At 39.2% G+C, this 72,089-nt stretch overlaps 1 protein-coding gene across 2 annotated transcripts; it reads left to right on the top strand.

Annotated features, from left to right (window-relative positions):
• Positions 1–6,696: 6,696 nt before the first annotated feature.
• LOC138884161 (uncharacterized) lies at positions 6,697–11,720 on the top strand. Of its 2 annotated transcripts, none has more exons than XM_070165124.1 (7): positions 6,697–6,866; positions 8,162–8,296; positions 8,485–8,567; positions 9,260–9,421; positions 10,457–10,567; positions 10,953–11,019; positions 11,101–11,720. In XM_070165124.1, exons 2-7 carry the CDS (start codon positions 8,179–8,181, stop codon positions 11,379–11,381), a joined length of 822 nt encoding a protein of 273 aa, XP_070021225.1. In that variant the 5' UTR covers positions 6,697–6,866; positions 8,162–8,178; the 3' UTR covers positions 11,382–11,720. The 2 variants fall into 2 exon arrangements, with proteins under 2 accessions (XP_070021225.1, XP_070021224.1); XM_070165123.1 differs by having other exon boundaries at positions 6,713–6,866; positions 8,125–8,296.
• The last annotated feature ends 60,369 nt before the right edge of the window (positions 11,721–72,089 follow it).

The raw sequence follows: 72,089 nt of genomic DNA on the forward strand, positions 1-72,089 counted from the left end.
TCCAATTACGCATGACACATACATTTTTTGTATTTTGTTTTAATAAGATAAAATGGGCAAAAATATCATAAATAATTAACAAAGTGCTATGTTAACCTACAACCTTAATGCTCGATCTCCACAATTCCCTGTTTAGGGCCATGTCCTCAGTAACCCTAAGTCGCGCCATATCCTGCCTGATCACCTCTCCCCAATACTTCTTAGGTCTCCCTCTACCTCTCCTCGTACCCACCACCGCCAGTCGTTCACACCTTCTCACCGGTGCATCAGTGTTCCTCCTCTGAATGTGCCCGAACCATCTGAGTCTTGCTTCCCGCATCTTGTCCTCCATGGGGGCCACACCCACCTTCTCTCGAATATCTTCATTTCTAATCTTATCCTTCCTTGTATGCCCGCACATCCACCTCAACATCCTCATCTCTGCAACTTTCATCCTCTGGATGTGTGAGATCTTCACCGGCCAACACTCGGTCTCATACAACATAGCAGGCCTAACCACTGCCCTATAAAATTTACCTTTCAGTAACAGTGGCACTTTCTTGTCACACAGGACTCCCGTCGCTAACCTCCATTTCATCCACCCCACCCCTATACGGTGTGTGACATCCTCGTCGATCTCCCCGGACCCCTGAATAAACGACCCCAGGTACTTGAAACTACCCCTCTTAGGGATGACTTGAGAATCAAGCCTCACTTCCACTCCCGCTTCCGTCGGCTCTGCCCCAAATTTGCACTCAAGGTATTCCGTCTTCGTCCTGCTCAACCTGAAACCTTTGGACTCAAGGGTGTGTCTCCAAACCTCTAACCTCTCGCTGACGCCGCATCGTGTCTCGTCGATTAGGACTATGTCATCAGCAAATAGCATGCACCATGGCACCTCCCCTGAATATGATGCGTTATAGCATCCATCACCAGGGCAAATAGGAAAGGGCTGAACGCAGACCCTTGATGCAATCCCGTAATAACCGGAAAATAATCTGAATCGCCTCCTGCTGTCCTAACCCGAGTCTTAGCTCCATCATACATGTCCTTAATCGCCCTAATGTAGGCAACCGGGACCCCTTTAGCCTCTAAGCATCTCCATAAGACCTCCCTAGGAACCCTGTCGTACGCTTTCTCTAGATCGATAAACACCATGTGGAGATCCTTCTTCTTATCCCTGTATTGTTCCACCGTCCTCCTAATAAGGTGGATAGCTTCTGTGGTAGATCGCCCCGGCATGAACCCGAACTGGTTGTCTGAAATAGACACCGTCCTTCGCACTCTCATTTCTACCACTCTCTCCCAGACTTTCATGGTATGACTTAGTAATTTAATACCCCTATAGTTGTTACAGATCTGGATATCGCCTTTGTTCTTATACAACGGGACCATTGTACTCCACCTCCACTCTTCGGGCATCCTATTAGTCTTGGATATAACATTAAGCAACTTAGTAAGCCATTCCAAGCCTGCTCTACCCACACACCTCCAAAGCTCAACCGGAATTTCATCTGGTCCGGTAGCTCTGCCCCTTCTCATCTTACGCATTGCCTCCATGACCTCATCGACCTCAATGTCCCGACAATCACTTAGTTCATGGGGGCTGTCGGCGTTCCTCAATTCACCTAGTACAATATCCTGATCCCCTTCCTCATTTAGAAGTTTATGAAAGTAGGTCTGCCATCTCCTCTTTATCTGGTCATCCCCCAACAAAACTTTGTCGTCCTCATCTTTTATGCACCTCACTTGGTCCAAATCCCGAGCCGTCCTCTCTCTCACCTTAGCGAGTCGGAGTAACTTCTTCTCCCCGCCTTTGTTCCCTAGTTCCTCATACAAACGAGCAAAAGTTGCCGTCTTTGCCTCCGTCACTGCCATCTTTGCCTCCTTCCTAGCTACCTTATATCTCGCAATGTTCGCTCTCTTCTCCTCCTCTCCAGTGCTCCCCACTAACCGCAGGTAAGCCACCTTCTTCGCTTCCACTTTACCTTGTACAACTGCATTCCACCACCAGTCTCCTTTGTGGCCACAAGTGCGGCCTGAAGATACCCCTAACACCTCTCTCGCCGCCTTCCTTATATAGTCCGCCGTCGTCGACCACATAGTGTTTGCGTCCCCACTACTTCTCCAAGCTCCCATTGCCGACAACCTTCCTTCCAACTCCTGGGCTTTAACCTTAGTCAAGGCACCCCACCTAATCCTCGGGCGGCCTCGTACTGACCTCTGTTTCCTTCTTATCATAATACTAATGTCCATCACCAAGAGCCTATGTTGCGTTGCAAGGGTCTCACCTGGGATAACTTTGCAATCCTCGCACAACCTTCTGTCGCATCTCCTAAGGAGGAGATAGTCAATTTGAGTCTTCGCCACCGAACTTTGGTAAGTAACCAAATGCTCCTCTCGCTTCGGAAAACTCGAGTTTGCAATCACTAGATCGAATGCCTTGGCAAAATCCAGCAGTGAGATGCCCCCTCCGTTCCGTTCCCCGAAACCAAAGCCGCCATGCACCTCAGTATAACCACCTGCAGACGACCCAATATGACCATTGAAATCCCCTCCTATGAATAACCTCTCGGAAGGCGGAATACTACGAACAATGTCATCCAACCCTTCCCAAAAACGCCTTTTAATCTCCTCATCACAACCTACTTGCGGTGCGTACGCGCTAACGACGTTTAAAGTACACTCACCCACCACCAATTTAATAGTCATTAGTCTATCATTCACACGCCTGACCTCTACCACCGACTCCCTAAGATGGCTATCTACTAGGATACCCACTCCATTCTTACCCCTCACGACTCCAGAGTACCACAACTTATACCCATCCGCGTTTCTCGCCCTCGATCCGACCCACCTAGTCTCCTGGACACACGCTATATTAATCTTCCTCTTCTGAAGGATCTTCGCCAACTCTATAGACTTACTCGTTAGCGAACCTATGTTCCATGACCCGATTCTCAACCTATAGGCTCCCTTGCCCACTCTACCTCCCCTGCCTCCCGACCCACCCCCTGACCCCGAGCCCACTCTTTGCCCCTCCCTCTCCTCTGATATAAATATCTACAAAAGATCAATGGATGTCATGCGCTCTAGGAAAAACTTGTTTCATCTAACAAGAGAGCGACACATTGCTTTACCTGCAAATCCAGAATATTGAGGCGATCAAAAACTTCCATAACCAGCATAACTAGTTATTCTTCCTAGTTCCATACGACTGATCACCAACACTAAAAAGGCGAGCGTGACTTTACCATTCATTTGAGAACCTAAAGAGGTTTTCTTTTCTGGTACTAAAAAAATCCTAAAACAAGGTGGATACGTACTAAATAAAGGGGTATAAAAGAAAACAATCAAAATTGAGAAGGAATAAAAGTACATTTCAACCGCACCATATTATAATCATATCAATTCAGAAATTCAAGGAGAGAGTTATCAATATGATACAACTCAGAGTTCCGAGGAAAGAATTATATCTCACATGTAGATACTTAAGGGGACTCACATTTTACATTTTTCTTGATGGTGTTGGTGGTTCTACTTTAATCCTCGCACTTGAATATTCAGATATAGCAACTAATGATTCCATTTCTACCTCATTTATACTTAGAGGCTTCACTTCCCACAACTTGGACATTGCATGTCCAGTGAGGTGTGTCAGCTATTATATTTGATTGAAGTTGCCTCATAGTGCCATGATATCTTGGTAACTAACACAAAATCTATCAAAAAATACAAAGAATACACAAGACAAGAAACATTTATTAATATGTTTGTACAAGTTCTAACAAGACATTATTGCAAAAGAATAGCAAGCTAACCTATGAAAACGAAATTATGATTACAGAAAAAGAATTGAATTAAGAAAAAAAAGGGTAATGGACAATACCTAAAAGAGTGAAGAGCCAATTTGATAGAAAACATATCTTCTAATTTTATTTGTAACTTCTCAATTTTATTTAATTTGTACATTATTATTGGTAAGCTGAAGATTCCTTTTTCTTATTTCTTTTATATTTTACAATTGTATCACAGTATGACGATCAAGGTAACTTTTTTCGATGTTAGAATAAGCATCATAAGCTTGTTCATACTTGTCAAGTGGTCAAGCTAACACTCAGCTTGTTTCGATATTCACTTTATTTATTTACGAAGAAAGATCTAACACTTTTACCTTTTTAAGTTAGAAAATTGTTCTTTCACTTATATTCGTTAGAGATGATTATGCTAATTTTTTTTTTTTTTTTTGTTCCTTTAAGTCTCCTGAAACTGGAAAACCTTTCCAAAACCTTTTTTCACTTCTTGGAGATTTGTTTGTGGAATTTTTTAACTTCACTTGTCAGTAGCTTTATTGGAATTGGGGTTAGTTTGATGCAAAATGACAAACAAGGAAAAACTGTCAACGAAATCTAACCTCAAACATGCATAAATCAGAACAAATACTAATATTATAATAAATTACCAGAGAAAAAAAAAGACTAACACATACACGCTAACAATTAAACAAAGTGCATGCAATAAAAAATATTACAGGAAAAATCTGCTCAAACTTTTAGAGAGTTATGACCAGAAGTAGAAGAAATTTGAGAGACTCTAAAGTGGAAGAAGAAAGAGTACCATTACAGACCATTAGTAGAAAAGGCAGAGATTCGCATTGAAAAAGTGAGAAAGAAAGTGATATTGGAGTTGAGAAACTCACCAGAAGAGAGTAGATTCACTTCAGAGCTGTGAAGGAGAAAGAGAACTGCATATGAATTGAAGAAGCGACTCAAATTGTATGAAACACTCAGTTTTGAGCGTTACAGAGGATAAAAAAAATAGTGCTTGCTATGTGTAGTGGTACACATGTTTGCTGGTTAAAAATTACAGTCTACGTGTTAATAGGCAAAAAGGCAAAGAAGCCAAGATCCAATGAAATAGGCCCAATTTACCGTACAATTCAAAAACTTTTTGTACAATTTATAAGGGGGATTTGTATCTATACCAGCTTTTTGGGTCACATTTAACTTGTGTTTGCTTTGAAAAAAAAATTGCAGGCGTACCCGCTTTTTCGCGTAACGTCAGCATACGGGGCTGAAGTAGCAAAGGCAATCACGCAAAACTTCAGCATTCTAGTAGACGGGCCTGAAGTAGCAAGTGTGCTGAAGTTTTTATTTGTAATTGTTGAACTTAAGCATAGTAGCTGAAATTTTGTTCTCTATTTGCTAAAGTTTTTGTTTGTAATTGTTGAACTTAAGCATAGTAGCTCAAGTTTTGTTCTCTATTTGCTGAAACTTTTGTTTGTAGTTACACTAAATAAGCTGAAGTTTTTTGTCATGGATTCATTAGTTTTGTCATTAAGCTTTTTCAAAAACTTCAGCAGAAGATGCTGAAGTTATTTAGTTCATTTATAAAAATTTCAGCACTAAATAAGCTGAATTCTTTTTGCCTTGGATACGCTTTTTCAAAAACTTCAGCAGAGATGCTGAAGTTATTCAGTTCATTTGTAAAAACTTCAGCTTATTTAGTGCTGAAGTTTTTATAAAAAATGAAAGTTTTAAGACAACGCCGTCAAATTCGTCACGAGGACTATGTTCTATGTCGCATTACGAAGACTGTTAATTTGTGTGTAAGTTCTCAGAATGTCCCTTTGGCCATTAGTGGCAAGAATTCTGTTGCCAATGTCATATCTGAGGAGCCGTTAATGCTAGGTTATTTGAATCTAGAATGGGAACAAGTGCATAAGCGTAGATAGTTTACTCACAGAAGAATCAAATACTGCTCCATTGATCCAATTGCCTCTATTCTCTATTGAAGAAGCAGAATGTTCAGCAGCTGTGGCACAATACAGAAAGCAAAAAGAAGAAGAAAGAGAGAGCGAGAAGCTTCATAAAACCCTCATGAACTTGATATACGAGTCATCAGGATTCAACATATATCTGTATTACTGTATATTCATAGCAGCACTAACAACAGCAGAAGAAAGAAGAAGAAGAAGAAGAAGAAGAAGAAGAAGAAGAAGAAGAAGAAAAAAACGAAGGAGGAGAAATGGGGATGAAGTTGTTTAAAAAGTGGGTAGAAGTTAAAGCTTTTAAAAAAAATGGGTATAGGTTAAATGGGGCGGCCAAATAGGGCGCCCTATGCAATTTTTACATTTATAGGCGTGATGTTCGTACACCTCTTAGCCGTTTATATATATATTAAAAAATATAATGGATGAAATTAAAAAATAGGCAGATTTACAAGTGGTAATTGAAAAGTAGGCACAATTTAAAAAATAAATGAAATTTAGCCACTTTGTATATAAAGATAAATCTGAACGAAAATACTGTTCAAAATTCAAAAATATTCCAGCATAATATATTGGAGTTCGAACTTTTTACATGTGAACTTTCAGTATAATATACTGGAGTTCCAGCATAATATACTAGTCTAGCATAATATGCTGGAAGTTCATACACATATGCTCTAATCTCCAGTATATTATGATGGAACTTTTCTTGTGCTGGAGTTATAACATAATATGCTGGAAGTTCATATAATATGTTGGAAGTTCATACACAGATGCATCAATCTCTAGTATATTATGATAGAACTTTCCGTATTACAATTAAGTAGTGACTATTTTTTAATAAGTTTATAAACACCGATTATTTTTCAATTATCGGTCCGAAAACTGGCTAGCTGCTGCTATTTTCACAAATATAATAGGTCTCGGCTTGGATAGATAAGGGTAATGTTTGGGCTTTATGGCAGATTGCGTAGTTTCCTCCAAATACATCGACGCTAATGACCCAATTTGGATCTATTCGGCCCGAAAACTGCTTCGGCCTAGTTGACAGTCCCTCCGCCGTGAACTTGCTTGAGTTCTCGTCAGCCTCCATCTTTTTCCTCCACGTCGAATTCCTGTAAGTTTCTAAAACTGTCTACTCCGACTTTTGTCTATCTCTTTGAACTTTTACCAGTTAATATGCATTACTATTCCCCCCCCCCCCCCCCCCTTCTTTTATTTGGTGACTTGATTATTCAAAGAGTTGATTTGACTGGTAACTGAGGTGGATTTATTGTTGAGTTTGTATTGTATGAAAACCGTTTGATAAAATGCCTATTAGATCTTGTGGGTTTGATTCAATGTAAACTCAAAATTTTAGCTTGAAAATGTGTTTTCAACTATTAGTTAGTCATGTGATTTTATTTGTGTCAAACTTGCACTTGAGAAATGTATTGTTCGCATTTGCATATACAGAAATTTGCTGCGTTCAAAAGGCGTCGCTCATACAATTTTTGAGGGTGTTAGGTACTTTGGAAGAGAACAAATGTTAAGAGGGGATAAGACAACGACAACAAACCCAGTGTATTCCCATGAATAGGGCCTGGAAAAGGGCAACCCGGTGCACTAAGCTCCTGCTATGTGCGGGGTCCGGAAAATGGCCGGACCACTAGAGTCCTTACCCAGTATTTCTGCAAGATGCTATTTCTACGGCTCAAACCCGTGACCTCCTGGTCACATGGCACCAACTTTACCAGTTACGCCAGGAGGGAGTAAGAAGGAATTTTAATTTACTTTATTTCCCATAAAATAGCAGCTGAATAGAAAATTTCTTATTTACTTTTGAGAACTGAATTCCACTAAGCATGGGTGGTCCTAATTCCAGATAAGTGAGGGTAGCGCTTAAAAGTAGTTCTATAGTGCTGCAATCTGAAATGTTTCTCAAGGTTCCCCTTCATCCTAAGTCAGATTAGTTAGTGAAGTGCTAATAAAAAGAAAGTGAAATCATAACTTTTGACTATATAGAAATCTTTCACCAATTGTTACGTTCGACTCTGAATTTAAATTATTCTTAAGTGTAAGCTAACTCTAACTTTTGGTAAACAAGTTTAGACTGCAGAACATGTGCTTGGTGAAGAGTCCTTCCAAACAAACATATGTGATTACTTTAAAACTCATTGATGAAGTGCTATTTTTTTGTTACTTCAGTTGGTTCATATCTTTCTATGGAGACCAGCGAAGGCCAAAGAAATAGTAGCTCCTATTAACAAGGGCATTGATACTAGATTGTGCATTTAATTTGAATGATCTGATGTTTTTTTGACTGAACAGTGTGGTTCATTATCTATTTATCTCACGTTACTAGTGTGAACTTTATTGTACTTTTTTCTTCATAGATGAACTGATATAGTCTAGCTGGAATTGTTGATTGAGACACATAAGCTGAAGAAATGGTAGGCTGGCAACGACATCTTCAGCGCATGCTCCATCAAGCTGGGAAGAGATATCACCAAAGTCAAACTATTCCTTTCAATTCACATTATCACTCAAAGTCGTCTCTAGTGCTTGGTAATGGTTCTTTCTCTGTTGAAGCTTGATAAATTGATTCTTCTGATGTCTTGTGATGGCTGTGGATTGTTAATGCAACCCGTCAATAGAAGCACCTCTAGTTAGGGTTCAGGGCTGTGTTCACTTTCTTCCTTCAGTTGCTTTTCGTTTTTGATTTCTCAAGTCATATATCATTTTTTATTTTCTAGGTGAGGCACCTTACTTGCCAAGATTGCAGAATACGGTTTCATCTGGCATCTCAAGGACATTATACCAGTATCTACAGCATTTGGTAATGTTACAATATAATTTAGTTCATATATATATGTGGCTATGTATAGTGAATTCAGGTGGCAATTCGGTCGTGAATCTATATCCCACCCTTCTTTGTTTTTATTTAATTAAGTTTTGTTGTTTTGATTTCTCGTACTCAAAACAGCTTATCATATTGCATACTATCTATGTTATGAGACATTCTATTCGTAGTGTTGCAGATGCTTGTCTAAGCACATAGGCAATTGGTGATCCTGTCTATTTTAATATAGCACCTTGGCAGATTTTTTCTATTTATATATCATGTTTTAGATCTATATAAACTCGTTCTATAATCCTTTATGGCCGTGCAATCAACTTATTTCCCAATCGAAATATTGATAAAACCATCTGTACATAAATTTCCTGTAATATACACAACAATAGTTTTATAACTCTACTAGAAATTATAGTCACCATTTTGTCATTTTTGCAAAAGCCATCGCCAAGAGTGGGTTAGTCAGTTTGACATCTGTCTTTACACTTCAGATATACTAGTGTCGATGGCTAAAGTTTTTGACTCTTTGTTATCTTGAATAACAATATAGGCATGCTTCTTTTTATGCTTTATTTTAGAACATTTATCCTATGAAAGAAAATTCAAATTAGTTTAAACAGTTTCATAGTTTATTTTTTTGCTTTCTTTTCCTTCCTTTTTAACTTTTTTGACAGGGGCTCTCTAGTACAAGGACCTTACTTGTAGACGCATCTGATGCTACACCAATTTCTTCCCCATTGACACCGCTTCTAACATCAAATACTGGAAATAAAGAAGCTGAGAAAGCAACTTCTAAACCTTCAACAGTTCAAGCAATTTTAAAGGGGATAAAACAGGTATGAAATGCCATAGCCTTTCTAATTTACCGCACACCAGAGCAGAATTTGCATGATGAGTAACAATTTGGTGAGTAGATGTGGTTAGGTACAGCCTTATCATTCGTATTTAACTAATCTCCTGGCAAATTTCCTTTTTTTTCTCCCTAGAATTGATGTCCCAGCTTAAATGGTTTATTAAATGATTATTTACATATAAATTGAAGTTACTCCCCGCCTCTATGTTTTAGACTCATAATTAATAAAGTTTTTTAGAATATTGCCAAGATTTTATGTGAATTAGGATTTAGCAATATGACAGTGAGGTCTACTTTATATCCTGCAATTTATGAGCACAAAGAAAAATTTAGAATTTTGGATTCTCTATTCAATTGTTCGACTGATTCTTGATTCAATATTTTTGGTATTGGGAGGACAGTGTGATGAAAAATGCAAATTTGCGATAATGTACAGGAATCAGGGAGAAATATTGAAGAAAAGGGACTGTACAAATGCTTATCTCTTTCATTACATACATGTTTGTGTAAGACTGTAAGCAGACTTTTGTCCCATTAGAATACAACAATAACAACCCAATATAATCCCACTTAGTGGGGTCTGGGGAGGGTAGTGTGTACGCAGACCTTACCCCTACCCTGGGGTAGAGAGGCTGTTTCCAAATAGACCCCCGGCATCCTTCCCTCCAAGAACTTCCCACCTTGCTCTTGGGGAGACTCGAACTCACAACCTCTTGGTTGGAAGTGGAGGTTGCTTTCCAAATAGAATGCATGTGAAAATTGGGGCCTGTCCAAGATGATGTTCTCATGCAACTATAACTTAGTGAAAGAATAATTGCTCCAACAAAGAACAGATATTGTTGGGACCTGTTTGTTTTCTAAATATGTTTTAATCTCCTTTCTTGTTTTATTTTCTTGACAAGTTTTGTTCTCTTTCTTTTACTCCTTCTTTCTATCAGAAATCTCTTTCCTGTCAACTGAAAGAGTGAGGAATCTTACCATGCTATCCTTTCATTCCTATGGCACTTGTCATTTTCAGAGCCCAAAGAAGATCAATTTGGTTGCAGCATTAGTTCGTGGGATGCGTGTTGAAGATGCGTTGTTGCAGTTGCAAGTGACTGTAAAACGAGCTTCCAAAACTGTCTATCAGGTAAGGCTTCAAGCAGCTTGCAGAAGATCAGGGGAAAGGAAATTATTTTCTTCATGAATCATTCAACTGTTGTTTACAAGTAGGCTGTATTTTATATATTTGACTCGGCCTTTCTGTTGCCTTCTTTACAAAGAGCATTCTCTAATGTATCTGCCACACCTATACTGCATTGAATAATTCTATGTTGCAAAGTAACCTCCATTGTCGTGTTGACAATCATTCACTTCTACTCATCCAAAAAAAAAAAAAAAAACACAATCATTCACTTCCAAACACCACATGAGACCAACCTTAAAGTTGTAGGACAATTGCCGAACATGGCTCCTGAAGTCAAAGATTATTTACAGTTCAGGTGTGATGTAATAGGAACCTTTTATTTTTGTAGGTTATACATTCAGCTCGGGCAAATGCAACCCACAATTATGGATTTGATCCAGATCGTCTTCTTGTTGGTAAAAAAGGGAAACTAACAATCTGTGCTCTCCTCTTTCTTCTAATCTCGGACTGATTCATTCTTTTCATATTTGGTGCAGCTGAGGCTTTTGTTGGGAAAGGACTTTTCAAAAAAAGGGTGTCCTACCATGCTAAAGGAAAGTGTGGAATAAAAGTGAGGCCAGAATGTAGACTGACCGTTGTAGTTAGGGAGATAACTCCTGAGGAGGAGGCCGAGATAGCTAAGTTGAGAGTACACAACTTCAAGAAGCTCACCAAACGCGAAAGGCGTCTAGTTCCTCATAAGCTCATTGAGACTACTCCAATATGGGACCGCAAAGGCAGAGCTAAGAGCAATGGACCAGGTGCTGCTGCTGCTTGAGCACAGTTACGGTGGTAGTTTGGTTTCACTAGAAAGCTTTTTAGTTCCGTAATAATCAGTTTGGGATGAAATGGTGTGCTTCTTGTCGGATTTCTTTTTCAAATGTTCTCTCTCATACACCCCTGCTCATAGCAGCTTAGGTCGAGATCTTTAGCTTCATTTGTAGGCACCTTCCTCCTTTTCTTTAGCATCTCAAGTGCCTCAAACTTCACGTACTTTTATGGCCTTTAAAGTATTCAGATGACTGATTGAATGTGTATTCATGATGGATAGATATTTCCATTTTGGTCAGTGTAATAAGTCAGATTTTGCATATTGAGCAATTTTCTTTTTCTGTAACCTTAAGGAGTCGTTTGGTGTGTGCGATAAAGGATAATAATTCCGGGATTAGATGCGGGATTATTTTATCCCGCGTTTGGTTGAAGTTTTGAATGCGGGATTAGCAATCTTGGGATTAATCCCTAGAGTGGGATAATAATCCTAGAATTAATCCCGGGATAAACATTAAAATGGCAAAGATGCCCTTCTCCAAGGCTCTTACTCCAAGTCTTTTAAACAATCCAATGTTAAAATTAAAAGTAAAAGGCTTTTCCTCTTGGGTTGAGGGTCTATTAGAAACCTCTCTACCTTTACAAGGTAGGGGGAAGATTTGTGTACACGTTACCCACTCCAGATTTCACTTGTGAGATTATACTAGGTTTATTTAATCCCCATATTATAGTCCTATCATTATAATTCCGGGATTCTTGATTAACTACTTCACAATGCCTTCTGACATTGATTGTAATGAGCCTTGATGGTAGATGCCTCTGAGTTCCACTATCATGCCTTTGCATGTTACATGAGCCTCCTAAGCCACAAAGTCCAATGGTACAGGATTACAACTTTTCATCCAATCTCCACCCTATATCATATTACAGTCACCCAGAGTAACCAACCTTAATGGATCCTCAAATTCTATTCTTTGTATCCTCCATTTAAAATGGGGACAAGAGTGTAGACTACAACAACAACAAATCCAGTTTGATCCCAACATGTGGGGTCTGGGGACGGTAGTTTGTACGCGGACCTTACCCCCACCTAATGCAGGTAACAAGAGTGTAGACTAATAAGATAATTTTCATTAGCTACAGTCACCCTAATAGGCACAACCTCCTTGATATGTTGCCTTTTCAACAGCTTGGCTAAAAAGTAAAGGAATCAAACATCTTGATAGTGCGCCTAATCTCCTCTTTCAATCCTCCACTGAAAAATCCCAAGAAGAAATCCCCACGAATAGTAGGATTTCTTATCAAGATCCAAGCCTTAAGGTCTTCAAATTTCTCCAAGTATTCAGTAACTGTCCCCTTTTGCTCAATCCTCTTAAAATGTCCAATAAATTCAAATGACTATTATCAGACTCTAAATCTTTTACATAGTTTTTCAGTGAAGTCAGTCCATCTAACTGTCCTTTACTTAAATGATAGGAGAAGAACCAACATTCAGCCTTAACATTGAGACGAAGGACAACCATCTCCAACTTTTGTTGTGGGTCAGTCACATGATTGAAATGGAAATATCACTCACATTTTCTCAGCCAAGTGCGCGAATCACGTAAGTCAAAGTATGGGAATTCCATTCTATGATTGTGATTACTCGACTGAGTTCTTCCAAGGAGTTGTTATGTTGCTCCCCAATCCTGGTTCTATTACCAGAACCTTCTGCCAATGGATTCTCAGCTGGAGCACTTCCCAAAATTCCATCCTGGTTCGAGAGGAGTTTATCCACAAGGAGATCCAACTTTTTATTCATATCTTCCATTTTAGCATTGTTAGATGTAATATAATCTTGTAATTGACTATCAATCTTCTTGACCAAATCTTCAGTAGATTTTGCTCTAGTTTCAGTGATTGTCATAGTGTTAGGAAGAGGCTCTAGATACCACTTGTAATATACTCAAAATACAAAAGTTATTGAGGTAAAGGGAATTTTATTAGATTCAATATTCAGTGCAATGACAAAATCGAGCTAGAGGCTCAAACTACTAGTAACACTGGAGTCTCTAATGACTTTCCTGAAAGAAAAGAATGAAGGGTGAGGTTATAAGAGAATTAGGAGAGACGAAGAATGGAAAAGAGATAAAAATCAGTTAGGAATTAATTGAGAATTATCGGTAGGATAACTGCCTCTGCTCCCTTCAGTTGGCTATTAATTCTGTTAGCTTTCCCTTTTAATCACTACCGTCTGTATTGGTAGAAAAAAAGACTGTGATACATGGACCATCTCTTGAGGTGACAAGTGGTACTTTCAGTTGAGTCAATAAAAAATAAATGAAAAGACACAAATGAAACACCCACACTGTTTCATTAGAAGAGATACCGGCCTGACAGTTGGAAAAGAAGAAATAGGTACGAGATGAATGAAGGCCACAAAAGGGGAAGATTCATGAATCTGTTATAAATAAGGAAGAGAAATCGCCTCGACATTAATTTTGATTATGGAAAATTCTCGGTTGTTATTATAACCGATACAATTAACTACGGTAACGAATAATCAACGCAAAAAATGCCATTAACGATCTAGAATTAAGTAGGAAAACTGTTATATTTAGGAGTCCTTATATAAGGACACGTTCCTCATTTGTAAAGGCATCTGAATATTTTTTAATATATGCAATTAGACTTTTAATCTGTTCGATTCAAGTGTTCAAATTGCAATTCTGAGAAAGAATAGCAACCAACATTAAGCATTCTTTTCTTACTTATTATTTCCATTATTTTTTATTCTTGAGATTACCCAAAAAGTGAAGTAATCTTGGTTATCAGTAATCCGATTTTTTCTAATATTAGCTTTGACGGTAAAATTTATTTTTGGGTTAACACCATCAGATTATATCCTTTAATGAAGAATATATCTCACCCGTTCACTCTATTAAACTTGAGATCTATCCACGTGAACCTTTATCCTTTTATTTGCTACTGCCACAGCTACACTAATACGTGTTGCTAACCTCTATATCTGAACCTTATTTTCCCCAGTTCATTTCTATACTACGCCTCTTTTCTCCATCTCCGACCACCTAAATCATAAAATTAAATGGTTTGTGATAGAAATTTAGGGTCCACCAAAGTGTATAGAGAACGTGGTTCTCTATCAGTTCCTACAGAACACATACAATCAGAAATAAGTAAAAGACACAGTAGAATTTTATGTGAAAAACTCTCAGCTCACGGGATTAAAAATCACGATCTACACTCATAGGATTTCAACTTCACTACCGAACAAACTTCAGATAACAAACTATTGTAACCTAGGAATTAAACTCTTAATCCCTCACCCACTTGTAATAACTCTATTACAAGCCCCTTTGCAATAACTCTATTACAAATCTCACAACTCTACTAACTCTAGCCAAGACACAAATACAAGGTTTATGGTTTTACAAATAAATTCCTACACAATACTTCTAGCTAAGCTAAGTAGGAATTACAATCAGATCACTCTAACTAAGGTACACCTCAATTAAGAACATAAGATAACACAATGCTAGAAACTGGTCCTTGTTCTGTTGTTCTTTGTTTATTAAGGCTTGAAGTCACTTGCCAGATATCATCACACTTAAGAGAGAAGCTTAATGATTTTTCAGATGTTCAAGTGTTGTTTTTCCTTTGCTTCATCTTGATAATATACAAGTGATGTCACTTGGATGATGCAAATAATTATTCGGTACAAGGCACTCCCCATAAAGTGACTGGTGTATTATTTGCCATGTTGCGTATGTGCAGAGGAACAATTACAGTGATTTTACAGTTGTGGGGAGTTGACTGGTATATCCAGCAAGGGAACTGATGTCCATCTGTTCCCTCTGTCGTCTCTTTGACTCTAGTTGTTAGAACTTGTGCTCGACTAGAGACTTGTTATTCTTGAGCACTTTGAGAATACGTAACAGGTTCTTGATCTGGTTCATATCATAAAGTTTGTTAGATCATCAAAATATAATAAGACACATAACTTATCAATTTTTCCCTTTTTGATTATGACAAACTTATAATTGAAATTCCCCCTGAGAACTTGAGGTTCCCCCTGAGAACCAGATCACCATAATATTTCCTGTATTCCCCCTAAGAACCTGAGAACCTGTTCCCCCTCTCAATTAATTTTCCTCCTTTTGGCATCATAAAAAGATTATTCATAAGTAATAAGCAAAAAGAAGTCCAGCATGATTAACTCATGCCACATGTGTGCACACAAGCATGGCTAAAAATAGAGCATAAGAGTATAGCATGCGTAGTAAAAGGACGGGATGCTATTTAATTGGAAAGAAAAGTTAATAGAATTAGTAATACCATTGTGACACAACCATTCGCAAAACAACACAACTTAAAAATACCAGCCACAAAAAAAAGGACCAAGGTAGGACGGACAATATTTAACTGGACAATGGGAAGGGAACTATTTTAAGGAGAACTAGAAGGGGGAGGCAGGGATGAAGATGCAAGGGTTCTGAAGAGAATATCAATTCGAACATTTGGAGCACTTGCTTGTTAAGCAGCCACACCTTCAGGTCCTCGACCTATTTCCTGAGATCTGCATTTTCCTTGGTCAGACAGGCAACCTCTGTGCCTTGTGCACTGCTGGAACCAGGTTCCTCTTGGGCCTGACTAAGCTGCCCTTCCAGAATGGAATTCCGTGCTTCAACCTCCTTATCTCCTCATTTGCAACATTCTGAGCATCAATCAATTGAGAGATTGTGGAATTGCTGCCAACCCCTCCTTTCTTATCAATACACTCACATTCCTCCAATGTGGTCTTTGAGAAGGTCTGCTTGGGAGTTCCTTCGGTTTCTTTTCACAAAGGGACTTTGAAGAAGTTAAACACCTTAGTGAGCAAGAAACCGTAGGGAAACTATAATTACCATCCTTAAAGTCTGCCACTTTCTTTATATGCTCTATCATAAGATCAGGCAGATTGATAGTGGTGTAGGCATCCAGTGCTTCCATGAAGAATAGATATGCTCTTGGTGTAATGGAACGCCTTTCTGCACGTGGAAACAAAACCTTGTTCATCATCTCGAGCATCAGTTGATACACTGGAAGGAGGGCCTTCTTGTGCACCCATTCCTCTTGGTGCATAACATCATCCTTTAGAATGGTACTTCTGAAATCGGGAGAACAGGTCCCCTCAATGGATGAGATCTCTCCAGTAGGTACTCCAAAAATGTTCCCCAACACAGCCTCGTTCGTCACAAAATCTACTCCGTTGACATTCAAACAGATATTATCATCTTCCACTATGAACATATCTGCGCAGAAGCTACGCACCTCTTCCTCATACCCTATCATGTCAAGAATGACAGGAGCAAATGTTCTGCCCCACAGTACCCTCTGTTTTCTAAGATTTTCTTTGCCTTTATCCTTGGCCACACTCACTTTGGTCTTCTTGGAGGAACCAGGTTCCTCGTTATCATAAGCCTTCCTTTTCCCCAGACTTTCTCACACTTTTCTTTTCTTTGCAGACTTCTCAGACAATTTCTTACAGACTTTTCAGACGATTTTTCAACAGACGTTTCAGACACCTCTTCACTAGAATTTTCTTCCTCAACATTTTTCACTTTCACAGTTTTCACATATGTCTCTCTCCTGGGTTTTGGAACTACAAGTTTCTTAGAGGACTTACGAATTAAGGAACTATGTTCCTTATTCACCTTTGCATTGTCAACATCAACAACAAGTGATGGAGGCAGTTCCTCCTCATTCACCATCTTTCCACCCTTCACCAACCTCCTCATTTTCTTCTCTTCTTTGTTTTTCTTCAGAACAAATTCAAGGGCTTCCTTCTTTTGCAGCCTAGTAGTAGTCTTTTAAGAGTGGGCTCTTTGGGAGTTACCCTTCTTCTCCTAGCCGCACTGAAGCTTGCTACAGACACATTGTCATAGTCCTCCTCACTATTTTCATTTTCCTCTTCAGAAAGAGATCTCATCTTAGGAAAGACAATGGTTAGCTGCTCGTCATCGAAGTAAGGAGAAAGAGCAGGATCAGTACTGACCTGGGGCTCTTTTGAGGAGCAGGAAGTTTTATCCCAAGTAGGAGCAGAGATCTCCTCTTGGGTTAAGGGATTAGGTCCCTCATTTGTTTCCCCAGTAGTACTGACAGGTGCCAAATTTTCAAGGGCACCAGTTCCCTACCCTCTTCCTGATGACCTTCACCTTCCCCCTAAGACCCAATGGTCTCATTAACATCCTTATAGCCACCAACAAAACCTCCCTCTGTAGCAATTAGTAACATGCTCTTAATGGCTTCTTGTTCATTCACCCTCAAAGTTGAGTCAGAGGATACAAGAGGAACATTACCTATCGGATTGGTAATATTCAGATCAAAGCTTGGAACGGGCGTTGCTGAGCCTTCACTACTACAAACCATATCTTGTTGGGCTTCAGGACTCTCCCCAACTTTCAAATTAAAAACTTCCAGACCTTCGTCTCTGTCTACTATTTTGCCTTCTGCCACTTTTTCTGGCGAGGCAGAAGGAGAGGTTGCAACAACGAATCTTTTGGGGTTCTAAGTCATTCGGCTGTGGGGAGAACTATAACTCGATTGGGTTGGTGAGTAAGTAGTAGGTGATTGATGGTCTGGTATGGGGTTTTGACTGGGTGACAAAGGGGTCTCAGACTCTCGCTCCTTTACTTCGTGAGACGAAGACACAGTAGGGACTACACTGTAAACGTTTGAACCTTCTGGATTTTGAGACATAGTAGAGATTTGTAGTGAGGACACGAGAAAAAGAGTGTTTGCTTTGAGAGAGAAGAGGATTTTTTTTGGCTTTGATGTGGATAGTGAAGAAAGAGACAGTGTTTGGGTTTATTTAGAGAAAGTGAGGGACTAGTTACAAATGGTTATGAATTGTTGGGTAGACGAGTCGTTTAGTAATGGGTATGACGTTTGAGTTCTAAAGAGATGAGAGAGAGAGAGACTGAAACTTTTAATGACGTGGCACTTTTATAGCCGTTAAAAATGTGCCTTAGAGTACAAAGGAACTGTTAACCTGAGTCAAGGGAACCAGGTTCTCTGAATTAGTTTTGTAAGAGTGAGCCTCATCCTTTTACCAAGATGCAATGTCATTAGCTGCTTGTTTTCTATGTAATTGACATGCTTGTCTACCTGTAACGGTATAGAAATGAGTTAGAATTTGCCAGAAAACACTTTTTAGCTATTTTACCTGTTCATTCTTTCATAGCCAATCATTAGGGGACCTGGTACTTAGGGTGGCACGATGTTCTACATGAATCCACGTTCGAAGGACATTATACCAAAGTCGTACAATTAAAAGCTCAATATGGTTTTATTCTGTTTATCATACCGGAAGTTATGTTCTTTTTCGCTCTTTTTCGGGCTTCTTCTCATTCTTCTTTGGCACCTATGGTAGAGATTAGAGGTATTTGTCCCCCAAAAGGGATATTGATTTTATCAACCCCAATGCCAATCAATTATTTTCAAAATGCTCTCTGCTCAGTGCTTTGGTGAAGATATCTGCTACTTGGTCTTCTGTTTTTGCAAAACTTTATGTAGATATATAAGAACTTTTTCAACATAGTCTCTGAGAAAATGATATCGCACATTAATATGCTTTGTTATCTTATGCTGAACCGGGTTCTTTGTCATGTTGATAGTACTGGTGTTATCACACAGTAATGGTACACAATCAGAAAATACACCAAAGTCCTCCAGATGCTTGTTCCACAATAGTTGAGCACAACAAGAGACATCTGCCACATACTCAGCCTCTACAGTTGAAAGAGCCATAGAGTTTTGTTTCTTTGTACCACATGAAATCAGACACGATCCGAGAAAATTTGATGTCGTATGTGCTCTTTCTATCCATCAGATAACTAGCATAATTAGCATCAACATACCCAATTAAGTCGAAATTATCTCCTGAAGGATACTAAAGAACCAGGTCCTGCATTTCTTTGAGATACCTTAGAATCCTCTTGGCAGCTTTCACATGAGATTCCTTTAGAATGGATTGAAATCTAGCACATCATCTCATACTGAATATGATATTGAGTCTGCTAGCTGTGAGATATAAGAGTGAACTAATGATACCTCTGTACATGGTTTCGTTCACAGGAGAACGAGGTTCATCCATATCCAGACGATTGGAAGTGGCAATAGGAGTATCAATGATCTTTGAACTTTCCATCTCAAATCTCTTTAGGAGTTCTTTAATGTACTTTTGCTAACTTATCATCGTGCCTTTATGAGTTTTCTTAACTTGCAGCCCTAAGAAAAAATTCAATTCCCCCATCATGCTCATTTCAAACTCTCTTCCTATAAGCTTTGCAAACTCTTCACACAAGGAATCATTTGTTGCATCAAAGATGATGTCGTCAACATAGACTTGCCGAGCAAGTTCCTTTCTCGTTTCTTCAGAAATAGGGTATTGTTGATTTTTTCCTCTTGTAAAGCCATTTTCAAGAAGGAACTTGGACAACCTTTCACACCATAAATGAGGGGCCTGTTGCAGTCCATATAATACCTTGTCAAGTTTGAATACATATTCAAGATGCTCATGACATTCAAAACCAGGCGGTTATTTGACAAAGACTTCTTCCATTAGATATCCATTTAGGAATTCACTTTTGACATTCATTTGGAACAATTTGAATTCCATATGAGATTCAAAGGCAATGAGGATTCTAATGGCTTCCATTTGAGCAACTGGGGCAAAAGTTTCAGTATAGTTAATCCCTTCTTCTTGATTATAGCATTGCACTACTAACCTGGCCTTCTTCCTTGTCGTATTTCCAAATTCATCAAGCTTGTTCCTGAACACCCACCTAGTTCATATAACAGTTCTGTCCGAAGGTCGAGGAACCAAGTGTCATACGCTGTTCCTCTCAAATTGATGGAGTTCATCTTGCATAGCAGTAATCCAGTCTGCATCTTTCAATGCTTCCTTGACATGTTTTGGCTCAATTTGAGAGAGAAAAGTTGAGAAGGAAAGTGAAATTCTTGACTTTGATCTGGTTTGAATCCCTAAGTCAAGAGGAGTGATTACATTTTGGAGAGGATGTGAACTTTTGTGTTTCCAATTAGACACCTGAATCTCATTGTGAGAGGATCCAGATTCCTCTGAATGGGATCCATTGTTGACATGAGTGCCACTTCTTAGCTCAGCATCAAGATTTCCTTGCACGATATCAACAACTATGTTCTCTTCTTCATCTATTGTGATGGAGGAACCAGGTTCCTCTATATTAGTTGGAGATTCAGCTGTAACATCTTCATTTGATTCCTTGACTTGACTCATCATGTCAGCCTTTTCATTTTCCATATCAATGAATTTACCAAGAACCTTTGATTGCTCTCCATCTTGATCAACCTTATCATGTGGATCTTTCCCACACAAGTGGTTTTATTCATCAAAAATCACATGTATGATTTCTTGAACACATTGAGTTCTTTTGTTGTAGACCTTGTAAGCTTTGCTTTGTGATGAATAGCCAAGAAAGATTCCTTCATCACTCTTGGCATCAAATTTTCCCAGTGTTTCTTTACCATTATTGAGAACGAAATATTTGCAGCCAAATGTCCTCAAGTGTGTTAGCTTGGGTTTTCTCCCGATCAGCAGTTCATATGGGGTTTTGTTCAAGATGGACCTGATTATGCACATGTTCACCAAGTAGCATGCAGTGTTAACTGCCTCTACCCAATCACCTTTTGCAATACCACTGTCAATAAGCATTTTCCTTGTCATGTCTTCAAGAGCCCTATTTTTCCTCTCCACAACACCATTTTGTTGGGGTGTTCTAGGAGCTGAAAAATTATGACTTATACCATTTTCAGCATAGAATTTGTCAAATTTTGCATTGTCGAACTCTGTGCTGTGATAAGATCTTATACTCACAACATTATGGCTCATCTTCACTTGAATATTCTTCACAAAGGCAGCAAACACTGGAAAAGTTTCATCCTTGTTTCTGAGGAACAAGGTCCAGGTGAATCTGGAGTAGTCATCCACTATGATGAAAATGTACTTCTTTCCTCCCCTATTTGGCACCCTCATAGGTCCACACAGATCCATATGGAGGAGCTCGTGTAGCCTTGAGGTACTTACTTCCTTTTTGGACTTGAAGGAGGACCTGACTTGCTTTCCTTTTACACATGCATCACACACCATGTGATCTTTGAACCTTGACTTAGGCAACCCACGAACCAGGTCCTTCTTGACCAACTTGTTCAGCAACGTAAAGCTTGCATGTCCCAATCTTCTGTGCCACAGTTCAACATTGTCATCAATAACACTCAAGCATGTAAGATCCCCATTGTTCATAGAATCAAAATCAGCAACATAGATATTTTTGAATCCTTTTTCCAACAGAACCACTTTACTAGTTACAAGATTTATGATAGTGCAAGCCTTTGATAAGAATTCCACTTTGTTCCTTTGTCGCAAATTTGAGAGACACTTAGTAGGCTATATTTCAAACCAGTTACATAGTACACATTTTCAATTGAATGAGTGAGTGTCTTCCCAATTCTCCTACTCATAGAATGTATTCCTTTTTGCCATTGCCAAATGACACACTCCCTCCTTGCAGGGCTTTGAGTGAAAGGAAATCATCGGTGCTTCCAGTCATATGTTTAGAGCAGCCACTATTCATATACCATTTTTGGCTGCTTTTTTTCACTGCTCCCTGCACAAGGAAATCAAGGGTTAGACTTAGGAACCCAAACAAGTTTGGGTCCCTTGTAATGAGGAAAAGGGTGAATCAAACTTCTTCTTGTTCAAGCAGGCATCACATATTTTTTATTTGAGGGACCAAGTCCTTTAGCAGTAGTTACTTTTTCAACAAAAACTTTATTTTTCTACTGGGGCTAAAATATAGCCTTACAAGTTTCTTTACAGTGCCCAGTGTTATCACAGTAAGTATAAAGCCAGTTATCAGGGAAAATAACACACTTTCTATGTGAATTGTAGGGAGTCTTTTCCTTTTGGAACCCGATTCACTTCCTATCCCCCCTCCCCCCATTATTCTTATACATAGCAGTGATTGCATCAGAGGACCAGGTCTACTTAAGAGATTTTTCTAAGTCATTCTTAACTCTGCATAGATCTTCCTGAACTTGTCTATTTCTCTCAAGTTCAGCACATAGACTAGATTACATTGTTTTTAGCTCAGTTTTTTCAAGCTTAAGGTGTGCCTCACTTGCAACTTCCTTTCCCTTTTTAGTTCCTCAATTGTTTCTTTTAGATCCACAACTACTACTAACAAGTCATCTCTCTCATGCTCTATATTTGCAATTTTTTTAGTTAAAGCATCCTTTTCCCTTTTTAAATCCTCAATGGTTTCTTTTAAATCAACCACTACTACTACTAAATCATCTCTCTCATGTTCTAATTCTGCTAGTTCCACAGTTAGCATATTTTTATCATTGATGAGATTGTGATATGTATCAATTAGGACATTTGCCAAAGATATAAGCTTCTTTTGAGAATAGGACTTCAAATTTCTTTGAATGTCTAGAAGGTTTACCTCATCGTCATTATCATCTTCATCATTATCAGATTTTGCCATCAGGGCAATACAATCATATTGAGCTGCTTCGCTTTCAATGGCCATCATCGAGGTATCACCTTGTTCATCATCTCCTTCAGATTCACTGGAGGAATTTCCCTATGCAGCAAGAGCTTATTTCACAATATTGTCAACAATAATTTTTCTCTTAAAGCTCCTGTCAGGAACCGAGTTCCTCTTGGCTGCTTTCTCTGTGTTGTGCTTGTATTGATCTTGCTTGTGCAGAGGACAGTCTTTGATGAAATGTCCTGGCTTCCCACATTCATGACACATGCCATAGCCTTTTGGTCTGCTAGAGCTACCCCTTTTTAGAATGCCTCCATTTTTGCCCACCATTTTCTGGAATCTTTTTGTTAGATAAGCCATATCAGCATCCTCGCCACTTGAGTCATTATTGTCAGCCTTGAGGACCAGGTTCTTCTCCTTCTTGGGTTCTCTTCTTTCATGGTCCTTCTTTTTCTTTATATCATATTTCTTCAGATTTCCAATGAGTTCATCAATGGTCAACATTTGCAGATTCTTTGCCTCTATGATAGCATTGACCTTGCTTTCGCAGGAACCAGGTAGTACACTAAGTATTTTCCTGACAAGTTTGTTCCTTCGAATGATCTCTCCAGAGAGTGAAGCTTGTTTATGATGGAGGTGAATTGAGTGTGCATGTCCTGAATTGACTCATCATCCTTCATCCTAAAAGTTTATACTCAGTAGTGAGCATGTCGATCTTCGACTGATTGACTTGAGTTATTCCTTTGTGTGCTATTTGGAGAGCTTCCTAGATCTCCTTGGCAGATTGACAGGCAGAGATTCTATTATATTCGTCTGGTCCAATACCACAGACGAAGATTTTTTTTGCTCGGAAGTTCTTCTCTATAGATTTGTGGTCAACATCATTGTACTCCTTCCTTGTCTTGGGAACTGTCACTACTGGACGAAGGGTCCATCGCAGATAACGTCTCAGAGCTCTGGATCTTCAGCCATGATAAAATCAAGCATCCTTGTCTTCCTCCATCCGTAGTATTGTCCATTGAATCTTAGTGATATTTAGGTAGATTGACCTTCTCCAAAGTTTGGTGGAGCAGCCATGAGCATCCTTTATAGGTGTTAGCTTGATAGAAAGAACATGCTTTGTTACCAATTGATGGAAACTTAGGGTCCGCCAAACTATATAGAGAACTTGGTTTCTATCAGTTCCCAGCAGAACACACACAATCAAGAATAAGTAAAATACACAATAGAGTTTTACATGGAAAACTCACAGCTCATGGGATTAAAAACCACGACCTACACACATAGGATTTCAACTTCACTACTAAGCAAACTTCAAATTACAAACTATTGTAAGCTAGGAATTAAACTCTTAATCCCTCACCCCACTTGTAGTAACTTTATTACAAGCCCCTTGCAATAACTCTATTACAAAGCTCACAACTCGATTAACTCTAGCCAAGACACAAACACAAGGTTTATGGTTTCACAAATGATTTCCTACATAATGCTTCTAGCTAAGCTAAGTAGGAATTACAAGTAGATCACTCTAACAAAGGTACAACACAACTAAATACATATCGTAACACAATGCTGGAAATTAGTCCTTGTTCAATTGTTCTTCATTCTTGAAGGCTTGAAGTCACTTGCCAGATAGCAACACACTTGAGAGAGAAGCTTGATGACTTCTCGGATGTTCAAGTGTTTTTTTTCCTTGCTTCATGTTGATAATATATAAGTGATGTCACTTGGATGATGCAAACAATTATCTAATACAAAGCATTCCCCATAAAGTGACTGTTGCATTGTTTGCCCTATTGCGTGTATGCATAGGAATAGTTACAACGACTTTACAGTTGTGGGGAGTTGACCGGTACAGTCAACAAGGGAACTGATATCCATCTGTTCCCTCTGTCATCTCTTTGACTCTAGTTGTTGGAACTTGTGCCCAACTTGAGACTTGTTGTTCTTGAGCACTTTGAGAATGTGTAACAGGTTTCTGATATGGTTCTTATCATAAAGTTTATTAGATCATCAAAATATAGCAAGGCACATAACTTATCAATTTGGTAAAAGTAGTAGTATATTCTAATGTATGTGTGCGTTCTAAAACTAAAAACAAAATATATGAAACAATATGAGAATGTCAACTATGTCAAATTTACCTTCTTTTGGCATTTAAACCAAATAAATAAACACAAAATATGTAATTTTCATACACACATTTATCAATTGATCATGATTAAATTTTATTTTTTAATTGTTAAAGTTATAGTATTATTTTGTTTGGTGCAAACTGGGTAAATATTTATTTTGAAATTGGGGTAGTTTGATAATCTATCTATATATCTATTTATAGTATATTAAAAATGGGAAGCCCTAAACTAAAAAGTTAAATTACTAAAATATTCTTCTTATATATTTATGTACTTCATTTTTCACCATATGCCTAAATACTCTACTTATAAAACAAAATAAAAAGAACCTTGAAAAAACATAACGGTGAAGATGAGGTGTGACGGTTGGCAAAGTTTAGAACCAAATACATGGCCATTGGCAAATATGTGATGTGTGCTCCAACTTTGTAAGGATGTTGCCATTTCACAAAGGCGACGATTAATTTGGAGTGACATCTAGTCTAGATTGAAAGGGGCATTTCTGTTCCATATTTTGCGTGCCATGTGCCTTGTTTTCCTTTAAACAACAAAAACACAAATGTGGAGACAAAATACTAAAAATATAATACATCCATAACACTTGAAACTCCTCCAAGATTATATATTGGGACGTTCCAGAAATGTTTCTAACATGTTTTTTTTATTCTTTTCATCATTCTTTTTGTATGCGGCGAAATCATAAGACTTGACTTCTCGCTATCAAGCCACTTCGGAAGAATACCTCGAGACTCCGAGGACGTGGAGTTGCGACCGAGTCCCCTCCCTCGGGGCTCGTCGGGGCCCGAATCGAAGAAGACGAAGATCGGGGCTAGAGCAGAAGGGGAAGTTCCCAAGGCACACGGCCAAGTCTGACAGAGTCGGCCTATCTAGGGCCTATGCCGAAGTGTCACGTCTAGCCGTCCCATCTTCATACTTTATAATTAATGCATACTGTACTATATTCGGGTTCCCCTCCTATATAAAGGGAACTCACACTACTTTGTAAAGTGTTGATGTTGCTCCATCTATTTTCTCTACAAGATTAATAATATCCCTCTCTCTTTCTTCTCTCTAACATATTCGTTCCTACTCGAGGCCGCTCTTAGCGTTATTAGCTTCATACTTGTTCTCCATTCATTGCTTGGTATTGGCCATAAAGAGCCTTGTTTGATCATATCTCAACTGTTATCCCATCCCCGACTACCACCGATAGCTCGAGCTCGAGCCAAATATCGACCTCAAGGTCCTTCATCGACCAGTCCGAGGCTCGGGCTGCAGGCATCTCGATTTGATTACTGCCCCATTTTAGCTTGTATTTCTTCATTAAACTTCATACTCTTAGCATCAACTGCTATAACAACTAGCATAAAAATAGATCACGTATTTTTAGAATCTCATTTACAAATTTAATTGTTGTTACCATTTTCACGGTAAACAGTTTGGCGCCCACCGTGGGGCTAAAAATAATAGGTATTATTTTCTTGCTGGTTTCATTACACAAACGCAAGTTATCTTTCACACTTTTTCTTGTTCAAGATCTCTTGATTTCAGGTCGAAATGTCTGGCTCGGCAAACGGGGTTAAGAACAACTACCTCTAAAATCACGGAGAAAATGGTATGGCTGTACCAGTCATTGGCGCGCCACTGCAGAACCCCGATAATGCACCTGGACCGATTCCAGCGGATGCGGCTTCGCAAGACGCACAGCGGATCGACGAAACCTCGTGCACCAACGGAAGCATACGACATGGCGACCACAGGAAGCCCAAAAGACCCCAGCCCGGGAAGAACAGGAAGTTAGTCTTCATGTTATTTTTGAAATATTGCAGGCACAACAGTTGGCCATCGCTCGGCTACAAAGCCATCCGAAGACTCTCAACACAGCAGCGCCGGAAATAGCCCCCCCCCCCCCGCCGAACAAGTACCTAAGAGATCAAGCAATAACAGATTGGTAGCCGACCCTGCCATAGCAAAGATGCTTGAGGATCTCTCAAAAAGGATCGAATCAGGTTCGTGGAAGTTTGTGCAACGGCCATTCCCCGGGGGAAGCGGCCCTGGAACCCATTTCAAAGAAGTCCAGAACGTCAGAACTCCCTAAGTACAACGGGACCTCATACCCCAACGAACACATCACCGCCTATACGTGCGCGGGAAAAGGCAACAACCCAAAAGATGATGAGATCGAGCCCGTCTTATTGAAGATGTTCGGGGAAAAACTCTCGAAAAAAAACCATGACGTGGCGTCATAGCCTAGCACCTGACCCCATAAACTCACTTACCATACTGGAAAATTCCTCCATAAAGATACATGCCGATGCTATCGAAGTAACGATAGGAGAGCCCGACACGTCTAGGGCCGAACAAAGGGAGTATGAAATGCCATGGGAATTTGCACCTCATTCCCTGATGGAACGAACGAGATTACCCCCGGTCTCAGATGACTAGGCAATACAGGCCTTCAATCAAAGCCTAAACAAACCAAGCCCGACGATTTTAGGGCAGTTTAAACAAAACTTGATTAGGTACCCAGCCAAGACCTAGTCGGATGCCCGTACCTGGCATCAGTCGCAAATTAGGGTCGTGGATGACCATCCGGGAGCCTCCTCGGGCTCAGCTTACCCAACCAGGCTCCTGGCAAAGAAACCAATGCCAAACAGAGGGAGGAACCGCCCATGCGCCGCAGATAGGAGGAACGCCCCGAGATGCAATCTACCTCGCAACGATCGAAGAATGTCCCGAGGATAACATCCTCGAGGAATCGTTAAAAAATCCATATTCGACGAGGACGCATGGCCGGCAAGGGTACCTCGCCCGTCAGAATACAATTTCCACATCGTTATACTAAACATCGTGTTCACCGTAGGCGGAACTAGGGACGTCAAATGGCTCAGGCCAATTAGGTCGAATGCCTCTCAAAGGAATCACAGCCTGGCACGGGAACTACATAGCAAGTGCGGTCACGGGGCCGACGATAGCGACCAGCTCCAAAGGAAGGACGCCAAGTCGCTCGACAAAAATCACCGCCGAGAACTGACGAGCGACCGAATTCAAGTTCAGTCCCCAGCATGGAAGGCCGCCAGGAGGAATGAAGCAAACAGGCCGCAGCACATTACCACGGTAATGGAGGAGCGACGATCCTTTCCAAGAACTTGTAAAAAGGGAAAGCAAAATTTCTCGTCACCGGAGAAAGGCAGATCTAGGGATATACCTCTAAGGACGCCCTTACATTCAGCAAAGAGGGTACTGAGACCTCATCTCAACCTCACAATGATGCACTAGTAACCTTCTTCCTCACTCCGCCCATTTTAAATAAAACATGTGCACATGAGTGCAGGTGGCTCGATCGGCACTGTCAGGCCGAAGATGATGGGGAGGCTCAGATCGCCAGGTCAAAACACAAACACCTCTCGAATCTTTGATAGATTCCAAGCGGCGATCGCTACGACAAGGAGAAAGACCATTCTCTCAATATAACATGACTGGCCTAGACCGGAACGCCGAGTTCCATATGATCAAGGGAAACGCAAGGCACATGCGCCTTAATCAGACGACCGCCGGCGCATCACCCGAAGATAGGGTCGCCCCCACTTTGCCAAAAGGATGAAATTCCACGCAAGGGATGGAATTAAAACCATCGACAGGAAGCAATACGCGATAAGGGGAAATTCCGCATCACATGACTCATCACCGGCACCAATATCTCCACTCTCGAAAGAGTCAAAGGGTAAGCAAACCACATCTTCGGCCAAGCCTGATTAAACACAGCGGAGGGCCGTACTAGAGTCCATACCCCAAAATGTCGCCTACACATCCCGCGGTAAAGAAAAACTACCTCCCTCCTTCGTGATTTTTCACTAACCTATATACAGATACCCGACCAGGGCGTTTGTAAGCTCTAACCCTACCTGGCGACCCCAAGGCCTTAACAGAACCCATCACACTCTTTCCCCTCGGCCGAACTTCCGCCCCAAAGAGGGCCTCGCCAGTAAGGTTCTTGGCAGAGCAACGTACCCCTGAGGAGGATCTGACAAGATCACAGGTCTTCTTCTGCAATCAAACAATAAAGGACACCCCCTTGAAGGCGTCGTCCGCTCGGAAGGGTTGGGGAACGATGGACTGAGTTTTAATAGGGAATCATGTACCTGACAAAACGGTCCAAGGAGCCGTGCCCGCGCGGGCCGAGCTCACAATAATGAAACGATATGTATTTATGCCGAGAATAAAAGAATATCTTTCAGCATCTCATACTCCAAAAAAGGAAATCTCGGCATGCTCTCGGTAGGGATCCCTCCACCAAATGTATCCAGAAATACTCGGAGACTTAGCATCAAATATTTGGCACCCGCACGGCCCCAGGGTCGGAACTCCAGGCTCATAAAGCCCAAACAAGGTAACTTCGAGCTCACAAATAACGGCCTTCGAACCTAAGCAAACTCGATGACTGTTGCCAATCGCCATACACTGGAAAACCCGAGGCCGTAAGACCCCGAGCAGGCAGACATGGTGTAACCAGATCTATTCTACATAGCAACAAAAACTATAAGACCTCAACATGCATGACAAACTGTAAGACCTCAATAGGCACGACAAACTGTAAGACCTCAACAGGCATGAAACTTTTGTAAGACCTTACTACATGCATAAAACTCAATCCTGAAGTGTAGTCCATACGTCGCATTTGTAAGAATCCCGAAAGGTCATATCCTCGGTGTAGACGCCTAAACTATCACTCAGGATCAAAAATGGCTCCGACCAAATGCATATGACTACGGTCAAAATGGCTGCACCAACCAAATTAATGCGACTCGGGGATGCCCGACTATCGCTAACAAAATTGCAGGCCATTACTTTGAATATACTTAAAAAAACCCGGTTAAAACAGTCTTCCCTCAACAGGCAAACGGGCTTCGACTATGTTAGCTCCAAATCACAAGGCTTCGAGCTACTCAGCCTGCGAACTAAGAACCTTCTGAGGTGCTCGAACATCGCTGCTAACAACTTAAAATCGAGGTTCTTCCCGAACCGACAATGGGTCAGGCAAAATCATTTCAAAAAGACCTTAACGAGAGGAAAACAAAGCCTACAAAATGCCCACGGTAAAAAGTGTAAGAGCCATTGTCACCAGCCAAACGAGCCTCCGGACCGCACACTAAAAGGTGTCAACGACCAAACAACGTAAGAGCCACTATCGCCAGCTTGAAAATTAAAAACTTGAGGATTAAAATGAGCACGAGTCGTAACTCGATTCAGAGACTGGATCCAAAATAGTTAAACTAAAAATGCCTAAGGGCACAGCGTAAGTGCCATTATCGCCAGCCAAATAAGCCTCCAGGCCACACACTTAAAAGGTCGCTTTGATCTGAAGCGAAAGAGCCATCGTCATCTGCCCATGCAGGCAAGGAATAGTTGAAACACAAATGCCCAAGGGCAAGGGACAAGAACAATCATCATCCGCCCATGCAGGCATAGGAGATTGAAGGTCACGTAAGCCCTAGTCAAGGCCTGACTTGGAGACTAGGCCTAAAATAGCTGGGTAAAGCACAAAGGCCCTAACGCCTACTCGTGTCAGAAATCGCACTTAAGAGCCTCCGAGCATGCCTAATTAGCTCCGGACCCACGGGGCTCCCGCCAAACACCAAAACCATCCCGCATGGAAGAAAACAATGCAGAAAGAGAAACAAAAGAGATAAAGCTTCAAGTTTTCTCCTATTTACATACGCAAAAGGCGCGCTCTCCATCTATAAACATGCTCTGAAAATATCAAATACAAAATGTAAAAGCGACAAAATCTACGCTTCGCTCCAAAAGGCTACAGCCTGCCAGCCCCAGATTCACTCTCTGTGGTGTCAGCAAGAAGTGACCGAGCATCGTGCTCGTCCGCCCTTGCCCGAGCCAACTCCTCCGAGAGAATGAAGCCCCTAGCGCCAATCTCCTCGAGTACCTCTCTTCGGGATCTGCAACAAACATATCCTCGATCCTCTTCTTATGATCGAGGGCCCGCTTCAACTCGGCTTGGGCATCAGCAACGTCTTTCACATGAATCGCCATCTCCTGATCAGCCTTGGTTCAACTTAATGCTGCTTCAGCCCGGGTATCGATTATCTCAGCCCTAACCTTCGAGAGATTAGACTCGAGCTTCACGATCATATCCGCTTGAACTGTAGCATTGTCACAAGCCAAGCGAAGTTAGGCCTCAAAGGTAGGAATCTTGGCCAAGGCGCCCTTCACCTCTAAAGCTTGAGCCTGCACCTGAGCCCTTAGTTCACCGCAAGAATTCCTGACTCGGTCGGCTTTGCCCTTAAGGTACTCCAAAGCCTCCATCTTTTTTGCAGCTAAGATAGGCAAAAGGGTTAACCTTAAGGATCAAAAAGAGCGAAGTGCGTATTATGAAAGGTTACCTGCTCCGTCAAATAACTCTCGTAATTCGAGCTCCGATACGCCCCATATCGCCAGTGCGTCAACTCAACCTTCTTCTCCTTGCTAAGGGGCCTAAGGGACTCACCCTCATCCAGAGCTTTCCGGAGCTTGGCCCCATAACAGAGCAGCTCAGACCTGAGCCTATCAAAGGCCTGCAGAAGAAAACTCAATAAAGGAAGGAGGACGTGAAATATAGAAGGACTGCACCGAAACTCACATGAAGTGAAGTCGGCGGACTTCCTCGAAGGCGGAGCACACTCCTATTGGTCCTGCCCCTTCGGCCCCGGAAGAGCCAACCTCGGGCAAAGCATATTCACTAAGAGGAACCACCGTTCTGGAATTAGACGCTCTAGGAACAACAAGCTCGGACGATGTCTTCTCCTCAAAGACACGGGCCCGTTGAGCCCCATTAAAAACTCCATCACACTGCGGGTGAAAATCCCATTTATCTCTTTCATCCCTCAGCTCGGAGGCCGATGACTCTTTCCCCTCTTCGGAGGAGCACGGCCTCGCCCCAAGGAACCACCTGATACCTGCAATGGCAAAGCCGGTATAAAAGAAAGATGGAAATGTCATCTCAAATATACGAAGACCAAGGTAGGAGCAGCGTACACGCATACCCTGGTATTTTGCTTCCCATCTGTCACAGGACACAACTTGCCACCTACATTCATCGCAAGTCGAATGGGTCGCCAACTTCCGGACCCAGCCGGGCAGATCGAGAACTTCTCCTGGCGTCTATGAAGTCGCTGCAAAAAAAGAAGGGGACACAGTCACTCAACTAGTTTTCGCTATAAGCAAATCTAAGGGAGCACGAGACATTCCACTCACGTGCGTAATTCCATCCCTCAGGAAATGGCATAAGCTCCACGGGGATAATGTCAGCCGTCCGTACCCGGACGAATCGACTGACCCACTCGTGATCCCCATATTCTTCATCATTGATAACAAAGGGCGTGGACGAACGACACCGCAAGATTAACAAGCCTCGGTGATGAAAGAGTCGGTATCGCCTGACGAGGTAGCTGAGCGTGAATTCAAGCCCAGCCTTCTCCACAAAGAACCTCATCATTAGCACTACTCACCAAAACGACGGATGTATCTGCGCCAAAGTAATTCGATACTTCAAGCAGAAGTCAAGCACGACCCTATCAAGGGAGCCAAATGCGAAAGGATATAGGTATACGCTCAAGAATCCATCAGCAGAGTCCGTAATACTCTCCTCTAGGGAAAGCACCTGTAGTGTTATCCCCTTGCTCCATCTGCAGTATCTCCTCACCATCTCCAGATGTTCCTCTCTTATCAAAGACACAGTCTTCAGAGCGAACTCCCACGGATCCTGAACGCTGGGAGTGGAACTCTACCCTCCCCACTGGGTCGGCCCCGAAGTAGCTGCCATGGCTATAGTAGAATTGACAGACTAAAGCAAGGACGTGTGCCAACACTTTTTGCACCTGAAGAGACGAAGGACCTCATGCCAAGGCGGAGGGATAGCTATCCAAAATAATGAGGCCTCCCAAAAAAGCAAAAGCCACCCCACGTATATGTGGGATAACAACAGCAATTCGCCTATCCAGAGTAAACCCCGGGAGGCCAATAGCCTCGGTATAGATCCCGGGGTAGCACCCGACCCCAGAGGTACCCATCGACAGGAAGTTAGGCCTCAAGGAGTGAACTATATCTTCTCCAGTTTTGAGGTAGTGGTCAAACTCGAGGATCTCCACCAAAAAAGAAGTCAGGCTTCGAAAAGCCTTCAACGCCATCATAGAACTCGAGGCGGTACCCGATCTCATGGTTTTTCTTTCTAAAACGAAGAGTAAGCACGCGAAGCTCCAGTCATGAAGGCTCTAGGAGGGCTCGAGGCATCGCCTAAGTATAGGCAACCCCTCAATGGAAGTCTATCCACTGCGCTTTAAAAGGCTATCTGCATCAAGTTCAGAGCAACCCCCAGGTACCCCGAAGCTGACCTTCACTTAGGATACCACTCTCAAAAGCTCCAAAACTCAGCGTACTATCCCCATGCAACCCGAAGGGCCCGACAACCCGAGTTTATCAGATCAATTCAGGCTTGGCCCGAGGTACGACGATGGGATCGGAAAAGAGCCATGTCAAACGGTAGAGGATCAAAAAGAACGCTCGCATCCAAGTTAGATGTCAGCGGTTAGCAACAAAGGAAAACATTCAAAGGCCTCAAAGCTCACGAGAACATGCAACAATAGGGCAAAAATTGAAAACAGAAATCGAGAAAATACCTGTATATTCATAAATATCCGTATACAACAGCCCTCGAAGGATCCTTACATACAATTACAAAAGCCCGCAAGGGGTTCTTACGCATAAAGGAAGAAACAAAAGGGTGCACACACGAGATAAAAGCCTAGAGGCTGGTCTACCTCCGAAGGTCCGCCTCCTACAATAGGTGCCTCCGAGCACACATCCTCAGAAGCCTCATCTCGGCCTTCCACACTAATATCCCCAAAGGATAGGGCGAGCAGCAGGGAGGGATGAAAAAATTCCATAGCTCTCTGAAGGTCGAGGACCCTTGCTGACCAAGAGAACCTCGAAGAGATAGCGGACCGGGCGAGCCTCGGTCCCTATTGGATGGCCACTTAGAGTCCACTTCTTGGGACATCTAGCTGTGCAAGCTACTAGCTCGGGGCAGAGCACCTCATCTAGCCGGGGTATGAAGGTGAGCAGTAGTGTATAATCCAAGCCCTTTTTTGAGCAGCGATATATAATCCGAAGAGCTTTTTACGAGCAAGGAAAGTTGACCCCCGCGTGTCATCATCTCGAGCAAACAAGGGTAGCAACAACAGACGTAACAACAACCACAACAGAAACATGACAACATAGTTATGCTCAATAAAGGGAAGCTCTGGCAAATGATCACAACACAGCCTATGGGAGCTCTACGAAACGGCCTTGAGGCCATGAGCCCCAAACATAATGTTCAAGAATAGAGGAAGATGATAAGAAGAAACGGGTAGATAAGCCAACAAAGGTACTTGGATAGACGCAATTACTGCGTACTCGAAGAACCGAATCGACGGCGGAGCATTCATCCTGGAGAGCGGGAATCGACAGTGCATTGAATGATGTCAAATACTCAAGTCTATGGGATGCCCCAGTTGCTGCAAAAACTCGTGCCACAGGTTGCATCATTGATATGACGTCACCGTAAGAAGCTCGTGGAGCCAGGTGTCAGAATCATTTCCCATCGCTTCGTTCTGGGAAACGCTAAGACTATCTGTATGCGGCAAAATCAAAAGACTTGATTTCTCGCTATCAAGCCACTTAGGAAGAATACCTCGAAACCCCAAGAACGTGGAGTTGCGACCGAGTCCCCTCCCTCGGGGCCTGACTCGAAGAAGACGAAGGTCGGGGCTAGAGTAGAAGGGGAAGTTCCCAAGGAACATGGCCAAGTCTGACAGAGCCAGCCTATCCAGGGCCTATGCTAAAGCGTCACGTCTAGCCGTCCCATCTCCATAATAATTGACACATAATGTACTATATCCGGGTTCCCCTCCTATATAAAGTGAACCCACACTACTTTGTAAAGGGTTGATGTTGCTCCATCTATTTTCTCCACAAGATCAATAATATCCCTCTCTCTTTCTTCTCTCTAAATTATTCGTTCCTACTAGCTCGAGGTTGCTCTTAGCGTTATTAGCTTCATACTTGTTCTCCATTCATTGCTTGGTATTGGCCATAAATAGCCTTGTTTGATGATATATCAACTGTTATCCCATCCCCGACTACCCCCGATAGCTCGAGCTCGAGCTAGATATCGACCTCGAGGTCCTTCATCGACTAGTCCAAGGCTCAGGCTGCAGGCATCTCGGTTTGATTACTGCCACATTTTAGCTTGTATTTCTTCATTAAACTTTATACTCGTAGCATCAACTGCTCTAACAACTAGCATAAAAATAAATCACGTATTTTTAGAATCTTATTTACAAATTTAATTGTTGTTACCATTTTCACGGTAAACACTTTTTATCTTTTGATTTCTTTCCTTAGGATTACGGAAATCAATAGAGGATAGAAAATTTGGGGACTAAAGCGACAACATCAAAGTGTTGAATCAAGGACAATGCATAACAAATAAGAAAAATAAGAACTTTAATTAATTGGGTTAGAATAGAGGAACCATAATAAATTAAATTAAAATAATGCAAGAAAATGCTTGCAACGGTTCCGAATTGGAAAAATAATTTCAATACCCTCTAACAAGTTTGCCTTCATCGAGTGATCAGTGGTACATCATACTACCAGAAAATTGCCAAAAATCGTCCAAAAAACCCGATCGAAATCGATCAAAAATATAGGAAAACCGACTAATTTTAATTCGTCAAAACAATTATGGTCGCTAACGTGTGACAACCGAAAAAGTTGCAATTCCCAACCGAAGTCGGTCGGTTAATTCAACCAAAGTCTAACCACGTTATACCGATTTCGAGCAAAAATATAATTATTTGATAATTGTGCATTTCTTTTTAAATTTTAACAGACCGACCGAAACCGATTGGAATCATTAAAAAATAAATAAATAAAAAGGTTATTCCGACTTACTTCGGTCGGTAATTTCAAATTTTTGCACATTGCACATTCAAATTACCTATCGAAATCGGTCGAAAATTATGAATTTTTTGGTTTTAATATGAGAATTCCGACCAAAGTCGGTCGGTTTTTTTGGGTGAAAATGTGGTAGAATATGGTTGCTTTTATGCTACACCACCTGTCAATTATAATCAATAACCATCCTATAATGGCAACATAATATTGCTTCCATTCAACCACAATTAACCAATAATAACCACAATTAAACAACAACAACAACAACAACAACAACAACAACAATTAACCAATGCCTAACACAATAACAACGCTAATAACACCCACAACAACAATCCCAACCACAACAACAACAACACAAATGTTCAATAACAAAATAATATCAACAACATAATCACCATTCAAAACTATCCTTGCTAAATATTCACAAGTTCAAAACTTTGTTTAGCAATACACAACATTCAAGGAATGTTTTATACTGCATCATCTTCATCTTTACTACTAGCTAGAAGCTTCATCATCGATATGGTTCGAAGGATCACGACGAGAAGGATTATCATCTCGGGAATGTGAGCACGTGATTTTTTCCCTATATGAATTATTCCAACAAATTCAAAACAAAATAATTTCTTTTCATTATTTGCAATTTTTGTGGATTTTGTGGCATTTTCTGTTAATTATTTGCATTTGTCTGTGCATTTCATTTTGTTTAATTAATGAAAAATACAAAAATACGCTGCATTTGCATTTAGGATTTAATTTTTGTAGTTTTGAATTAATTAGTAATTTAGTGTTTTATAAAAATGAGAAATCACAAAAAATAGTTCGTTTTTGCATTTTAATTGTAATTTTTTGAATTTTTGATGGTTTCCTTTAATTTGGCATTTAATTAGTGGTGGTGAGCATTATTTAGAGTTAGTTAATTCAATTTGATAGGATAATTTGATTAGGAATTAATTTAGGTCTTATTTCTAATTTTTAATTTGATTTAAAAAAAAAAAGAAATTAGAAAAGAAAAAAGAGAGAAAAAATCAAAAGAAAGAAAAATGAAAAGACCCCTCAGTCTGGCTACCCTCAGTTGAAATACGTATAGGCCCAAAACCATTTCCTCATACCCGCCCAACGTAGCCTAATACCCGCGCCCCAACCCGGTTCAGACCCCTCCCTCACCAAACGACCCCGTTTAGTTTAAGTTTAATCTAGACCGTCGAGGATAGTCTATCTAACGGTCCAGAACTAACCTCGTCTAATATATAAGTGTCCAAACACCCCCTACCCCTCACTCATCATCACCCTTCAGAACTCCCTTACCCCTAACAAACCCTAGCGCCACCCTAACTCCCACCGCCCTAGCCCGGCGGCGCTGGCTCCAATCCTCACCAAAAACACACCATAGAACCACCCTGACCCCCTCGTTCCAAATCCCAACTCTGTTTCCCTCGAATGTCATCCAATCCTCTCGAATATTGGATCAGAAATGAACCCCAGAAATCCCAAGTCAAGCTTTGGCGAAATTTCGTGTCGAATCCGATTTTATTCGTGTGTTTTTCGTAAGAACGCACGATTAACATCAGATTTGTCCGGAAAATCCGAGGATCTGAAGAATCAGGCCCCCTCTTTCATTTTCTGAAATTTTCTTAGGTATTCTTCTTTTCTTTTCCTGGTTTAATCTATTTTCCGTTTGTTTTTCGGATTTCTGTTTCTTCTCCTCTTCTTGAATCATTCTTCATTCATTCCGGAGTATTTATTCATGCATGAGTAGTTGGAGTCTTGTTTTAGTCAGTATAGTTGGGCTGCAATCAGATTAATTTTTAAAAAATTGTTAGTTTGGTTAAGTTTAGTTAAGTAAATCATTTATGCTAAAGCTGTAATTGTCCGTGTTATAATTGCTAGTAGGGCTGAATAGATTTTTGATCTTGAGGGTTGGGTTTTGGGGTCTATTCCGGCTCGTTTGGGGCTGAACAGCTGGGTCAAATTGACCCATGGCCCATTCGGTCTGTCTAGTATATCAACAGGGGTTCTGCTAGGCTGAGAGGGTAAATAATCAGAGTTCGAGGGGTAGTCTAGAGAATTGGCCTAAGGAATCTTGAGTGTAACTGAATAGGAAGCTTCCAGGAAGCTGGGGGTAGGGATTAAAGTGAATTTCTGGAAACTAATCTAGGGACTTTTAAGCAAAAAAGAAAATTCAAAAGGTCTAAAATGCAAAACTGAATTCTTTAAAGCTTCCTTAATGACTTGCCTATAAAGGCATAGTTACTTGCAGCTCAATTCAGATTGAGAGAGCTGGAAAACCAAAATACAGAATCTGCGGGATGTTACTATTTTCATAGAGTGAAGAGCTAAAATCCAAAAAAAAAGAGAAGCAAAACGACTGAAAGGTCTCAAGAAGCACTGTTTCATTGATTTCTGTGGTGATCTTTGAGGTTTTCTCAGTGCCTAAGAATTTTCAGGTTAGCTGGTGCCAAGATGGGATAAAATCGAGTTTATTTTTGGTTTGTTGGTTTATTGAGCAACTAAAATTAGAATTCGAGTCATTGTATCTGCTCTGTTGGTTTTTTTTATTTAAAATTGATCTGTTGGTCTACTTTCTGGTTTGTTGGGCTCTAGTGTTGTTGCTTTGGTCGATCCCTGTTGTTGACACTGCTGATTCATCTTTGTTTCTTTGTTCCCAATCTCAGGTACGATTCTGCATTCCTTCAAATGTAAAATTGATTTGGAACCAAAAGTGAAGGCCTGGAACTCTTGAATCATATTCTTCGACAAGTTTGGATCGTTTATTATCTTGTTTTCCTATTTCATCTTATTCAGAGAATTTCATTTACAAAATATAATATATACCTCGAATCTGGGTGATGAATATCATCTGTTAGATAATGTTTGCCTTCGTTTGGCCTTTAAATGTAGTTGTTGGTATTATTGTTTGCCTTAAGGCTGGAATCTGGGCTTGGTTGTGTTCAGTGAATTCATTTTTGCTATATGTAACTTCTGTGGCTTTTGAATGAGTGGCTCAATATCATAGTTTTGCTGGATTTGGGTAGTAAGGCTTAATACACTCAATATTCTATCTATGTTTGTCAATGGTTAAGATGTGATTTGGCCTAAATGGGTTCATGTTTAGCTTAGTTGTGCCTTTCAGAATTTGAACATTATTTTAGCTTAGTTCCCTCAAATGATGAGTATGGTTCAACGAGTCCCAAAGCTGGTGCAATGGTATGAGGTTTCTTTTATTAACTCTGTTTCCTAAATACTGGCAAACTTCATGTAATACTAGTAAGCCAGCTCGTTCGAAAAAATGGGTTCAGACTTTTTCCCATGACCAGGGTTTCGATTTTTTTTATTTTATTCAAAACCAGTGTCCGTTTCAATTCAATCCTTTATGCCATGTTGTGTACATTAGCTAGCACTCTTTGGGTCAGCAAATAGGGGCGCAAGTTTGGGCCTAACGCAGGCTCAGATGAGAATGAGGTCACGTTCCTCTCTTTTTCTTGTCACGCGATAGGCTTTTTAAGCCTGGAGCCCGAGAATTTCCCAAGTTGGAATGCTCGCTCGTTTATCTCGAAGAAACGTTTTGGGGCCTATGAATCTGTAATGTCTATCTCGTGAGGCCCAGTCCTCAATTCAAGACAATTAGAATCCCTTCGGCATTCCTCATCCAATTGTTGAAGGCATGCCATGATATAGTACCATTAGTCTTCGCCCTCGTAATTTAATTTAGAAACCTCCTAGTTAGAATAACTCAAGGTGCGCCTAATTAATTTTGATTTAATCCTTAGAATTCGAGGCGTGCCATTTAGTGAAATTTCTATGGCCCTCGCAAAGTTACCAACGTATAGTTGCTTTAGGCGCGTATTTTAATAATATTATCTTCCTAAACTTGGGTGCGCATTTCATGTGACCCAACTCCAAATCCTAAAACGTTGAATAAAATGTGTTCCGGATTGCGGGTACATTTCATGTGGCGCCATCCAAAGGCACGTTTTAAACAACGTTCAATCTTCTTTAAAAAATCAATTAAAAGCGGTTTTAAAGTAAAATTTGCACATAGGTTCAAAATGTTTAAAATCAAATAATTAAGCCAAATTGCAACAGTTAAGCGACCGTGCTAGAACCACGGAATTCGGGAATGCCTAACACTTTCTCCCGGGTTAACAGAATTCCTTACTCAGATTTTTGATTCGCGGATTGTTAAACAGAATCAACCTTTCCTAGATTCGGGATTTGAACCGGTGACTTGGGGCACCATAAATCTCCCAAGTGGCGACTCTGAATCTTTTGATAAATAAATCCCATTTCGATTGTCCTTTAATTGGAAAAACTCCCCTTATACACCCTTCTGGGGGTGTAGTGAAAAAGGAGGTGTGACAGCTCTGGCGACTCTGCTAGGGAATCGAACCCAGAATCTCTGGTTCAGAGTTTAGAATTCGAGCTTAGATGAATTGTTATATTTGGCTTTGTTTATTATCTGATTTTATTACATGTTTGAGCCTAATGTGCAAAATGTTGCTTTTTACCGCTTTGATATTATTTTAGCTGTATATATAAACTGCTACGAAACCCCTCTCTTCTCTCTCCTGAGGAGTGCATGCTGGTCGTGACTTCTTTCTGTTAGTGTCAAATCCCAAATAGAACGAGGCTCGGACAAGTTGCAAAGCCGGATGATCCTTTGGTTACCGGTACGCAGCCCCCTCCTCGGCTCGAGTTGTCCGCTCGGGTAAGCCAGGTCTAGAACAAATAAACCCAGGCTTTAAACCTAGTATAACAAAGCGTCATGCCGGATCCCTAGTAGGAGCACTTATCTGCATCATGTGCATTTGACTTTGGAGACTCAACACAGGGGTTGGGTCTGTCTAGGACAGGTGTACCCGAAATAAAAGACCATCCTGATGCATCTTATGTGCTACATGTTGCATTTATTCAAGGGTAAAAGGGTCATTTGGCGGACTAATATTAGTTGAGGGCAAATGAAAAAAAATGAAAAGAAGAGGAGAAAAAGAGAGGGCGAAGCGTGAAGATGAAGTAAGTGGGGCCCAGTCATAATTTTCTTTCACACTTTTTCAAGCAAAAAAAAAATTGAAAATGAAAAAATTGAAAAAAAGAGATTTTGCACTTTTTCAACATTTTCCGTAAATCAAAAAATCAAAAAAAAAAAAGAAAAAGAAAAATCCAAAAAAAGTTACATGTCTCATCATTTTTTTTTTAAAAAAAAGACGAAAAATATGTTTTCTCTAAATTAGTTGTTTTTTTAATTCTCGCTCGTATCCAATCTGCCCGAACTACGCATACCTGATTCTCGTCTTTCGGGGCGTGATACGTAGACAACCCACATAGGGTCCGATCTTCCTAGTAAATCTTAGGTTCTTGGCTTTGCGGGATCTTAGCCAAATTTCACACTTCTAACCACCTTTTGGGCAAATAAGTCATTTTGCAAAAATAGCCTCAATCATGTCTTGCATGTGTCTAGTAGGGAATGTTATTGTCTCACATAGTGTTGGTTTAAGTTTTCTCATACAGGTGTGGATCCACTTACCGGAGTTTGAGCATGATAGATACCCCAGGATCACTACATTCAGGAGCTGCTCGAGGAGCCATTTTATGTTTTTGAGTCAATTGTTTTTGTTTTATTTTCTAGTCCTATATAGTAGTATTTAGTCTTTTAGGTGATGTTAGAGTTTGTAATAGTCAGGTTAAGTTTGCCGAGTCTTTTGTTATTGTATTTCTTATTTTGCATGTGGAAATATGTTACAAGTCGAAAATCCAGAAAAAAAAAGAGAAGAAATTTTGCGTTTTTGTTATAAGAAAGAAAACAATTCTCCTTTGAGATTGTTTTTCCTTTAGGCAATTAATATCTAGGACTTAAAATGAATTGTTTTTATATTTCCTCTACTATATTAGGACCAAAATTCAAAAAAAAAAAGAGAATTTTTTTTAGTACTTCTTTAAAATCCTTCTTTAAGGTATTAATTCTAAAATTCAAAAAGATTTTCTTTTGAGGTGTTTCATGGGGAAATTAGTGAAAAATGAAAAATAATTTCTTTTTATTTTCATTAGAACTTTAGGATATTGTACATAGAAAAAACATACTTTATCCTTTGTTTATCATTAGAAATTCTTCTTTAGGCAATCAAAATTGAAATCCAAAAACATTTTGTGTTATCTTTTTCATTGCTTGTTTCGAAACCTTGCATCAGAATATCAAATGAAAATTTTAAATATCTTTCTGTGGTTCACTCTTTAGATTTTCTTCATAAAAAAAGGAATAAAAAAATATCTTTCTCTTCTAGAGTTTTTCCTTAATAGAGTGTTTGTTTCAAAGAAAAGAAAAAAATACGTTAAGCTTGAGTTTAGAATAGGTTATAGAACATTAAGTTTAGAAAATTCAAAAAAGATTTTCTTCATTTATTTCTCTTTTCTCAGCAGAGTAGTCATTAAGGTAGAAAGAAAAGAAAAAGAAAAAGAAACAGAGAACGTCAGTTTGTTTCCTTTATTCCTGATCTTCCCGAACTACGTAAAGATCTGATTCATGCGGCGTCATGATAGGTAGGCAACCTACATAGGGTTCGATCGAATTATTTTTTTTTATTTTTTAAAAGAAAAGAAAAAAAAAGAAAAAAGAGAGAGAAAAAGATGGTGAAATGATAGGAGGTGAGAATTGAGAAGGAAGAAAAGAGCGACAATTAGAAAGAAGAGGGGAAAGAAAATGAGCGAGATAAGAAGTGCGAGGAAAGAAGAGAAAAGAGAAGATTCAAATGGGCAGATTAGGATGATGCCAAATGACCTTATGACCCTCGAAGTCATTCTAGAACCATTAATTGTTGCTAGGTGCATTGCACGCAATGTGATATTTCTGGTGTTAAATGCCCTAACGCTAACGGGATGACCCCATTTTGTTCCTTTTGATATCTTCATAGCATAAAGGTGGTTGGTTTGTGGTCCTCGAAGTAGTAACCCCTCTCCACAACAAAAAGTCAAAAGGCAATGGCAGACAACAACAAAACTGAGTTGGTTGATACAGGTGCCCAAAAGCAATTGGTTGAACAGGACAATGGGTTGGTTGAAGAGGTGAGGATGTTAAGACAACACATGGCGGACATGTATCAGGCCTAGATGACTGGGAAGGCACCACCCCCGCCACCACCTAGCTTCCTAAATGCTGCCCTTACCCAAACTCCGGACACGATGCCAGATGATCCTCCATACTCTCCAGATCCACCCGCTTATCTCCAAGTTCATGATGCCCAATATTACCCCTCAGAGGTTGCCCACAAGGTTCCCAACTCATACAAACAGGGCCCTCGGAATAAGTTTCGTGTTGAAAATGAAAGGTTCACAGGAAGAGAAGGGAAAGATGGGACACCCAGGAGGCTGAAAGGCATAGAACAATCCTTGAAAAACAAACAAGGAAGGGAAGACCAATGTAGCATGACTTACAAAGAACTGTCTGTGTCCCCTGACGCTCGCCTGCCCACGGGGTTCAAAGTGCCAAAATTTAACTTGTATAATGGGTGTGGAGATCCGCTAGCCCACCTGAGGGTCTATTGCGGTGAAATGAGAAGCGTTGGAGAGAAAGATAACCTGTTGATGGCATATTTCAGTAAGAGCTTGATTGGGGCAGCTTTGGACTGGTATATTCATCAAGATGTTGGTAAGTGGCCTACATTGGGTGACATGGCTCAAGATTTTGTTCTATACTTTCAGTACAGATCAGGGGTTACCCCAGACCGCTCCTCCTTATCTAGAATGGAAAAGAAGCCAGAGGAATGCTTTAGAGAATTTGGACTCAGATGGAGGGAGCAGGCTGCTCGAGTCAATACCCCGATTGGGGAAGAAGAAATGGTTGAGTTCTTCCTAAAAGCCCAAGGGCCCACCTACTTCAGTCATTTGATCCAGGCCTTGGGAAGGCCTTTCAAAGATGTGTTAAAAATGGGGGATCTAGTAGAAGAGTGAATCAAGTCACGCAAAATCATGAGTTGTTCGAAAGACATTCAGAACATCCTAGTAAGCTTGCGTGGAAGAAAGAGAAACAGAAAAAATGATCCGATGGGCTTTCCCGATCAACACTTCCAACCTCGACATCATCCCCGTGGATATCCCTGTGCACCAAATGATCCTCCCCAATACCACTTCTCTCCACAGAACTCCCAAAGTCGTACGTCATTTTCCCAATACACAGCTCCACGAAATGCCTATCCACCCCCACGAGCCTACCGAAAACCCCCTGGATCAGGTTTCGGCCCAATCAAGCATTTAAGAATGAGAGGTTGCTGAAAAAAGAAAAGTCTTTCACCGCTATTGGAGAATCATATGCCAGTCTGTTCCAAAAGTTGAAGCAATTGGACATGTTGAAGTCGATTCATATAAAAATGCCAAACCCTCTGTCAAAAAAGTTGGATTTTTCTCAAAGGTGCGCATATTGCTCAGATGCCCCGGGGCATGACATAGAGAAGTGTTGGAATTTGAAGAAAGCAATTCAAAAGCTTATTGATGCAGGTGACATTGTCGTGCAAAATCCAGATACAGCAGACACTAGCCAAAGTCCATCGCCTGTTCATAATGAGACGCATATGGTGAGTATGATTTGTTTTGAAAAAAATATGAGAATTCTTCGGAGATCCTCGAAGGTCCACGCGTTGCAAAGTTTTCAGTGCTATCAGAGGTTGATCTTAAGAACGAGCCAGCAAAGGAAACCCAAAAGCAATTTGTTAAGAGCAATGTGATGGAAGTTTGTGAAGGTCCTAGTAATGTTGATGCAGAATTTAGTGGCTAAGATGCCGAGCTTGGCAATTGGAAAGATGCTCCTGTCTTGGTTAGCCAGGGAGGGGTTTTGGTGGTTTATTTTGTTGTCATTTCTGTTGTCTGGGTTATTTCAGGGTTGTAATCCAGACATTGTCTCGCGGCTCAAACTCTTCTATCCTTTTATCTTGCCTAGTTTGTTTAGTCATAGTAGCCCGTCTAGTGTTGTCTAGGTTTGTTCTAGGTTTGTGACCCCAATTTAGTTTGTTTGTTTTGTTCAAACACTTTCACCATCTGTCTAATGCAATTTTCTATTTTCTGTAATTTCTAGTCATTTTCATTTAGTTCTCTTTTCTTTTTATAGTTCTTTTCCTGATTGATTCTAGTGACATGACATGCACGCGTAATTCTCAACCTAGTTTTAAAAGTTAGTTTAATCATGAAGCAATGAAACAATGTTGAAGATGTAGGGACATTTGAGGGAAATAAGTAAAGGCATTTTGAGATCACTTCAAGCCCGAATTGTGTGAAACTGGGGCAGATAGAGCATAAAGAAACCTTATTGAAATGTATCATGCCGCATCGGATTGAAGCTAATGGCAAGTTTGCCCAAATTGACAGGAGCCGTTCGTGGTAATGAGAGTGACAGTGTTGTCCAATGGTGCTTTGTATGTAACAGATGTAGAAGGCGAATGTGTGGATATGGTCATAACGTCTGGCACAATCAAAAGATGTTACGAATGTTTTCTTTGGTTTGTTTAATTGGGTTGTTTGTACTTGGCATGTTTTGAAGATTGGAATGACGAAGACATTTTGTTCTGCTATCTAAACACCTTATCCTTCGTTACCCCTTTGAGCTTTGTTTATTTTCTTTCATACCCCTCTTTCGGGATCAGTAGCAAAGATCAGAAACACAAGCGTGAAAGATAAGTAAAGGAAAAGGAGAAAAGAATATAACGAAAAGGGAGAGAATAAAAATGAAGATTGAACAAAAAAAAGAAGAGAAAAGAAGAAAAAGAAAAAAGAAGAGGAAAAAGAAGAAAGAAAAAACAACAAAACAACAAAAAGAGAAAAAGGAAGAAAGAAAAGAAAAGAAAAGAAGAAAAAGAAAAGAAAAATTACAACAATAGAGCAATTCCTATGTCATGAACTACGTTCGACCTGATTCCTTTTAAGGATACGTAGGCAGCCTCACGGTTCGGTCCCATCAAAATAAAATCCAAAAATCCCCAAGCAAGAAACTGGGGCAGAAGTTGTGGTTGTTGTGAGAAATTTGATTCCGAAAGTTGTAATTTTAACTCATTTGAATTGTTTTGAGCCTTTTATACCCTTTCTTTCTAACCCCATCCAAAAGCCCACATTGCGGTCCAAAGAAAGACCTTCTGATCAGTCTTCGAGAAATGCCAAGTCAAGCAGGTAAAGGTAATTCATGTCAGGGGCAACAATCTAATTCAAGCAGAAAAATCAAAGTGGCATAAGTTAGGAAAGAACAACAAGCGCACTGAGTTGGTAGCAATCAACATGTTTTGGAGTCCATGAGAAATACAAAGGTTTGGTATATTTCAATTCGTGAACAGTACATCAGATAGAGGATGTTGGGTAAATGGGTCAAAGGTATTCTCTGTGATGAGATTAGCAAAGAAAGTGTTTAACTAGTGACAAGCAAGGTATTCCAAGTATAAATCAAAGTTATCGTGACAAGTGAGGGAACAATAGACTTCAAGGCCAAGACCAGTGATTTAAGTCAGGAAGGAACAACATGCGCACTAAGTGGATGGCAATTAATGTGCTTTGGAATTCATGTCAACACAAGAGCACGATGCAACAGATGGAAGGTGTTAGGTGGACGGATCAAAGGTATTTTCGGTGAAACACAAAGGTTGGTAAATGTCAGTTCATGAGCAATGCAATAGATAAAGGGAATTGGGTCTGAACGGAGAAGGGGTATTTTCTGTGATAAGGATGACAGAGAAAGTGGTTAGTCCATAAGCAAGCAAGGTCCTCGAGTGGAAATCAGTTATCAAGGGAAGTGAAGGAGCAATTGCCCTCAAAGTCAAGGCCACAAACCAACCACCACATTTTAAACTGACAAAAGATTTCTTTGATTAAAACAGGGGCAGGAGATTTCGGTTGTTTCGGAGAAACCCTTCTTGGAGAAAGGCAGTCACCAAACAGGTTTGATTTTTGATTTTTAGGACCCTCCTAGAAAATGGGACCTAGTTTAAAGTTCAGAAAAATAGCATAATCTAGCATAATTGCATCCCAAAAGAATATAAGTTAGCTTGGAAGTTTTCATGTTTAGATAGGATCCAATTAGGAGTTTCCAGGACCCTCCTGAATAATGGGACTTAGCTTTAAGATTTCGATTAGATAACAACATTTAGCGTAAACTCTGTTGTAGGGTAGTATATTTCAGACATGAAAGTTGTCACCCTTAAGATAAAATTTGACCTTTGATTTTCAGGACACTCCTGGATAGTGGGGAGTAGTTTAAAGATTCTCTTAGATAGCAAGATTTAGCAGAAATCACACCTGTAGAAGATATAACTTAGATTTAAAATTGTCGTTCAATTAAGAGTTGTCAGGACCCCCCTGCATAATGGGACCTAGCTTTCAAATTCTTAGTAATATTTGGTAATATGATTCAGTTTAACACTTACATCTGTGCCCAGCCACCGAACCGGGGCAAAAAATTTTCTTTGTTTTGTCTATTTTGTTGAAGTCAGGAGCCCACCTGGAGAGCAGGGAATACATTTCAAGTTAGCAGTCAGGAGCTTGCTTGGAGAGCAGGGAATGAATTTAAGTTTAGCAGTCAGGAGCCCGCCTGGAGAGCAGGGAATACTTTCAAGCGCAGTAGTCAGGAGCCCGCCTGGAGAACAAGTGAGTACACTTTAAGTTTTAGTTTTCAAATTCTTTGCTTTGTTTATTTTGAAGTCAGGAGCCCGCCTGGAGAACAAGGGAATACATTTCAAGTTGAAATCATGAGCCCGCCTAGAGAGCAGGGAATACTGTCAAATGCAGCAGTCAGGAGCCCGCTTGGAGAGCAGGGAATACTTTCAAGCACAATATTCAGGAGCCCGCCTGGAGAACAAGGGAGTACAATTTAAATTTAGCTTTCAAATTCTTTTTTTTGTCTATTTTGAAGTCAGGAGCCCGCCTGGAGAGCAGGGAATACATTCAAGTTTAGCAGTCAGGAGCCCCCCTGGAGAGCAGAGAATACTTTCAAATGCAGCAGTCAGGAGCCCGCCTGGAGAGCAGGGAATACTTTCAAGCGCAATAGTCAAGAGCCTACCTGGAGAACAAGGGAGTACAATTTAAATTTAGCTTTCAAATTCTTTGTGTTGTCTATTTTGAAGTCAGGAGCCCGCCTGGAGAGCAGGGAATACATTCAAGTTTGGCAGTCAGGAGCCCGCTTGGAGAGCAGGGAATACATTTCAAGATGAAGTCAGGAGCCTACCTGGAAAGGAGGGAATACTTTCAAGTCAGCAATCAAGATCCCGCCTGGAGAACAAGGGAGTACAATTCAAGTTTTAGCTTTCAAGTTCTTATCGTTATTTGGTAATGTGATCCATTTTACACTTACATCTGGGCCCAACCACCAAACTGGGGCAGAAAATTTTTCCTTGTTTTGTCTAAGTTAAAGTCAGGAGCCCGCCTGGAGAGCAAGGAATACATTTCAAGTTAGCAGTCAAGAGCCTGCCTGGAGAGCAGGGAATACATTTCAAGTCAGCAGTTAGGAGCCCGCCTGGAGAGCAGGGAATACATTTCAAGTTAGCAGTCAGCAGCCCGCCTGGATAGCATGGGAACACATTCACGTTTTGAAGTCAGGATCCCGCCTGGATAGCATAGGAATACATATCAAGTTCAACAGTCAGGCATCCGCTTGGAGAAAGGGAAGCATCTCAGTTTACAATTCAAGACGGCAACAGAGGAATTTTTTCGAGAGAATGGAGGACAACAAGGCAACAAGAAACACAAGAGCAAGCTTGACAATATAGATAGGACTTTTGTAATCCATAGATCATAGTCTAGTCTAGCTTCTTGTTTTATTTTGACATGGTGTAATAAGGGGGTTTAGTAAGCAGTAGTAGTAGCAGCAGCAATAGTAAAATCACAGCTCCATGGTAGTCCCAGCTACCAGACATTCCCGAACTACACTAACATGATTCCTTTTTAGCCAAGGATATGTAGGCAACCTCGGAAGCAGGGTACGGTCAAATCTCTCAAAAATGCTTCTTGCAGAGTATTCAAACAGGCAAAAATCGCTAGTATCCACTCACTTATCTTTGCACGAAAACTCTTCGTGTTTCCGGGCAAAGAGGGGCAGCTGTGAGCACGTGATTTTTGTCCTATATGAATTATTCCAACAAATTCAAAAAAAAAATTTCTTTTCATTATTTGCAATTTTTGTGGATTTTGTGGCATTTTCTGTTAATTATTTGCATTTGTCTGTGCATTTCATTTTGTTTAATTAATGAAAAATACAAAAATACGCTGTATTTGCATTTAGGATTTAGTTTTTGTAGTTTTGAATTAATTAGTAATTTAGTGTTTTATAAAAATGAGAAATCACAAAAAATAGTTCATTTTTGCACTTTAATTGTAATTTTTCGAATTTTTTATGGTTTCCTTTTATTTGGCATTTAATTAGTGGTGGTGAGCATTATTTAGAGTTAATTAATTCAATTTGATAGGATAATTTAATTAGGAATTAATTTAGGTCTTATTTCTAATTTTTAATTTGATTTTAAAAAAAAGAAATTTAGAAAAGAAAAAAAAAGAAAAAATCAAAAGAAAGAAAAATGAAAAGACCCCTCAGTTGGGCTGCCCTCAGTTGAAATACGTACAAGCCGAAAACCATTTCCTCGTACCCGCCCAACGTATCCCAATACCCGCGCCCCAACCCGGTTCAGACCCCTCCCTCACCAAACGACCCCGTTTAGTTTAAGTTTAATCTAGACCGTCGAGGTTAGTCGATTTGATAGTCCAGAACTAACCTCGTCTGATATATAAGTGTCCAAACACCCCCTACCCCTCACTTATCTTCCTCACCCTTCAGAACTCCCTTACCCCTAACAAACTCTAGCGTCGCCTCCCTAACTCCCACCGCCCTAGCCCGGCGGCGCCGACTCCAATCCTCACCAAAAACACACCATAGAACCACCCTGACCCCCTCGTTCCAAATCCCAATTCCGTTTCCCTCAAATGTCATCCAATCCCCTCGAATATTGGATCATAAATGAACCCTAGAAATCCCAAGTCAAGCTTTGGCAAAATTTCGTGTCGAATCCGATTTTATTCGTGTGTTTTTTGTAAGAACACACGATTAACATCGGATTTGTCCGGAAAATCTGAGGATCTGAAGACCCAAGACCCCTCTTTCATTTTCTGAAATTTTCTTAGGTATTCTTCTTTTCTTTTCCTAGTTTAATCTATTTTCCGTTTGTTTTTCGGATTTCTGTTTCTTCTCCTCTTCTTGAATCATTCTTTATTCATTCCGGAGTATTTATTCATGTATGAGTAATTGGAGTCTTGTTTTAGTCAGTATAGTTGGGCTGCACTCAGATTAATTTTTAAAAAATTGTTAGTTTGGTTAAGTTTAGTTAAGTAAATCATTTATGCTAAAGCTGTAATTGTCCGTGTTATAATTGCTAGTTGGGCTGAATAGATTTTTGATCTTGAGGGTTGGGCTTTGGGGTCTATTTTGGCTCGTTTGGTGCTGAACAGTTGGATCAAATTGACCCATGGCCCATTCGGTCTGTCTAGTATATCAACAGGGGTTCTGCTAGGCTGGGAGGGTAAATAATCAGGGTTCGAGGGGTAGTCTAGGCAATTGGCCTAAGGAATCTTGAGTGTAACTGAATGGGAAGCTTCCAGAAAACTGGGGGTAGGGATTAAAGTGAATTTTTGGAAACTAATCTAGGGACTTTTAAGCAAAAAAGAAAATTCAAAAGGTCTAAAATGCAAAACTGAATTTTTTAACGCTGCCCTAATGACTTGCCTATAAAGGCATAGTTACTTGCAGCTCAATTCAGATTGAGAGAGCTGGAAATCCAAAAATATAGAAGCTGCAGGAAATTACTATTTTCATAGAGTGAAGAGCTAAAATCCAAAAAAAAAAAGAGAAGCAAAACGACTGAAAGGTCTCAAGAAGCACTGTTTCATTGATTTCTGTGGTGATCTTTGAGGTTTTCTCAGTGCCTAAGAATTTTCTTGTTAGCTAGTGCCAAGATGGAATAAAATCGAGTTTATTTTTGGTCTGTTGGTTTATTGAGCAACTAAAATTAGAATTCGAGTCATTCTATCTGCTCTGTTGTTTTTTTTTAAAATTGATTTGTTGGTCTACTTTCTGGTTTGCTGGGCTCTAGTGTTGTTGCTTTGGTTGATCCCTGTTGTTGACACTGTTGATTCCTCTTTGTTTCTTTGTTCCCAATCTCAAGTACGATTCTGCATTCCTTCAAATGTAAAATTGATTTGGAACCAAAAGTGAAGGCCTGGAACTCTTGAATCATATTCTTCGACAAGTTTGGATCGTTTATTATCTTGTTTGCATGTTTCATCTTATTCAGAGACTTTCATTTACAAACTATAATATATACCTCGAATCTGGGTGATGAATATCATCTGTTAGATAATGTTTGCCTTCGTTTGGCCTTTAAATGCAGCTGTTGGTATTATTGTTTGCCTTAAGGCTGGAATCTGGGCTTGGTTGTGTTCAGTGGATTCATTTTTGCTATATGTAATTTCTGTGGCTTTTGAATGAGTGGCTCAATGTCATAGTTTTGCTGGATTTGGGTAGTAAGGCTTAATACACTCAATATTCTATCTGTGTTTGTCAATGGTTAAGATGTGATTTAGCCTAAATGGGTTCATGTTTAGCTTAGTTGTGCCTTTCAGAATTTGAACATTATTTTAGCTTAGTTCCCTCAAATGATGAGTATGGTTCAACGAGTCCCAAAGCTGGTGCAATGGTGTGAGGTTTCTTTTATTAACTCTATTTCCTTAATACTGGCAAACTTCATGTAATACTAGTAAGCCAGCTCGTTCGAAAAAATGGGTTCAGACTTTTTCCCACGACCAGGGTTTCGATTTTTTTTAATTCAAAACCAGCTTCCGTTTCAATTCAATCCTTTATTCCATGTTGTGTACATTAACTAGCACTTTTTGGGTCAGCAAATATGGGCGCAAGTTTGGTCCTAACGCAGGCCCAGATGAGAATGAGGTTACGTTCCTCTCTTTTTCTTGTCACGTGATAGGCTTTTTAAGCTTGGAGCCCGCAAAATTCCCAAGTTGGAATGCTCGCTCGTTTATCTCGAAGAAACATTTTGGGGCTCGTGAATATGTAATGTCTATCTCGTGAGGCCAAGTCCTCAATTCAAGACAATTAGAATCCCTTCGGTATTCCTCATCCAATTGTTGAAGGCATGCCATTATATAATACCAGTAGTCTTGGCCCTCGTAATTTAATTTAGAAACCTCCTAGTTAGAATAACCCAAGGTGCGCCTAATTAATTTTGATTTAATCCTTAGAATTCGAGGCGTGCCATTTAGTGAAATTTCTATAGCCCTTGCAAAGTTACCAACGTATAGTTGCTTTAGGCGCGTATTTTAATAATATTATCTTCCTAAACTTGGGTGCGCATTTCATGTGACCCAACTCCAAATCCTAAAACGTTGAATAAAATGTGTTTCGGATTGCGGGTGCATTTCATGTGGCGCCATCCAAAGGCACGTTTTAAACGACGTTCAATCTTCTTTAAAAATCAATTAAAAACGGTTTTAAAGTAAAATTTGCACATAGGTTCAAAATGTTTAAAATCAAATAATTAAGCCAAATTGTAACAGTTGAGCGACCGTGCTAGAACCACGGAATTCGGGAATGCCTAACACCTTCTCCCGAGTTAACAGAATTCCTTACTCGGATTTCTGGTTCGCGGACTGTTAAATAGAGTCAACCTTTTCCTCGATTCGGGATTTGAACTGGTGACTTGGGACACCATAAATCTCCCAAGTGGCGACTCTGAATCTTTTGATAAATAAATCCCGTTTCGGTTGTCCTTTAATTGGAAAAACTCCCCTTATACCCTTTTACGGGGGTGTAGGTAAAAAAAGGAGGTGTGACAGGGAAGACTCACGAGACAGAGAAATCGGAAAAGCACCACTAGCAAGAAGATTGGCCAGCTAACCTTGAAGGGCATTAAATTGTTGGTCCATCTTTTCTAGTTGACCTTGAAGGCTATTAAAATGTTTATATCTCTTTTCTTCTCTAGTCTTTTCCTATTCAAGCTCTGCTGATACCTTTGCCATCTTCTTCTCCATAGTTGAAAAAATCGACCTATCAAGTGCCTCACCCTGGGCGGAATCCCTATACCTTGCAATCCAGCCCCGTAGCGCTGAAATAATCTCTCTGGAAGGTCGTATGCTATCCCCTTTTAGGACCACCAATAACATCCAGTCATATTTTCTGCGCTTCTTCGTCTGAAATGGAAGGTCGTTCGCCTTGCTCATCCGATGAAAAGCTCTAACTGTACTCCTCCACGGTAGTTCTTGCAACGATCCTTTATTTAGAAGATAAAAAATTATTAACTATATAATATTATAAACATTAATTTCAAGTTATGGTAGTTATGAAACTTACATCTGTAGTCTCCGCCCGGTCCTCTGTAATGACCCAACCGGTCATTTTAAGAATTTATGCCTCGATCCCTTATTAACTGCTTCCCCCATGTTTATTTCTGCTACTTTGGTTTGCCGGGACGTTCGGTTTTGAGTTTCGGAGAGCTTTGGGACACATAGTCCCTAAATGAGAGCTTAAGTATTGGAAAGTTGACCGTAGTCAGAACAGTGTGAAGACGACATCGGAATGGAAATATGATGGTTCGGTTAGCTCTGTTAGGTAATTTCGGGCTTAGGGGCCTAATCGGATTGTGTTTTGGAGGTCTGTCGCTAATTTAGGCTTGAAATGTCGAAATTCAAATTTTTGAAGTTTTCGGTCCGATAGTGAAATTTTGATCTAAGGGTCGGAATGGAATTCCGAAAGTCAGAGTAGCTCTATAGTATTGAATGTGACGTGCTTGCAAAATTTTAGGTCATTCGGACGAGGTTTGATAGACTTTTTGATCGAAAAATAATTTAAGAGGTCTTAGGCTTGAATCCTATGTTAAATTGGTGATTTGATGTTGTTGTGAGCGTTCCAAAGTTTTGAACAAGTTTGAATGATGTCATGAGATGAGTTGGTACATTTGGTTTGAAGTCCCGGGGGCTCGGGTGAGTTCCGGGTAGGTTCCGGGATGTTTTAGGTCTAAAATCATAGTTGTTGCAGGTCCAGAGGAGTTGCAGACCTCTTTATCCACCAGTGCGGTCCGCATAGGATTTTGTGATGTCGTGGTGGGGGCTTTGCGGCCGCACAAAATCCAGTGCGATCTGCGATGAGGAAAGTTTCACTGGTCTAACTTCGGAAGTTTATATCTTTTGATCTACAAGGAATTTTGAGATGATTTAAAAACGAAAGTTGTAGTCCTTCGTGTATAGTTTCCAGAAAGGTAAAGAAGTCACTATTTGGACATCCGTAGAGAATGTTATGGCCAAAATACTAAAGCCTATCACTACAGTCAAATCCACCGCAGACAGCACTGGTTTTTGTGTCGTCAGCAGTAGTGGAAATTCGGGAGGTGCACTATAAATACGAGGTTTAGGGTTTTATTTTATATTTTAACCTACAGAGATTGGATTTTTGTGATTTTTTAAAGGTTTTTCAAGAAATTCATCGGGGTAAGTGATTTTAACTCGGATTTGGCTAGAGTACATGAATCTATCATTAAATTCATCATTTAATTCGTGATTTGGGATGGAATTTGGGAAGAAAATTGTGAAATCTTTCAAAAATGTAAAATGATGATTTGAAGGGCCAAATGGTATCGGAATTGGATAATTTTGATATGGTTAGACTCGTGAGGGTATGAGGATTCTGAAAATATAAATTTTACCCGATTCTGAGACGTGGGCCCGAGGGGCATTTTGGTTATTTTACCTAATTTTGCGTATTAACTTGAAATTTAATTGTAGAATCAGTTACTTGAAGTGTTATTTACGTTATGAAATTGAATTGAATAGATTTGGGTCATTTGGAGTAGAATACTCGTGGCAAAAATGTGGTCTCGGGTTGATTTTGAGCCGGTTCGAGGTAAGTTGCTTGTCTAACCTTGTGTGGGGGACCTTCCCCTTAGGATATGATATATTTGATAATTGAAATGCCTTGTACATGAGGTGACGAGTGCGTGCTTGAGCTAATTGTTGAAAATCCGGTTTTTCCTTAAGTATTTCAATTGAGTTCTTTTTCTTGTTTTATTCTACTTGCGAATTTAGCCTGTTGCTAGTTTAGAAAGGCATGTTTAGTTGACTTAATTGCCTATTTGCTTAAACTACCTTAATTGCATTACGTGAAGCATGTTAAGCTAGAATTAACTATTTACTTGGTACAAAATTTAGCTTAATTGGGTATTCCTGTGTTGCTGCTATGTGTTTTTACTTTGGGACTATGGGACGGCATCCCAGGATATCCCCTATACATATTTATGATCTGAACTGAGGTGCAGGATACCAAGAGAACCTAGCACGTATATTAAGGATACTAAGAGATCCTTGGGATACCAAGAGATCCCTGGCATATATTGAGGATACCAAGAGATCCCTATCATATATTGAGGATACCAAGAGATCCTCGGGATACCAAGAGATACCTAGCATATATTGAGGATACTAAGAGATCCTCGGGATACAAGAGGTCCCTATCATACATTGAGGATACCAAGATATCCTCGCGATACGAAGAGATCCCTATCATACATTAAGGATACCAAGAGATCCTCGGGATACCAAGAGATCCCTATCATACATTGAGGATACCGAGAGATCCTCGGGATACCAAGAGATCCCTATCATACATTAAGAATACTAAGAGATCCTCGGGATACCAAGAGATCCCTATCATACATTAAGGATACTGAGGGATCCTCGGGATACCAAGAGATCTCTAGCATATATTGAGGATATCGAGAGATCCTCGGGATACCAAGATATCCCTATCATACATTGTGGATACCAAGAGATCCCTAGCATACATTGAGGATACCGAGAGATCCTCGGGATACCGAGAGATCCCTATCATACATTGAGGATACCAAGAGATCCTCAGGATACCAAGAGATCCCTAGCATATGTTGAGGATACCGAGAGATCCTCGGGATATCAAGAGATCCCTATCATACATTAAGGATACCAAGAGATCCTCGGGATACCAATAGATTCCTATCATACATTGAGGATACCAATAGATCCTCGGGATACCAAGAGATCCCTAGCATATATTGAGGATACCGAGAGATCCTCAGGATACCAAGAGATCCCTGGCATATATTGAGGGTACTAAGAGATCCTCGGGATACTGAGTGATCCCCGATTATTTTCTTGTGATTGTTTTGCCTCTGTTTTAGTTATTGAATTCCTTGTTTTCCTGTATTAAAATCGTATTGTTAGCTTTCAACTGCACTGCTTATCTTATACTATCATACCTTATATTTTATTTTCTATTTTACCTCAGTAGGTCCCTAACCTTCCTCGTCACTACCCGACCGAGGTTAGGCTTGGCATTTACTAAGTACCGTTGTGGTGTACTCATGCCTCTTCTGCGCATGTTTTTCATGTACAGATCCAGGCACTTTCGCTATATCTTATTATCCTTGGGGCAGGGTGCTTCTATAGAGACTTCAAGGTATATCTGCCGCGTCCACAGACCGAAGAGTCCCTTTCTATCTTTCTGTAAGAGTATAGCCTTTCAGTATTCGCCTTTTGGTTAGACATTTCTGGAGTTAGAGCTTCTTATATATCTCTTAGCTTGTGATTCATGGGTTTCCGAGTTTTGGGAAAATGTATTGGTTTTAAGAGATAATATTGTGTATGTCGAGCGATACTTTTAAATACTGTTTTATCACTCTTCATGCTGTTTTAATTTGTTTTTATTCTGCAATTTGGTTATCTTCTGCAATTTAGGCTTACCTAGTCGTAGAGGACTAGGTGCCGTCATGATGGTTCACGGAGGGCGAACCGGGGTCGTGACAAGTTGGTATCAGAGCTCTAGGTTCATAGGAGTCATGAATCACAGGTCGGTTTATTAGAGTCTCGTTGATCGGTACAGAGATGTCTGTACTTATCTATGAGAGGCTATGTAACTGTTAGGAAAATTTCACTTCATTTGAATTCCATGTTGTGCGAGATTTTTCATATCACAATTCTAAACTTCTATCTTCTATTCTGTCACTGATGGTGAGGACACATGCTACCAGAGATAATCAGGCACCCGCGCCCCTACGAGAGTCGCCAGAAATCGGGACCGGGATAGAGGCCGAGGATACGCACACTGTGCTGCTAGAGCAACCGCACGACCTGCCACCGAGAAGCCACTAGCAATTCTAGCCAAAGGCCAGGCACCGGATATGCCTCCTGCTACTACTACTCCAGCACTTCAGGAGACCTTAACATAGTAACTGAGCATGTTTGGTACATTGGTTCGGGCGGGGTTGATTCAGGTTGTACCAACTACTTCACAGATCGGGGGAGGGACCCAGACTTCCACCCCCCAACTCCAGAACAACGAGTTCCCATTGTTCAAGTTCCAGGTGTCATGGTGACACAGCCTGTGATCCTAGTTCAGCGGGTGGTGAGGACCTCTCACCGAGTAGAGGACAGGTAGGTCCAGGAGAGAGAGAGGACAGACGAGGTCAGGAGAGAGAGTATAGGGAAGTAAGGAGACCTCGTAGACTGGAGAGACCCACTGGTCCTTATTTTGGAGGAAGAGTATGGCATGGTAGGAGTTTTGTGGGACAGCCAGCTCAGTTTGCATCTCAGATTTCACACAGTGTTTCAGGTGTTCAGGGGTCTTGGAATACCCGTACTGCACAGTTCCCACTACCACATCCTCCTAGAGCTTGTTTTGAGTGTGGTGACATATGCCATGTGGTGAGGGATTGCCCTAGACTTGGGAGGAGTGCACCTCCACAAACTTCTCAGCCACAGCGCGCTCCGCAGAGTTCTCAGGCTATGATCACTGCACCAGTTGCTACTACACCTGCCTAGCCAGCTAGACAGGAAGGCCAGGCCAGATACTATACCCTTCTTACCCATACCGAGGTTGTTGCCTCCGATTCTATGACATATAAGTAAAAAAATGAATAGGGGTCACCCGAATAAGGTGAGAATTCCCGCTGGTCCTTCTGACTATGATGAATAATGATAAGCCTTTAACTATTTCGATCTTTTTTGGATCAGGAAAGAAAAGATATAAAAAGGTAAACTTTGTATATATATAATAAAGAGAGAATCTTCAGAGAATGTCAATATACTGTTCTTTACAAAAAGTGTCACATCTCCTTCTATAACTATACAGCTTTCTATTTATAAGGGTACATGAGCTACAAAACCTTAGATAGTACATTTGGGAGGAATATATGCTGGAATATTCTCTAGGGAATAGAAATCCTAGAACTAGTCGTTTTTGCTCTCTAAAGAGGAGTGCCCATCCTCGTCTTCTACCGAGTCACTTCGACCTTGTCGGCAACCTAATATCCTCTCGTGATGTCGACCCTTTAAAATCGGGTTATAGTATCCTATTGATGATGCATGGCAGCCTCCGAAGGCTTCGTTCATGTTAATCTGGTCAATATGTACCATGATGTTTTTCGCCCATACAGTCTTTGGAATATAAATGTGCATAATTTCACCTTGTTAAGCGTATACGTTGCTTATGTGTAATTCTTTTTGGTTGGCACATGTCATTTGATTGCTAGTACACAATGATACGTGAGGTTTTTTATGATCATCGCCATCGTGATTGAAAGCCATTAGAAAATAGTTTCGTTTGTCAATTCATGGTTAGGAAATTTATTTCTCCTTCGTAAGGGATGATTCCATGGAAAAAATACTCTTAATTGCTAGACTAAAGAATTAATTCTCTGTTATGCACAGGTGTATACGGTAGTAATGGAAATCCTCTTCTTCTTTTTTTGGGGCAAAAGATAATATTGCATTAAACATAAATAAAGCTACTGCAGAGAGGGTGATGCTTGTGCATCAATAAGATAGTTGTTGTCGATTTGACTATTACAAGGATTAATACTAACTATTCTAACGTTGTTATCCATCATAGTGTCCCCATTGGGAGCATCCATTTGTTGGTCATTGTCATAGGTTACAGTGTTGCGATGCATGTCCTCCTCTTGTTGCTGGTGTATACATGTTGTCTTCCTAAAACGAGTTGCTCCTGCCTGATCCCTTTGCAAAAAGATTCTGACGAAATTCAGTGGCTCTACAAAAATAGATGGTTTTTCAGTAGGGGTCATGTTATATCCTGCCTTTGCTAAACCATCAGTCACCTCATTCCCCTCTCTGTAGGTATGTGCAATAGTAGCACTATGCAATTGGTCTAGGAAGTACCTGCAATCATCGAGTATATTAGTATAAATGATGTTGTCCTTTTCTAACATTGTAAGTACCTCTGACGCATCGATGTTTATTTCTAGCGGAACCAAATTGTATGTGTTTGCCAATTCCAGTCCATATAATAGAGCCTTTAGTTCTGCCTGGATGATAGTGGCATTGTCCAAATTGCCTGCAAAACCTATAATCCAATTTTCATTTGAGTCGTGTATGGTTCCTCCTATTCCTTCTTTCTAAGTTAACGTTGATACAGCTCCATCCGTATTTAATTTGTGGTAGTTTAGTTTAGGAGGTATCCATTTGATAGATTGCATTATGGTTACTTTTGTTGTTTCTACCTTTGCAGCTAAATAGGTGAATTCCAGTACATGATTAGTAATTTTTTAAAAGATAGGTGGTGTGGTGTATTATTAAAATTGTGATCATTACGACTAAGCAAAATGTCCCACAAAATGTATGAAATAAAAGTTTTATTATTTATATGGTAAGGCATGTTGTTGTACTTTGTATTAATAAGCTTCATTAACCAAACAGATGGTTGAGAGTATGCAGTTATGTTATTGATAAAGTTTGGTATTCCTAATTCATTCCATATATGTTTTATGTTAGGATATTCTAGAAATATATGATTAATAGTTTCCGGAGCTGTATGACAAATTTGACATTGGTCGTCTACTGTAATACCTATATGATGTAGGTATTTTTTTGTTGGCAACTTGTTATGTGTTATGAGCCAAAGGAATATTTTTTATCTTAGAAGGTATTTGAAGCTTCCAAATCCAATTATAAGTGGTTCTGTGTTGCTACAAATTTAAGTCCTGTTGTAGCAATTATGAATACATTGATTGGACAGTAAATTTATCATTGCTGGATAGTCCCCAAGAGATAGTGCCCACTTTGTTTGTGTAGAGGGATACATTAATTCTATTGAATTCGTTTTTAAAAGAGTTTGTAATGTTAAAAGGTATTTCTGCCCATTTCCAAGTATTATGATCTCGGTAAGTGTTAATAGTCCTTGTAGTATGTTCCAAAGGTATAGGGTCATGTAGTAATGATCTAACTGTGGTGTTAGGAGCAATCCATGGCTCCGTCCAGAAATTTATTTTTGAATTTGTACCTACCTGCCATTAAATGCCAATTTGGCATTTTTCCCAACCTAACATAATATTTTTCCAAATATGTGATGAATTTTGTATCGTATGTTTTTTTTTATATTTATGAATAAAAGTGTTTGCCCATAGTTGATTAGGAGAGTGAAATAGGCGCCATGCTAATCCTGCTAGTGCCTTATTTTTTAATTCAAGCCTTTGTATAGATAGGCGTCCTATATTTTTGGGCATGGTAACTCTTTTTCAATTTACTAAGTGAATCTTTCTCTGTTGTTGAGTAGTTTCCGATAGGAAATTGCATATGTATTGTTCCATTTTTTGAATAATATGTTTAGGAATTGCAATGTATTGCATTATGTGGTTTGCTAAACTGGATAGTGGTGATTTAATTAGAGTAATTCTCTCTGGGAGTGATCGGAAGGTAGCTTTCTATCATGTCAGTCTAGCGTTTAAGTTATCTAATAAAAATTAAAAATCTGATTTACTTGGTCTATTTTGAAACATTGAGAAACCTAAGTATTTTTCAAATTGTTTCCCTTAATGCATACTAAACCAGGATAGGATATTATTTTTTGCTTGAGTGACACAGTTAGTGAAGAAAAAAATTCTCGATTTGTGAAAGTTAATAGTTTATCCTAAAAGGTTAGTAAAGGTGTTAAGAGTATCAATGATTGTATTGCAACTAGTATCAGTTATTTTAGATAGAAGGATAATGTCGTATGCGAAAAAAAGACGCGATAGTTGAGGTCCATTTTGTGAAATTTGTATAGGATTCCATAATAGATAATATACTAATTAGAATATATTCTTGATAGGCGTTCTAATCACATTATAAATATATAAGGAGATAAAGGATATGCTTGACGTATACCCCTAGTTGGCTTAAAAAAATTAGTATGTGATCCATTTATCAATATAAAAATAAAAGATGGTACAATTGAATTTATACGTGGTTTCTAGACAAGTGAATTAATTTGATCCTGAAATAATTGAAGAAATATACAATACTTAGCCTTGGAATGAGGACAAATAACAAAAACAATAATTCAGGGAGCAGGGTTTCTGGTCACAACAATGATGAAAACAAAGAGTAAGAAAGTAAAATTGTATAAAGCTCTTAATCGATTATAGTGGAAGTTTGCCAGAAAAGTGTCTGTCCTTTACAATGGTAATAGAGCTCACTATTTATAGAGTGCAACTCAATTTGTAAATGGATTATAGTTAGACAGACAAAAAGGACTTAAACTTGAAGAAAATTTCAAAATGCTCTCTACCCCAACTTCCACTATATCACACATCTTACTTTCCCGATCTCCTTCCTCATCCATACTATTTCATTAGCTAGCAACAACAATGGACCCACCAATTCACCATCACATGCAAATTGACAAACCAGAAATTCAATCACAAACCAAAACATTTCTTCAGACACTAACCTCAAATTCACATCTACCAACTTACATTTCCAACACCCAATCCATCAAGCCACAGTAGACTTAACTGATAAAACATTGAATGAGGATGATTTAGACAATTTTATTCCTTTAACAACTGAAGACAAGGCTCGATTATACACTCATTGGCAAAATTCTATCATAGTAAAAGTTTTTGGCAAAATAGTTGGACACCAACTGCTAAAAATTAAATTAACAAATCTATGGAAGCCAATGGAAGAAATTCATCTTATAGACTTGGGATGCAATTTTTTCCTTATCAAATTTCATTATGAGGAAAATATGTATACAGCTTTACATGAAGGGCCTTGGTTCATACTAAACTATTTCCTTTCTGTTCGTTGTTGGGAGCCTAAGTTTATTGCTTCAGCAGCCCAATTAACGCATGCTACTCTATGGGTGCGCCTACCAGAACTTCCAACGGAGTTTTATGATTTTCAAATATTGCAAAAGGTAGGAAACAAGATAGGGCAACTGCTAAAAGTTGATACTTTTACAACTTCTACTACACGAGGGAGGTATGCCCGAATATTCATTGAGATGCCCTTGGAGAAACCTCTAAAAACCTATATTCATGTAGGCACTCACAAACAGGTTCTACTCTATGAATGGTTAAATCTACTATGTACAAGGTGTGGAAGATTTGGGCACGCAAGTTGGACTTGCCAATTTTCACAAACACCAATACTTAATTCCATACCAACTATAACTACCACTACACCACATACTTCCTCTACAACATCCATCCCTTCAACAAAGGAATCGGAATGGAAAACTGTTAGTTTTCCAAAAAGAACTAATGCAAGATACAACAAAAACACCTAGCGTAGCCAACCAGATGAACCCCATAAATTTCAACTGGATGACCAAACAAGGAAAGGGAAGGCGATGGATACGATAATCACATAGGTAATAACAGGTAAGATTACAAACCCTAGTCCGTTATTGATTGCCAATACTTTTGGCAAATTAGAAAATGTGGACTTAACTTCTAACACTGCACAAAAAAATGGGCTTGGGCCTATCACACAAACATGCAATGACCACATGAGTCCAACAATGTTAAAAGATGTAATAATGGGTAAAAAATAATTAGAAGCAATTAAGGATTACCCTTCTAATAATACTTTTATAAGCCTTAATAACTCTAATAAGAACTTAAGTAAAAATCAAAGTATGCTGAAAAATAAATTAAATTACAATGATAATTTTATAAAGGGTAATGAATCACATATGGATGACCTAATGTACACTAATTCTTTAACACAATACCCTACAACAGCCAATACAATTGGCTTATCAAAGCCCACTCATACTCCTATACACGACACCTCGGTAGAAGATTCAGATAAAATATTCACAAAATCCATCTTAGACCATTTGCAATCCGTCTCTCTGCATGCCACCCAACCCTGCCCAATCCAGGAATTACCTTCATCGACCAAACTACACTCTTCTTCAATTGCGATGCCACATAATCACCACCCTTCATGTGATCCTCTTTCATCTACACTCAACCCTATACCTACTACACATAATGAAACCGCTACTATCCCTACTGTAAATCAACATACACCCACTCATACTCACCTACACCACACCCTGCCAGACTATAATATAAAACACACACAAACATAGCTATCCACCATGCAAAGACCTTGGTACACCACATTCAGAAAAAACCATCAACTCAACCACCAACACTTCTATTTCCCACGCTTGATCATGAGTGGACCACCTTATCCAAACCCCACAACACCACTGATATACACCTCCCAAACACCACCACTGGAATATCTACTCCAGTCATGGTTAGAGATGGGGCTACAAGGATACTCTCTAATATTCATAATGGAACTAAACAATCAGGAGATAATTTTACTAGTTCAAAATCCAACTCATCTATCGGAGATTTTTACAAAAGGGATGAGACTAGGGATGGAGGCAGTGGCTCAGACACAATGGCCCAACGTTCACACACCGCTGATGTTGGACCAAAACAGGTCCTCATCATCAACACAGTCACCATAGGCACACCCTATTACTTTTCCACTCTACAGTTTTCATCAAATCCTAGGGACTCTCCCATTCTACCCACAACATCATACGGTGATGATCTATGCCCCATGGTCCAACACATGAATTCCTTCTCCCCATCACAAATGAGTCTGTCTCCAATGAGCATCTAGGAGCCAATGTCACCATTCCTGAGTCCTCCAATAACTCCACCTCCATCGCCCAACGAACTAGGAGAGCGAACAAGGTTTGAGCTAGCACAAATTATGGAGGAAATGAGAGAAACACGAACAAAGTTCATATGGCTAAAGGGCTTCTATCTCTAATGCCTCAAAGAGCAGTACGCAAAAAAAATCATACTTAAATTCCCTCCAAAACTAACAACATGTAGTGTAAACTTCAGGGCAAATCAAAATCAATAGGAGGGGAAATACTCCATGGTAATAATTCCATCTCTGTGACAGAACACTCCAAGACAACAACACACTCAGGCTCCACTGGGAGTAACGAGTGAAATAGCTAACCTAGATGAACCCACAAACCCACAACCTATCATAAATTTAATAGTTTGGAATTGTAGGGGCGCGGATAATGCAGAGTTTAGAAGATAGTTTAGATCACTATTGGATAATTATAGACCTATCTTAGTTGCATTGCTGGAGACACGCATGCATGATCACACGGTTTTAAAAACTAATTTTGACTTCTCACATATGGCACAAGTTGAGGCACAAAGAATTTCACGTGGTATAGTCTTACTATGGAATGCGAATTTGGTAACTATGAATGATCTCACAATGACTACATGGGAGGTACACTACATGGTACATGTATGGTCTAACCCTACTAAATGGTTGTTTTCTTCAATTTATGCAAATAACCTCATTACGTAGTATATTGTGGCAAAATTTAAAAAGTATTCATGATTCTTATAAGGGTCCCTGGTTAGTTGGAGGGACTTTAATGAGGTCATTCGAGAAAATAAAAAGTTTGGTGGTAATGCCATCAGTAACACAAGGGTGGATGCCTTTGCATAGTGTCTTAACTATTGTAACTTAGTAGACCTAGGGTTTAAGGGTAGCCGGTATACACGGACAAATAAATATAGGAATGGACATACTATCCTAGAAAGATTGGACAGACTACTAGCAAATTATGGTTGGATTCAAATATTCCCTGAAATAGTAGTGCAACACCTTCCCCGTACCTATTCAGACCATTGTCCTCTTCTAGTCACACTTGAACAAAATCGACTACCTAGAAATAATATATTTCGTTTTGAAAAAATTTGGACAACAAATCCTACACTTATAAATGTAATACACCAGTCATTGCAAAATAGTTCTTCATTAGTTGAAGCTATTACAAATTTTTAACATAATGTAACTTATTGGAATAAGCACACTTTTGAAAATATTTTTGCAAAAAAAGGAAAATTTTAGCTCGAATTAATGGAATTCAAAAATTAATTCACTATCCTACTAGCCATTTCCTACAAAGCTTAGAAATACAACTAACTCATGAATTTAGTGCTTTACTAAGGCAAGAGGAAGATTTTTGGAAACTAAAATCAAGAATCCAATTGCTAAATGATGGTGATGCTAATACCAATTTTTTTCAAATGTCTACTTTACAAAGACGGAAACGTAATCGTATAAACGCCTTAAAAGATAGTGTAGCCAATTGGACTTTTGATCCAACAGAAATACAAGACACAATTTATCAATACTACACTACCCTATTCCAAACACAACACTCATTCACTAATAAAACAAATAACAAATCGACAATGGTTAATTCTTTGAATTACTCTTATCAACAACACCTGCACAACCATTAAATTTGGTTGAAATAAAGCAAGCCCTATTCTCCTTTCTACCTTTTAAGGCACCAGGGCCAGATGGACTTCATCCGTATTTCTTCCAAAATTATTAGCGAGAAGTGGGTCAATCAATTATAAAATGTTGTGACATTGCTTTCAAGGAAAGCAAAATTCCAGAAAAAATTAATAAAACATATTTGTGCCTAATTCCAAAAATAAAAAATGCAATAGCCATCACTCAATATCGTCCTATACGGTGGGAATATCGTCCTATACCGCAAATTGAACAAAAAGATTAAATGCGTGGGAATACGGTGCTCGGATTAAGCAATAGCGACAGAACAGTAAGAGCACGCGTCCAGTTTCCTAGGAGGATAGAAGCAAATGAGAAGGAGAAAGGCGTATACTAGCATGAATTGTATGGGCTGGCTTTTTGTTATACAAAGTGTGATATCAACTTTGAGTACACTACTCAACTTTGATAATAGGTATTATGTAGTTTTCAAAATTTATTTCGCGCACATTTTAAGATTTCATGACACTTTGTTTCTCGTTATTGATATTAATAAAAACAAACACTAGGCTATGCCTAGTGGATTACTTAAAAAAAAATATCGTCCTATAAGTCTATGCAACACAATTTACAAACTCATTAAAAAATAATTATAAACAGATTAAAACTTTTCTTACAAAAAATAATTGGTCCCACACAATCCAGTTTTCAACAGGGAAAAAGAACTTTGGATAACGCAATCATTATACAGGAAATACTTCAACGCTTAAAAAATATGAAAAAAGGCCGAACGGATCACATGTTGCTAAAATTAGACTTGAAAAAGGCTTTTGATAAACTTGAATGGTCCTTAATACACAATACACTCCATTATTTCAACATACCACACAATCTCATCTCACTCATCAATGGAAATTCTCAAGAAATATGTAATTGAAATATTTGTTTTTAGATTCTCTTTAGTTGAACTAAGAAATACGTGGCTTAAGTCTTACTCTCGCAGTTTTTCTTTTCGGACGAGATTTATGTAATTATTGCGAGTAATTCATAGTAATCTGCTGCAAAGACTTAAATTACTTTAAAGTTTGATCAAATTAAATAAACTAAAACGTCAAAATGAAGTAGTGATACACATCGCATTTTTCTCTTTAGTAAAACAAAGTCGACTATGGTACTTTCCTAAACTGATAATTACGAAAACTGTAATTCCATTTTCTTTCCAAATCTGTTTTTCCCTAACCTATTCTAACTAGGATTAATACGTATATAAATTTTCTTATAACCAAGCTCTAACGTGCTCTTCAAGCAGCTTCTTTCATCATCTCATTTTTTACTTTCCAAAAACTTTTATTTCCCTAACCTATTCTAACTAGGATTACTCCGCCTATATATTACTCCATCTTATAACCAAGCCTTAGCCCTTCAGGTAGTACTTTCATATCACCTCTTTTTTTTTTTTTTTTTTTGCTAATCAACAAATCAATGGCTGCATGCATCTCATTAGCTCATGAACATTCGTTCAAGAAGTTTGATGAAGTTTTCAAGCTGCCGCAGAAGAGGTACTTTGACTTTTCTTCCTATGAAATTAACGATAGTCATCAACTGGAAAATTATAGCAACAAGAGACTCAAATTTAGTCATGTCTACCCTAGTCCAAAATTAGTGGCTGCATGCATATCATTAGGTCATGATCACCATTCATTCCACAACTCTGATGTAGTTTCCAAGCTACCCGTCTCACGAGGTTCTACCACCGAAGGGCCCAGTTGTCATTCTCCCATTACTCAAGTCGCCCATGAGACGAGTAGTACCCCCGCACTGCAGTAAAAAATTAACAAGCCTAAAAATGGTGGCTGGATCTTTATACTTACCAAAAGAAAACCCAAATAAACCACGAGGTGAAGATGCACACTTTATCCACAAATTATACCAAACAATTGGTGTCGCAGATGGCGTTGGTGGCTGGGCAAAAAAGGGTGTTGATGCAGGAATATACGCAAGAGAGCTTATGAGAAATTCATTTATTGCCGTAGATATTAATGAACCAAAGGGTACTGTTGTGAACCCTAAAAGAGTTCTTCAAGAAGCTTACAGAAACACAAATTCAGAAGGATCGTCAACAGCATGTATTATAACTTTGGACAGTAAAAAAAATACGTTATGTGCTGCTAACGTTGGTGACAGTGGATTTTTTCTGATTAGAAACAGAAGAGTTATATACAAATCGCCAATACAACAACGGAGGTTTAATTGTCCATATCAATTGGGAAATTCTAAAGATAATCCTAGTGTTGCTCAAGAACTGGAATTAATCGTCGAAAAAAATGATGTTTTGATTGTTGGAACAGATGGGCTTCTTGATAACATGAATGAAAGTGAGATTGAGGAACTTGTTCAAAGAGGGATTGCTGAGAAGTTGAAGCCAAAGGAATTGGCTAGTCAAATTGGAAATATTGCATTGTATAACTCATTTGATAGGTATGCAGATACACCTTTTGGAAGAGCAGCTGAAAGGGAATGGTTTAGTCATAGAGGAGGAAAAGTTGATGATATTACTGTTATTGTTGCTTACATCCAGTGACTATTTGGAGAAGAAATTGAAGGAGCAGAAAAATGGAATCCAAAGAAGTGGAAAATTAACGTATTTGTTAGGTTGCCTATTTTTTTGTCTGCACTTGAATTCACTTAATTTAGTTCAGGTGAACATTTTACCCAGTAGACAAATTTGTATAAACAATATAAAGCACAAAAAATAATGTGCATAACTTACTGTAAATTGCATATTTACTGATTCTTTATGAATAAAAAGTAAGGAGATCTACTCATTTGTCTAGCATTATATATTTAGAATCCAAGAATTAATTGTTACCTTTTCATGTCAACTTTGGCGTTCTTATATAGTATCATTCTTTCTGCATTTTCATATTGCCTCAGTAGCCGTCGGGAACAATTGGATATTGTTTATTGAGTATCATATTTAGTTTAATCGTTCATTAATTAAATGAAATATTTGCAATTATATATTTAGGATGACAAACACAGATTTCATAGTACAACAACAAGTTCTGTACTATTGGTTAGTTCTGAACTATACCTTTAAGTTTCTTACTTTCAACAATAAATTTAGAATTTGCAGGGGAAAAACATTATTCTTCCTTTGACAATTAAAAAGAAAAACTTATATACCATTGAAGAAATCTCAAAGTGATTTTTTTGTCTTATGGTGAAAGGAGAAGGCGCAGTGAATTAGTACTAGAGAAACAAATGCTGTCTCATAGAGTAATAATTATATTCTTTTAGTTAATAATGAATGAAATATTAACACGTACACATATGGTATGTTTGGTATGGGGAAAAAAGATTCCTTGAAAATTGTTTTCCTGAAAATAATTTCTTACTTATGTTTTGACATTTTTGTTATTTTCTTGTGTGAAAATATTAACACGCGCACAAATATTTTCCAAGAATGAAAGTATTTGCAATTCTATGGGTAAGTAAATTAAACTTTGGTAAAGTAGGGTAACCATTTTGTAAAAAAATCTTTTCCTAACGGTGAAGCGTGTGATGCAACTTAACAAATTAGTCACGTGTTTATTGCTAAATTAATGAAGCTGCTATTTGAATATATAATTAAAACAGCTAGCCAGCCATAATGAACTGACTGGATTCTCTTTGAACTTCACAAAGTGTTGAAAATTAGAGAGGATCTTCCACTAGTACAGTAATGGCCTACATGACTGAAATTAGAGTCTGATTACACAGTACTTTGGAACTACTACTTTTCTGGTTATTTCATGAAGCTTACGATATTTATTTCATGCACAAAATGCAATGATATTATATTGTTACCTTTTTTTTTTTGTTGTTGTTTTTAGGGTTGGGGGAGTTGTTTATAATGTGGTTCTCATGCTCGTTGCTGTACACATCAGCTACCTTTCGCAAACATAAATATCAAATATCCTATCTACCAAAAATTATGTAGATAAGACGAAGCCACATGGATGATATTATTATGACAGAAACTATCCTACCAAATGCGCGTGTTCTACTTCAAAAATTATTTACAACACTCATTTTTTATATTTCATTGTTTATTATTTAGTTTGATAAGAAAAATTTCTGCAAGAATATCAACTCTCACATCCGTATATATGCTTACGCATATGGTGTACATGGACCGAGTTGGTTTGATTTTCATCAAAATCGAACCAAACTAACTATATCAGTTTGGATTGGTTCAGTTTTATTGGGATTTTTGGGTTTTTTTGTTACATAAATATTATTTCAATCTTACATTGTTAAAGTTATAGACAAAGCTTTAATAACTTAATATATGGTTAGTAAAAATTTAAAAAATTGACAAACATGATCTATTAAAATATTCTTATGGGAGAATTTTTTTAGTAACACATGATAATCATTTTTTAGTCGTCTAATAATAATTTTCCGTTGATGTATGTTTGAAGGTTGATAGAATTTAATAATTAATTATAAAATCAATATGAAACCTAAATAATGATATATTTTATTTAATTTTAAAATTATCAAACTTCCATTTCAAATTCAAAAAAGATATAAGAATTTAACAATTTTGACATATGAATATGAAAGAACAAAGAGATTGATGCATTTCAATAACATTTGATAAAAAAAGTGATGATACAATTCATTGTTTAACGTAAATAATATGGATGTACTTCATAGTTCTATTAAATATTACATTCCATGAGAGAATCCCAAATATTTCTAGACATTTTCTAAAGAAAATTTTGTATAAAATCTCAAAAGTATATATTAAAATTATTTATTATTTATATATCGGGTTGGTTTGAGATTTTTTACTCAATACCAAACCTAATCGGTTCTTTTAATCGATCTGGTTTGACCTTTCAGTTTAGTGTGGTTTTCGCTATCCTTTTCTTGCTTTCTTCTTGTCTTGAATTTTTATAGAACGGCTTTATATCAAGTATAGTTGGTGAGGATGAAGCGTTTCCTGTTCGATTTGAATCCCTACGTAAGTTATGCTATAAAGATGGAGGAAAAAAGAGGAAATATCTAATTTAAGGGTTGATATTCGTGCGGAACAATTCTACAATCACAACCCCAGATTATTCTTTTCATTATTTCATTTCTGAATCTCTTCTTCTAATGACCCAACAACGGGTTCCAAAATCTGAATATCTGACCAATCATTAACTGAGTTAAAATTCGAATTAATTTCACCCAAAAAATGAAAAAAAAAAATGGACAAACCAAGAAAACAGAGCTGCAGGTCAAATGTGTAATTTATTTACTTTGATATATGCATCCATCCAACTTTATAGTTCACTGGTTATCATAACAACTTAATAAAATATTACTTTAGACTCTGATGATATTGGAGAAGCCTTTACAAATCCATTAGGAAAGAAAAGTAGACAACAAAAGGAAGAAACAGAAAGCAAACTGAAATACTTGTCTTATAATTGACTTAATACCATGTATGATCAAGGAGATCTTTAATAATTAGCCTTATAAACAAAGTCTTCTGTTATCATTAATCAGATTGCTTGATCTTGACCTTGATTTTGCCTCTGCTTTGATATAGGAGCTAAGATAATAGAGGAAGAAGAAATGGCCGCTTTGAGAGTAGTACTTTTGGTGTTGGTGATAGGTTTGGCCAGTGGTTTTGAATCATCTAAATTTTCATCAGTCATTCTTGTGTTGGCCGAGAGATTTATTTGCTGTGATGTGCTGTCTCTGTGGATTGTATTCTGAGGAGGGAAGAAGAAATCTGTTGGAAAAAAGTTGTATTGAAGGCCAGCCATGAGCAAGTGCTAAAATCGTTGTATTTTTCTTGCTTGTTGTGAGTCAAATTGTTATGGCTGCTCTCTTATTTATAGACTCACATTTACAAATTAAAGGCTGTGGCAAAGGAGCCAAACAAGAGGGTGGGCCAGGTGGGTACCAAGTTTTGAGAAGCAATTAGCAAAATATATTGTATGAAATGTAATAATTTTGGAGAAATGATGCAGACACATCAAACATATACACTGTATCATTCATAGCTATACTTTTAGAAAATGACCATCCAATTTGAATTTTATAACAAATTGATCTGTAGTACTGAAACAAGATATCAATTATTTTGAACTAAAACAAGTTGCTCTCGTAGCTCAATTGATTAGAGCATGTACTTAATAAGCAGAGGTCTTGAGTTCGCTCTCAGCAAGAGCATTCTATTTTTCTATATACTTGTATTCCACCTTGGTTGTATTTGTTACGTGAACGAATACAATCAATACAAATGCCAGTTGCTAAATCATCAGATCATGTACCTAATAACTCAATCCATCAAAGTTGAATTATCTTTGCTTTTTTTTTTTTATTGAGATTTGAACTTTG

The sequence above is a fragment of the Nicotiana sylvestris genome, chromosome 12 (assembly GCF_000393655.2).
Source record: "Nicotiana sylvestris chromosome 12, ASM39365v2, whole genome shotgun sequence".
Lineage (NCBI taxonomy): Eukaryota > Viridiplantae > Streptophyta > Magnoliopsida > Solanales > Solanaceae > Nicotiana > Nicotiana sylvestris.

Coding starts and splice junctions, on each gene's coding strand:
- LOC138884161 (XM_070165124.1), top strand. CDS start 8,179: ATGGTAGGCTGGCAACGACATCTTCAGCGCATGCTCCATCAAGCTGGG. Junction 10,568..10,952: donor CTTCCAAAACTGTCTATCAG/GTAAGGCTTCAA, acceptor TTATTTTTGTAG/GTTATACATTCAGCTCGGGC. Junction 11,020..11,100: donor TCCAGATCGTCTTCTTGTTG/GTAAAAAAGGGA, acceptor TATTTGGTGCAG/CTGAGGCTTTTGTTGGGAAA.